Source organism: Salvia splendens, chromosome 8, assembly GCF_004379255.2.
Source record: "Salvia splendens isolate huo1 chromosome 8, SspV2, whole genome shotgun sequence".
Lineage (NCBI taxonomy): Eukaryota > Viridiplantae > Streptophyta > Magnoliopsida > Lamiales > Lamiaceae > Salvia > Salvia splendens.
In genome coordinates, this window is record NC_056039.1 from 14,902,214 (window position 1) to 14,962,318 (window position 60,105).

Below are 60,105 nucleotides of genomic sequence, written 5' to 3' on the forward strand. Positions count from 1 at the left end.
TCCTTGGCTAACCGGCTGTATCTCAAGAAGAGGCTGTATGCCTATAGTTTTTCTGGAGATAGGTCCATCATTGAGCAGCTAGAGGAGTTCAACAAGATCATTGATGACCTGGGATCTGTTGATGTCAAGATTTCAGATGAGGATAAGGCCATTCTCACATTGAATGCCTTGCCTAGCTCGTATGACCAGTTAAGTGATGCAATTATCTATGGAAGAGATAAACCTATCACCTATGCAGAAGTCTATTCAGCCTTGATGGCCAAAGAACTCCAGAAGACAGCCAACAGAGGCTCTGCAAGCTCCAATGTTCAAGCTGCAGAGGCCTTGAATGTGAAGAAGTTCAAGAAGCAGAACTTCAAGAAGAAGTTTGAGGGCCCTAAACCCTCAAGTTCTGATGCTCAGAAGGAAACCAGAGCTTGCTATTGGTGCAAGAAACCTGGACATTTGAAGAAAGATTGTCATGCATGGAAGAGAAAGATAGCCTCTGAGGGACACAACCAATCTGATTGTGTGGAGAGTGCTGATCCCCCGGCTCAACTCATGAATATTAGTGACAGTGGGGTCAGTCATAGGTGGATTATGGACTCAGGGTGCAGCTTCCATATGTGCCCAAATAGGAGCTGGTTTCATGACCTTCAAGAAGCAGCCGACACTGTGGTGCTGGGTAATAATCACATTTGTCAGATCAGAGGGATAGGGAAGGTGAAGCTAAGTCTACAAGATGGCTCTATAAAGATCCTAACTGGGGTGAGGTATATTCCAGAAGTGAAGAGGAATCTCATCTCATTGGGAATGCTGGAGCAGAGAGGGTTCACCATATTGATGAGTCAAGGAAAATTGTTTGTTAAATCTGGAGATGCAGTGATGATGGAGGCTGACAGAGAGCATATTCTCTACTATCTGAAGGCTAAGGCTGTTGATGGAGAAAGCAATGCAGTGTCAGATGATTCCATAATGCTATGGCACAAGAGATTGGGCCACCCAGCTGAAGGAAGCTTGAAAGAACTCATCAAGAAGGGTCTGATCTCTGGAGATTTCAACAAGTTGAACCCCTGTGAGCAGTGTATACTTGGAAAAGCAAAGAAGGCACCCTATCCTACAGGTATTCACTCTTCTACAGCCCCTTTAGACTACATACATAGTGATCTTTGGGGGCCTTCACCGGTGTGTTCAATTGGTGGAGGAAAGTATTATCTAGCTATCATTGATGACTATACAAGGAAGTTGTGGGTATATATTCTTAAAGAAAAATCTGAAACACTCACAAAGTTCAAGATATGGTGTAAGGAGGTTGAGCTAGAGAAGGGTAGAAGTGTTAAATGCTTAAGAACAGACAATGGCCTAGAGTTCTTGTCTGCTGAGTTTGATCTGTTTTGTAAAGAGAAGGGTATGAAGAGGCATAGGACTGTTCCTGGTAATCCTCAGCAAAATGGTGTTGTGGAGAGGATGAATAGGACAATCCTAGAGAGGGTGAGGTGCCTGCTTCTTGGTTCTGGTTTGAGCAGCAGGTTCTGGGGTGAGGCTGTGTATACAGCAGCCTATCTCATCAATAAATGCCCATCTACTGCCCTGAAATCTGAAACTCCTGATTACATGTGGTATGGAGCTCATAGTGACTACTCAAAGTACAAGGTGTTTGGGTGTGTGGCCTATGCTCATGCTAGGCAAAGCAAGCTTGAAGCTAGGGCTCTGAAATGTATTATGTTGGGGTATCAGAGGGGTGTTAAGGGGTATAGGCTCTGGTGTATTGAGCCCGGTAAGCAGAAGGTCTTGGTGAGTAGGGATGTGGTGTTCTTGGAGGATCAGATGCCATACCTGAAAGATAAGCTGGACTCCAGTGAAGATGAGGGTGATTTCTTCAAGGTGGAGCCTGTGGGGGTTGGCCTAGGAGCAGGTGGAGTTACTGACTCAGGGAGTGAGTCTGATTCAGATAAAGAAGAGGCTCCAACTCAGGGCAACCAGGCTGGTGAGTCTATATCAGACTCTATCAGAGACTATCAGCTTGCAAGGGACAGAGTTAGAAGAGAAACAAGGCCACCAACAAAGTTCTCTGATGTTGTGTATTATGCTCTGTGTGCAGCTGAAAGTATTGATGGTGCAGATCCACTCACATATAAAGAAGCTATGCAGAGTAAAGATAGAGAAAGATGGATTGAAGCCATGAATGAGGAAATAGAGTCTTTACTCAAGAACAAAACATGGATTTTGGTGGACAAATCCAAGCTGAGTACAGATGGTAAGGAAAGGAGGCTGGTAAGCTGTAAGTGGTTGTTTAAAAGAAAGATTGAGACCACTGATAAGGATAGAGTCAGGTTCAAGGCAAGGCTGGTGGCTAGAGGCTTTACACAGCAGGAGGGAATCGATTTCAATGAAGTATTTGCACCTGTTGTGAAGCACACTTCAATTAGGATCCTATTGGCTGTGGTGAATCAGCTTGACTGGGAGCTACAACAGCTTGATGTGAAGACAGCCTTCCTCAATGGAGATCTAGAGGAAACTATCTTCATGGAACAGCCAGAGGGCTATGTGAAGATTGGAGAAGAAGGCAAGGTGTGCCTGTTACAGAAAAGTCTTTATGGACTTAAGCAAAGTCCTAGACAGTGGAATAAGAAGTTTGATGCACAGATGAAGAAGATTGGCTTCTCCAAGTCAGAATATGATGATTGTATTTACATCAAGAAGGCAGGCAGGACTCCCATTGCCTACCTATTACTCTATGTGGATGATATGCTACTTGCAGGGCCTTCTATGACAGAAATTCAGAAAGTTAAACAAGATCTGAAGTCAAGCTTTGAAATGAAGGATCTAGGAGAGTCAAGGAAGATCCTAGGCATACATATTCAGAGAGATAGAGGCTGCAAGAAGCTGTGGATGCTGCAAACTGACTATATTGAGAAAGTTTTGCAGAGATTCAAAATGGAAAATGCAAAAGCTGCATCAACTCCTCTGTCCCAGAGTTTTAAGCTTTCAAAGGAGCAGGCCCCTAAATCTAAGCAAGAGGCTGAGGAGATGGAGTCTATTCCTTATGCTAGTGTGGTTGGAAGTGTTATGTATACTATGATCTGTACCAGACCAGATCTGGCACATGCTATCTCAGTGACTAGCAGATACATGGCTGACCCGGGGAAGGAGCATTGGAATGCTCTTAAGTGGATATTGAGGTACATGAAGTCAACCAGTGACTGGGGAATTGTCTTCAATGGCTGGGAAGGTGAATCTGAGGAGGTAGTGCAGGGCTATTGTGATGCAGACTATGCTGCAAACCTGGACAACAGAAAGTCCCAAACAGGTTATCTTTTCACCATGTTTGGAACTGTAATCAGCTGGAAATCAGGTTTGCAAAGTGTTGTTGCTCTCTCAACAACAGAATCAGAGTATATAGCTCTCACTGCAGCTGTACAGGAGAGCTTTTGGATTCAAGGAGTGATTTCTGACTTTGGTTTTGACCAAAAGACAATGGTGATTCATTGTGACAGCAGCTCAGCTATGTGCTTGGCTAAACATCCGGGTTTTCATGAAAGGAGCAAGCACATAGACATAAAGTTGCATTTTATTAGAGACAAGTTTGATCATTGCAAGAAGTTGATCAATGTTTGTGCAAGAACTGAGATGAGCCCTCAGGTGGAGAATTGTAATAATGGAGTGCTCATTTCAGTTGGAAGAAGAAGGCAGAAGAAGGTAAGCTCGGCTAGAAGGGAGTTCGGTAAGCTAGGCTAGAAGGGAGTTCGGTAAGCTCGGCTTTGAGCTGGAACTAGCCGAGAAGGGAGTTCGGTTGTGAACCGAGAAGAGAGTTCGGTCTTGAGCCGAGAAGAGAGTTCGGTCTTGAGCCGAGGAAGGAGTTCGGCCTTAAGCCGAGAAGGAAGAAGCAGCCTAGCCGAACTAGCCGTTGGAGCAGCAGTTAGTTAGCTGACATGTAGCGGTTATTCTTCTTGTTTTCTTGATTCTTGTTGTAGTTAGTTAGTAGCAGTTGCTACTTGTTTGTAGAGCTTTAAATAGCTCATAAACCGTGTATGTAGTTTAGAGTAGAGTAAGAGTTTATCAATAAAGAGTTTTCCAGTTTCTCTCCAAGATTATCATCTTCAATACTCAAAGTGTGAGTGTGTGTGTTTCTGCATTGTGTGATCTCATACAACAGTGAGTGTGTGTGTGATCTTCTTGAGTGTGTGAAAGCCTTGTGTGCGTAAATCCCAACATAATTAAATTCAGCACCACGTTTGAAAAAGGTAGGAATGTATTGAAGCAAATTGTCAAACAAGTCACTTTAAACGTTGTCGTAAACGTGACCTCCACGAAATAGGACATGATCAGGATCACTAAGAAGCTGGGGATCACGCCAAGCACTTTAAACGTGGCCGTAATCGACATAACCATGCCGGTCGAGATGTTGAATACTGCGCCGGAGATCGATCTGTCATCGCTGATCGGCTCGAATTCCGGGAGCAAGAGCTTCGATTTCGCGGTTTTGGCGGTTGAGACGGCCGCTGTGTTTCAGTTGAGCGTATTATTGTTGGCTGAAAGCATGTGAAAATAGATTGGTAAATAAAACAAAATTGGCAATCATGTGTGAGTTGCAGCACAGCATCGGTGCCAATCCCATGCCGTGAATTTGGATAACATTGAATATTTAGCTCTCCTACCAAGTTGGAAGAAGCAGCAGAGCCAGCAGATAATGATAGTATATTGTTTGAAATTTATTTTTAAGATTCCAATATTTAGTTATTTTAAATAACTAGTAATTCATAAGTAATATTTTCTGTTCAAAGAAATTGACAATTATTTTGACAATATGCAACTGATATGATACAACAAAATTGTATAAAAAAATAGGAGAATGGTAATTAAAGTAGTGTTAGTGAATGGTGAGACCCATATTATTAATAAGTTGTAAATAAGATGTATATGAAAATAAATTGGGATGACTTTTGAAAAATAGAATACACATATTTTTGGGGGACGGACGAAAATGAAGTATGATGTTGCTTACAAAATATATACCTCAAGTGTCTCATTTGAAAGTAACACGAATTTTTAAAAATGTGGATGAATGTGACTCCTTCCACCCATGCAAGGTCAATTTTGACTGGATACATGTTTTTAAAAAATGTAGTAGAAAATGAGTGGAAAATGTTAGTGGAATGTTGATCTTATTTTTATAAATTAATTTTATAGTAGGCTTATTGAAATTAGAGTAAAATAAAGCTAAATGAAATGTATCATCCATAATCAAAAGTAGTAGTAAAAAAAATAAATAGAACATTTGTTGGTGGACGGATGAAAATGGCAAAAAAAGGACATTTATTGGATAGAAAAAGTAACCGTCATTCAAAAAAACACATCAAATCTAAAATATATGTTTAATGTTGAAATTATTGAGTTGAAAGATTTCTCCAATAATCTGCTTGATATCATAAAATTGATGATGTAGATTTGGAATTTAATTCCTGTCAAATGTTTAATACCATAAAAATGTTTGAATTTTAAATTAAATTCTAATTTCAAATCTTCTAATTTTATCATTTGAATTTGATAATTTCAGTAAAGATAATCTCATGGATTAATTAAAACAGTTAAGGATAAATTACAAGGTTCATAGTATTATTATAATTAAGTAATAAAATGATAATGTGCGTATAGGCAAGAAGAAAATTAAAATTAAATTTATGTTAGTATCAAGAATACGATATAAAGGCAAAGTAGTCCTTTCATCACATTTTCTTCTAGAATATGATACTGCCGTGTATTTAGGTGTAGGTAGCCTTTCAAGCCATCTTCAACTATGGAGAAATCTAGAAGAGAAAATTGCAAAATAGAATTGTGACAAGAGGAAAAATATTATCCACGTAAATAAAATATGAATACTCTCTCTAATAAAATATGTATACTCTTTCTATCACATTTAAAATGATCGTATTTAGTAGAAATAAATTTTAATAGGACTTTACTAAATTTTTTATAGTATTATGAAAAATTACAATAGCAATAATTATAAAACTATATGAATAATTATTATATAAAATTAATTAAATACAAATTTTAACTGAAAGAATGACACAGTTCATGTTATAGTTGTTTGTGTTTTGCTATGAGGTGACAATTGAATTCTACGTTTTCTCATCGATTGAAAACGCTCATGATCTGTTCCTTATCAATCGTCGAAAAAATATCCTTCTCAGTATACACAATTAGATTGTCGTTCATCCACTCATTTCTTATTCGATTTTGTAAGTCAATCTTGATCACCCTCACTGCAGAAAATGTTCTCTGAACGGACCTAATAGGGCCTATTAGCTATTAATGATTGGGCCATGAATATTTTTATGGTTGGACTTTCTTAGTTTTTATTTTATACTACAATTTAGAGAGAGTAATGCGACAAGATATATTTTAACTAAATAATTACAAAAGAAAACAATTATGTATCTCGTTTTCTTAATTCATCTGATTTTATGTTTTAAGATGTTAAAAGTGGGATTGATGACTTAGCAGAATATTATTACTATCTTTTAATATATATAATGTATTGCAGTCTATAGATATATGTGTTATTTTGATAAAGTTGCCTCTTAAACAACTATGATGACTCGTGCAGTAATTTTGTATATACAGTAGCAATAGTAATAATCTTTTATAGCAATAGTAATAATCTTTTATTTTGATAAAGTTGCGTCTAAGAAATCTTGTTGTTTCAATACAATTGCTTCAAATAATAATACTAATATAATTCCAAGTTAAATCATGGATTATTAAAGAATCATAGTATTGCTTCAAATAATAATACTAATATAATTCCAAGTTAAATCATGAATTATTAAAGAATCACTATGAGTGGAAAATTTGTAAAAAATTGAAATAAAAGTAATGAGACTATTCTTTGATGGTTTCATGATATGATATGGAGATGCATTGAAAATAATTTTCTTTTAGCGCAAAAATTATAAAGATGCACTCCATATTGTATATTTTCATATTAGTATTTTTATATTTTTAAATTTTAACATCGGCTTATATAATTTCTTGGTTTCGTCCAGAGACCAACGAAAAAACTAAATACTTATTGGTTTTGATTATTTTTGTAGTAATACTTTCCAAATCGTTTAGTGCAACAAATTAAGGATCACACCGCACATTAACAATAAAATTACTTACTTGATATCGAATATATAAAGTTTACAATATAGTTTGTTTTAATAAAAACGTTAGTATTCTTCTGCCTTTTTTTTATGAAACTAAAAGGTGGACACGTTTTAATAGGGGTAGGGGATGTGACATTTTTAACTTACTATTATACCGACTTCGTTTTTTAAAAATAAAAACTATTAAAATGACATAAGTTTAATACATAATTAATAAAATACGAGAGAATAATTAATAAAGTAAGAGAAAGGGAAAAAAATTAAGTGAATACACAACGAAAGAGAGAAAGAAAAGTAGTGGGAATAGTATTAGTGGAATATAGATTTACTTCCTAAAATAAAAGGTTTAGAAAGTCTATTTTTAAGGGATAAACCAGAATGAAAATAGTTTCCATTTTTAAGGAACAGATGTAATATATATTTTATACTTCATTCATATCACAATGTCTTTTGATTGGACATGCGTTTTAATGCACAGTTAGTAAAGTAAGAGAGAGATAGAAAAAAAAGTAATTAAAAGTGGAGAATGAGTCTCACCTCATTAGAGAGAAATTAATTTTAAAATATTATTTAATTTTCTCAATATATATTTATGTTTTATTTTATGCATACCAAATTAAATTAGGAGTATTAATTATGTTTAAATTTAAGTATATATCTCAATATTTTCATAATAAATGTTTTACTACATATTATAAATATGACTAATTTCATCATTATGTATTAGATTTATCACATATTAAATTTTATCGGTAGTAGTTCGATGGCCTATTAAGCTAGCCCGAAATCCGAACGTTGAAAGTTAGGTTTGAAATTTTTTAAACTAATAAAAACATAATCTGATTAACCCGCAACCTGGATAGAATTGAATCAAAACCCGCTAGATTGTCAAAGAGCGCAATGGATGCGTTCCAATATTGGAGACAACCGACGTGTGCATACTCAACCAATGATGAACCCAAACGAGATTACCCCAGAATCATAATACAAGAGCTTGAAAGTCAAAGGGAGGAGATGCTTCGAGAAGAAAGAGAAAGAAGATTGGATAACGTGAATAAGTCCTTCGAGAAGTCATGCAAAGTGGGGAAGAGGCTCCAACAAAAAAAAATTAGAACGGACAACACGATGAAGTCCTTGGAGAAGTCCTAGAAAAATTAATCCTGGAAATATAATTTCTTAGTATAACTTTACTTTCCTATGTTTCAAGATTTTAAATTTTATATTTAATTTAGACACTAAGGTAAAAATATACTATTCTCTCATTAATAAAATTTTTGTAATGATATTAATAAGAGTAAAGTACTATTTTGGTCCTAAACATATGACCGAAATATGATTTTGGTCTAGAACATTCACTTTTTGAAAATCGACTCAAACATATGAAAACGTTATCGGTTTGGTCCTAAACATACGGTTCCGTCAATTTCTGACAGTCAACCGTGAATTAGCCAAATTTTGACTAGATTAGTGAGTAATTAATTAAAACAAAATAATTTTTTTAAAAAAACTCTAAAATATTTCTCACATCTCTCTTCCTATCCTTCCTCTCTCGCCGGTGACACCAATTCATCTCTCCCTCATCAATTCTAAAGTGGTACCTTTCCTGCAAAACCGCCTCCTCCATATCCACACCCGATTCCCATTCCCACCCTATCAAAATCCAAGAATTCACCTACAAAGACCTCCAATTAGCCACGGCCAACTTCTCTGACTCCAAGCTCCTGGGCCGAGGACGCCACGACCGAGTCTACAAGGCCGTACTCCGCTCTGGCCGCCTTGTCGCCGTCAAGAAGTCCTCCGCCAACGACCTCGACAATGAGATCGGCATTCTCTCCTCCCTCTACAGCCCCTCCCTCGTCAACCTCCTCAGCTTCTCCACCAACTCCCACGGCCACCGCCTCTTCGTCGAATTCATGAGCAACGACACTCTGTACAAACGTCCTCCACACCAATCCCCACCCCCCAACCTTGCCCCGCTGCATCCGATTAGCTCTCTACACCGCCAGAGCCGGATATGGTGAATTCGTCACCCGTTGGTGGTGGATTGGGTAATTTAGCTGATAAGAAAGGGGAAATTCATGAGCGTGTACGATCATGGGTTCCGGCGCCTTGGGATGCGAGGATAAGGAAGATGGTGGCAGCGGTGGAGGCGAAATGCGTGAGGTCGTGCAGAGAGAGGAGGTTGTCGATGAAGGAGATGGCGAGGTGTTTGGGTGAGCTGAGCAAGCTGAATTCGTGGAATGGATTATCAAATCCTTTCATCATGGGGGAGGATGTGGAAATCGTTAAAACGCCATTGAAGAATCGACGGTTAGAGTTGGAGGTTCCAAGCAATTTGATGGAATTAGGGCTACAACTAGAAATCTCAGATTTTAGAATTGATGATTGATGAGGGAGAGTGAAGAATTGGGTGCCACCGGCGAGAGAGGGGAGAGGAAGAGAGATGTGAGAGAAATTTTATTTTAATTTTTTAAAATTTATTTTAATTAATTACTAATTTGGTCAAATATTTGCTAATTCACGGTTGACCGTCAGAAAATTGATGGAATCGTAAAAAAGGACCAAATCGACAACGATTTCGTATGTTTGGGACCAAACCAACAACGTTTTCGTATATCTAGGAGTCCATATTCAAAAAGTGAATGTTCTGGACTAAAATCGTATTTCGACCATATGTTTAGGACGAAAATAGTACTTTACTCTATTAATAATAATATTAATATTATATTTAGATTTTTGCTTAATAAATCAAAAACCAAATTGTACTATTAATTATATTAATATATTTATTATATTGATGGATAGTTTAAATATGAACTATCAAGCTATCACACTAGTAAATATAATAGTATAAATATAGTTATTTACTGATATTATAATTAAATAAAATTTATAGTAATTTTCAAAATTTTATCAAGATTTCGTTGATTAATTATTTATTTATAGAGTAATAATTATAAAGACTTCGTTGCTACTTTTCTTGTTTTCAGAATTCTGATTACTTTCCCAATTTGATTAAAAATTAAAATAAACACGAAAATTTAAAAATTAAGAAATCAGATTATTTTTTTCAAATAAAATCCTGACAACCTAACATGGCATAAAATCTATCACAATAAGCTCGTATTGAATACCTCCTTCTATTAAATTTGCATTAAAATTTGTGTAATTTGTTACTAGACTGATAATTGTAGATCGATGATGAATTCACTATAAAGATTATTAATTCGGAAAAGAGAATGTGTTAATATTACAATATTAATCCTCTTTATATCTATCATTATGTATTTTCCTTTTTATTTTGTTGGAAGCCCTTGCTAAATATCTTATTTACTTTTTATTATTTTTAATAAATTCATTATACATTTCATTAATTTAACTATTCTTAAGAAATAAAAGTAGAATTGATGGCCTGTTTTAATGAATTAAACCCAAATCTACAATGGGTTCAAAGCTGACTGAATCTGCTGCGATTTCTCTTTGGTCAACAAGAAACGCTGAAGACAAAGGCAACATTGAAAATTATTTTGTGATATTCATTTTTCTTCAAAATCAAGCAACATAAACCAAACCCACCATTTCGGTGAAGAACCAAAAAGGGGGAAAAACAATGGGCGATAACACTGCAAAGGGCGCAGAATTCGAGAAGAAAGCCGAGAAGAAGCTCAGCGGCTGGGGTATTTTCGGCTCCAAGTACGAAGACGCCGCCGATTTGTTCGAAAAAGCTGCCAATTCATATAAGCTTGCCAAATCATGTAAGCAATTCAATTTTCCGGATGCGTAATTTCTTCCATGTGATTTCTATCAATCGATCAACTTGCAGTATCCCGATTTTGTGTGGTTTGATGTAAATGCCCTTCCGTTCATTTTTCTTCCTCTGGATTGATAGTGGAAGAAAAAATTAATTCTTCGTGATTTTGATGGATACGAATCCGATTGCTGTAAATCCTCCTTCTGGATCTAAAATTTAGTGGGGGGGTGAGTTGCGGGTTTTGTATTTACTCCTTTTCGGATTGTTAAGTGCCGATACAACTTTTAGTTTGCACAATTGAATTGTTAAATCAAGCAAATCCAGTTCAAGGGGTAACTTTCTAAACTACCCTGTATTAAGTTTAATTTGTGTTTTCTTCGAAATTATTGTGAAGATTTTTTTTAAATATTTCTAATGGTTCAAGGAAACTTTCATCATCTACTCATTACCTTCCTTTTATCCTGGTTTATGCACGGCATTATTCATTGGGGCATCTCATTTGTAATTTTGCAATTTTTGAATATTAGCATGATATTAGAATGCGAGCTTAATCAGTTTTCTTTTATGTTTATTTTTTGCGAATTATGATTACATTCAGTGTGATGCACTTCAGTAGTTTATGATTTCTCTTAAAAGCTTCTTTTTTTGGAAAAAAGAACAGAAATCACACATTTTTGGAGGCTTAAAGAAATGTCCTCATTTATCTCGGAAAATAGTTTCCTACCAGTTTTGGTTATGCATAAAATTGTGGTTTTCTTTATCAGGGGATCAGGCTGGAGCAGTGTATGTTAAGCTGGCTAACTGCCACTTGAAGGTAAGTTTCTCTAGGAGTCGGTGTTGCGCTCTGCTGCAAGGTCACTCTTTCTGTCCTCCATCTGATTTTAATTTTGGTAAATGTATTTCGTTGTATTTCTATTTTCAGTTGGATAGCAAGCATGAAGCTGCTAATTCATATGCTGATGCTGCCCATTGCTACAAAAAGTCCAATATAAGAGGTATTTTGCAAGGATAGTCAATCTTTTATTTTTAAATTAGCAGCAATTGTCCTCCTCAATGCATGGATGCCATTTAGTTTAGCTAGGCATGTTACATTTCATAGTATGTAGTTCACCTCTTATCTATTGTTTCATTGTGTAGAAATGAAGTCATCTGGCAATAACTGACATTCATATTTTTACAGAGTCGATATCATGTCTTGAGCAATCTGTAAATTTGTTTCTTGATATTGGAAGGCTTAATATGTCTGCCAGATATTACAAGGTAAAAATCTTAGAAGTACGTGTTTTCTATTTTGTTAGCAGTCAAGTTCTGCTGCGTATTGTTAGATATTGATGAAGATTTGATTCTTCTGCCTTATGGTCCTGCCAATGATGTTAGTTAGTATTTTGAACGAAAATGACTGGACATTTTTGCTTTGCAGGAAATAGCTGAACTGTATGAGCAGGAACAGAACTTCGAGAAGGCTATTGTTTATTATGAAAGAGCTGCCGATCTCTTCCAAAGTGAAGACGTAACAACATCAGCCAATCAATGCAAACAGAAAGTTTCTCAATTCGCTGCTCAATTGGAACAGTTAAGTTTGCATGTGCTCTCTGCATAATCAAGTGCTGACATCCCCGGTGTTATACGTTTATATTATAATCATCAGTGTCCGTTGTTTTAAATTTGTATTTGTGCCTCATGAATATTTCTTATCTGGTTCTGCCCGCATGTCGCTTTTTTAGTCATATAAATTATGAACACCCCAACTGTCTTTTGCAACTTAGATGCAATTGGCTGATATAAAAAAATTAAAGTTTTTTGCTATTAACCATCTTTAAAAAACAAATTATACTTATCATGTGAAAGCATTGCTGCCAACTAACCACATCTGTGGTTTATGTGAGCCTTGCCATCGCGATTTTGCTGAGTTTCACCTACTTGCCTGCATTTTGTTCTATGGTTCACCCCATAGCCCATACATTTAATTCATGAATCAAGAGGTTGTTTGAAGAAGCTTATTTGTATGGTCTTAGAGACTTTGGATATCTCAAGAAGGATAAAATAATATCATGGTTTTTTGTAAGTATAATTATGACAATTTTTCACTTAAGAATATTACTCGAAGGAGTTTATAAGAACTATAGTAAATTCAATTTTTTTTATTTTAGTAAATAACTTTTGAGAACTTAACATGTTTCTGTGGGAGCTCAAATATTGAAAAAAATATGTATGTATTAGAAGCTAAAATGTCCTATGTAATCTTTTATTTGTGAGCTTGCCAAACATTTTTCAAGTTTTGTGGCGTTTTGTTGTTCTTTTGTGTTGGATACAACGTTATGTATTGAGGTTCTTCCTTGTTAAACAATTAGCATGATCTAGCATTCCAGATAAGCCAGATAAAAGGGTTTCAGAGTATTATAGGCTAGCTTTGAAAGTCTTGTACTTCTATATTTGCTAAGGTTTAGCTAGTATGATTCGAGCTTCATGTTCGGACTTTTTCTCAGATACCAAAAGGCTATTGATATTTTTGAAGAGATATCACGACAGAGTCTCAACAATAACTTGCTGAAATATGGAGTCAAAGGGCACCTCCTTAATGCTGGTATTTGCCAGCTTTGCAAAGGTGATGTTGTTGCGATAAACAAGGCATTGGAGAGATACCAGGTGCATCTTGTTTTTTTTACACATTTACAACACTCTCTCTGTTTGGATGCGTGTGATAACCATATTTTCTGTGTTTGTAGGAATTGGATCCTACATTTTCTGGAACACGGGAGTACAAATTGCTTGCGGTATGTCATGGCTGTTAAAGCATTACATTTAATTTGAAAAAAATTTAATTTTCTTTTTCAAACTCTCTTAACTTTTCTCTCCTTACATCTCCATTTTTCGAAAATAGATTTTCCATCTTTAAACTTGTGTTGCACATTCATTTACTCCTATCATATTGTGGCTCTTGATCTATATATCTTTATGTGAATTTGCTAGCCCCCTCCAAAAGTTATTGTTTGACCTGATAATGACTTGGTGTCTGTTGATTACAGGATTTAGCAGCTGCTATTGATGAGGAAGATGTTGCTAAATTTACTGATGCTGTCAAGGAATTTGATAGTATGACCCCGCTGGTAAGTGTGTTTTCATTTATCTGGACTTGATTTTTGTCCCCCTACCTTTTTTTCATACATAGTATTTTCTTTTTTTGAACACCCTTCTTTGTTTTAAATCATGGGCATATGCGCCCTTTATGAAGCTCCAATAGTTGCTTAATGTAATCTTTTAATGTATTATGTGCATGTTAATTTTTCTTAACACCTTATATTAAGCATGGCTTCTATTTGCCTCATAGGTTCCATTTAGAACTCGGACTTGTTCATTTCATTTTACGTTGGTGATTATTATCATGTAGTTTTTCTTATCCCTATCTTGGGATTCTTCTAGGCTACTGTATTCGGAGGGAGGCTCGATAGAGTGAAATGAATATAATGAACAGGATCGAAAAATACAACCTAAGAAATACAGTTAAAAGGTTGAAAGTCATCAAAACAAATCTTAGGTTATAAGGCCTGGAAATTTGTCACTAATCACAAGTGTATAGTTCACTGGTAGAGAATCAAGTCTTGTTTACTGCAAAATGGCCATATATCATCACTATTATTTGTTTTAAGCTTTATTTAGCTTTCCTAAAAGTCTCACAACATGAATGGCTTCCATATTTTTCCCTGACCATTGCTATGTTGCTTTACATGAAACAAAGTTACTATTCACTGGATCAATTACTCTAGTTAATGTGTGTAAAAAGGCATTCTAATTTCTACACATTCCATCATATGTTTATGCTTAGACTTCAGATTTTGTATATTTTCCATATAGGGTATATAGCATGTGAGTGCATTTTTCTATAAACAGTGGTTTCTTAATTCTCTGTCCGGGGTTGGGGATGGGAAGACAGTGATGTAGTGCTGAATATATGAATACATGCTGTTTACGTTCAACAGACTACTATATTCTAATGTCCTGATTGAAAGCCGGTTTTATTTTCATAGTAACTCCGAAATCTTGAGATTGATAACTTTTCTCACTGCGATGTAGGATGCTTGGAAGACAACACTTTTATTAAGAGTAAAGGAGGCCGTGAAGGCAAAAGAGATGGAGGAAGATGATCTTACTTGAGCTGTGCCTTTCGTTACCATGTGGATTTATCCAAGTCCACGAGTTTCTCCTGATGTTTATCTTGTGGGTTTGGTGTATGGGGATTGTGTGTGTACTATAAGAATGATACTACTATCTTGTTTGGAGTTGAAGTGTTTGCCAGATCCATGACCATGATTTTTGTAACTATTATACCATTTCATGTTTTCGATTTTCATCCCGGAGGGAACGTTGTTTCTGCTATTGAATTGCTGCATCCCGTGGTTACCAGATTACAGATTACATTGATATATTTTGTCGATAATATCTACAAGTTACTTGGATCTTGTGTATGGTTTCGATTTTTGAACTATAGATAAACCTATCACAATTTAAAAACTGAATGCATTATTTTTACTCAGATACACAAAATACTGACGATGGCCTCAGATACACATTCTCCACATTCATGTTTTTGGAAAAAAGTTTGATTTTAGGGTAATTGAATTTGAAATTATTTTTGCTTGATTGTTGTGTAGATTTATTAAATTTAGTTAGGTATAGTAATGTTATTTTTTGAGTTGGTACTATAGAATGAATGCTATGTGGAGTATATTTTTAGAACGAATATATCTTTTGAAGAAAGTGGAATAAGAAGATATGGATAAAATAGTATCAAGATATAATCTAACATTATGTTATGAGATTATTTTAGTTGAAGGGAGTCAGCTATGATTACTTATCATATGATTATCAGATTGAGTTGTGGAATTCAATCTAATGAACCAAATACATTATATATTTAATTTTAAGATACAATCTTGATAACTGAATACCCCCATTACGTTTAAGCATTCTCGAACTGTGAATTTAAATTTGCGCATTCTTAGAATGCGTATTCCAATTACACATTACACACATGCATATATTTCTTCAATTATGCATTTGCCTAGGCATATTTTAAATAAAAAAGTTTTGTTCTTGGGAGCCACTAATATATTTTCTCCCAAAACAAGAAAAAAAATTATAGTTGGTGTGTTTGATAATTTAGATAAAAATTCTCGCTATTTTAAACTAATGTTTGGTGTTAAATATAGAATACCAATTAAATATTGTATGGACTAAAATAGTTTCAGGAATATGTATTAACATATTGACTATTCAGAGTGAGACAGATGTAGGATACTTAATAATTTTATTAGTATTATTTAGATCCAACTCTCAACTCCGTTATTGTCCACATAAGCTAATTTGTACACAAAACACACGAGTAAAAGTTTAAAACTAAATAAAAATTCTTATGTGTCTAATACAGCAACCAAATATGTTTAGTCTGAAATTGGAAGAGTCAACTTTTGTATGCCTAGAATTCGATTCAAACAAATTAGGGACCATTATGCCTGAGATTTGTATTTGAATCCAAAATCTTTGATTTCAGACATTAATAATCTACACCATACGAATAAGTTAGGTTGGTTGAGATTTGTACTAATATTTGATATAGGATATTATTACTCTACCGCTTACCAACTAATACAAATAGAATAACTTTTTTCTTAATTTTCACGTGAAGCCAGATATTCACCTCGTGGCATTTACTTTGGCCAGCATGCTTTTGCATTGTCATTAGATTTATGATTATCTTTCTTCTTAATCCTGGAATAAACTTTTTCAACGCGTTTTTAAATTTCACAAGACACAGAAATTAAAATATGCTCGAATTCCATGAATCCAAAAAAGAAGGTACTGTACATGATATGCTATTCCACTTTAGATTCAAAATGTAATTTATAAATTAAAATAAAATGTAAACGACAGATAACGGTTGACCCAACGGAATATAAGCTATAGTTATAGACTTATAGGAGAAAGATGAAGATGAAGATGAAGATGAAGATGAAGATGAAGATGAAGTTGAAGGTGAAGACCCAAGATAAAAGCATCCCACTTTAATCAATATTATCTCATTTCCTTCTCTGGAACTGTAGCTGCCCATTCTCAAATTCCAACCTTTAATCACATCCAAATTTTGCTCTCTTAATTTGCCCCTATTTGTGAGTTTTTTTTCTTCCCATTCATTGCTTACATATTGCTGCTGTATTCCTTTCCTTTCTTGTATTTTTGTACTGCTGTATCTGCCAAGTTTTCCTATCTTGTTTCTATCTGTGATGAGCTGTTTAATTTAATTTATTATTTTTGCTTTTGAGCTGTAGCAATTATTTGAATGGATGGAAATCCTACTTAGTCTCTGTGTTTTCATCTTTTAGTTGGGGTTTTCAATTTGCAATTTAGCATATTTGATTTTGCATATTTTTCCAGAATATATTGGGGGAAGTGAAATTGCAGTCATGAATTAAGCTTATTTTGGTAGCTTAATTGCCACAGTGAAGGAAAAAGGGGACAAAATAGAGAATGCTTTGGTGATCTCAAGAGGGGAAAAAATGGTTTCAATTGGTGATGGTGAGGATATTGTGGGAAAAGAGGAGTCTAGTGTTGGTAAAGTCAAGAGTCATGCTCCTCTACATATCTCAACATCCCAGAGAGGTCTTATAAATGAAGATAGCTCGGGGAGAGGATCCGATGGGGGTTTCTCCGCTATCTCTAAAAGGCTAAGGTTTCTTAAATTTGGCAACTTAGCTTCGCCTTCTGCGAGGTTTCAGCGGATTGCAGAGGGGAAGGATGAGGCCTCACGCGCTGTGCCTTCTTCTTCTGGTAGTCTCCATATACACGAGCGCTTCCATAGGATATTTTCGCGCAAAATGGACTGGAACAACCTCGTGAAAATGGGGAAAGAGTGGATAAGAGATCCTATGAATATGGCGCTCTTTGTTTGGATTGTCTGCGTTGCTGTTTCCGGTGCTATCTTGTTCATGGTCATGATTGGCATGTTGAACCACGCCCTGCCCAAGAAGTCGGAGAGGGATGCTTGGTTTGAAGTCAATAATCAGATCCTCAATGCCTTGTTCACTCTCATGTGTTTGTACCAGCATCCGAAGCGAATTTATCACCTGTCACTGCTGCTGAGGTGGAGGCAAGAAGATATTCTAAAGCTCCGGAAAGTTTACTGCAAAAATGAGACCTACAAACCCCACGAATGGGCACATATGATGGTGGTTGTAGCCTTGCTGAACTTAAACTGCTTTGCACAATACGCGTTATGTGGTCTTAACTTGGGATACAAGAGGTCGGAGCGACCTGCCATTGGCGTTGGAATATGTATCTCTTTCGCAATTGGTGCCCCTGCGGTTGCTGGAGTGTACACTATGCTTAGCCCTCTTGGAAAAGATTACGAGTCTCAGTCAGATGAGGAAATGCAAATTCCAGTCACGACCGAGGATAGTAGTAGCAGAGACCAATCTAGGAGAGAGTCGTTAGAGAAGAGATTCTCGTTTGCGATGAGAGACGATGGAAGAACACTGGAGACAAGGCCAAGTTGGAGTGGAGGCATTCTTGATTTTTGGGATGACATTTCTTTAGCTTACCTTTCGCTGTTCTGTAGCTTCTGTGTTTTCGGATGGAATATGGAGAGGCTCGGGTTTGGCAATATGTACGTCCACATCGCAACGTTTCTTCTATTTTGTATGGCTCCCTTTTGGATATTCAACCTGGCTGCTGTTAATATTGATAACGAGACCGTTAGGGAAGCATTAGGCATCACCGGGATTTTCCTCTGCGTTTTTGGTCTACTCTACGGCGGGTTTTGGAGGATTCAGATGAGGAAGAGATTTAATCTGCCTCCTTCGAAATTCTGCTGTGGCAAACCAGCTGTGACCGACTGCGCCATGTGGCTCTTCTGCTGTTGGTGCTCGTTGGCTCAGGAAGTAAGAACGGGAAACGCATATGACATCGTGGAAGACAAGTTTTACAGGAAGAACTGCGAGCATATGCCTATGTCCCCATTGAATCGCGAAGGTGGTGATTTCCGGTCTCATCCCACTTTGCCTTTAGGGAACAACAGCGCGTCTCCATCCCGGGTTACAAAGGGCAACAACTCGCCTAGTCCCAGCCGATTTTCTAAGGAGTACAACAGCCCCGGGAGGCAGCTCGGGTTGATTGAAGAAGAAGCTTCTGCGAGAGGTGAGGATGAAACGATGACAGCACCAACGATCTCAGTTATTCGACGAGAAGATGATTAGCTCGACGCAAAGTTTTGGAATCGGCAGGTAACACTGTACTATTGATACATGTAGCTTAAGTGTTGAAATTCTTTTATTTGGAGATATATTGCTCTGTTATTGTTTGAGTTTTACTTTTGAGTATATTTCCATTTATGCCATTTTGTTTGCTCTCAATTCCAAGCTGAAACACATCATGTTTTTATCTGTAATTCTCAGTCTAATTTGAAACTAAAATTATATAGCTACTATTTTTATAGTATTTCTTAGATGACTTGAGGTTGCAGAAATGAAGGTCCATTAGCTGATAAAGATGAAACTTTGATATCAGAAGAAAGTTACTTAAAAAGATTTATTTTGTCTAAAACTAACAAAACATATGATCAATATCAATTGATTTGAAATCAAATCCATTAATTCAAACATATGGAGTACTATATTAGGGTAAACATATTTGATTTTAAAACTAACAAAACATATGATCAAAATATCAACCCCAAACCACTCCACTATGCCAGATTTGAAACTTCTCCGAACACAAACTCACAGAAAACCCTCATACAGAAAACCCTAGTTTCACCAACACCCCAGCAACCGAAGTGGTTACCTTCTCCAACACTCACTCAAATAATCGTGAAAGATCACAAGAAAATAGTCGGAGACTCAATGGTGAAGAAGAAGAGAAGAGAGAGTTCATCAGTCGAGAGAGCAGAGAGAATGAGAGAGAGTTCGAATGTCAAGCGGCAGGAGTGGAGAGTGAGGGGTGTATATCACCCGAGCATTGGGCTAGGGCAACCACCAACCCAAAATCCATCTGGGCCTCAATTAACACAAGCCCAAATAATAGTCCACAGCCCCACAACCCAAATATCCAACCGATTGTGTGAGTGAGAAGGAGAAAGTTAATTTAGTTTTGAATTTATAAATAAATACTCTCTCCGTCCTACTCATCAAGATGATACATTTTTTAGTGGCACGAGATTATAGGTAAATTTATTGAGTGGAGTACAATAGAGAAAAAAAAATTCTAAAATTAAAAAAGTGATCATCTTGATTGGGACAAATAAAAATAAAAAAATAGTTATCATAAACGGGACGATGTGGATATAAAATTACAAAAGTATTCCTACAATTTTTTAAAACGTGGAAGATACATGAGCAAAACAATCAACTTATTGATATTGGAAGACCCAACCGATTCTCTCGAGATATCATTTCCGCACTCTTCGAATAAGAATCCATTTTCTGAAAGATCCTGGCATTCGTACTTTGATTTGAATATCTTATTTATTATCAAACTAAACATAGAAATTCAATCACTACTAACAGGAAGTGTGAATAGGGATTCTCTTTTGTGGAAATCCGGGGATAAGACTTCACTATAAATATGATATATGAATTGCATAACATCCATCCCAACCCCACCGCCGTCTTTCATAATAACTCAATTTGTTAAGAAATGCAATTCTTTGTGACTAAAAATGAAATGAACCCCACTTTGCAAGATTTTTTTTTTATTTCAAGGGGGAAGGAAGCATAATCAAGTTGAAAAACACTGATTGGGTAGATATATTCATTCTCAATACGATTTAGTAGCCTTGATTAAGTTGCTAGTCAATATTGAGTACAATATTTTTATTTCATATATACTAAAATAAATCATTAAAATTTGATATCTAAACTTTTACTACTTTAATTATACTTCCTTTTTATTTTATTTCCTATTTAAAATTAATTTTTATACTCATATGCATTTATTCTAAAATACTTACTTTTGGTGATCCATATTGCATCTTATTTAATGGATACAAAAATAAACATTTAACATACATTATGTAAGGTAGAGAAACGATGAGTACACTTAGCCAAAATTTTATTGTTATTAATGAAAATTGATTGAAAGTATTCCTGTGGTTGTCCATTTTCAATGTACAGTTAGCCAAAATTGTGAAAGAATGAATAGCATTTGGAAGATCCTGAATCTATTGCTGGTTGGCTTCAGCTTCATCCATGTTGGTAGTATCTTCTAAGACTTCATACGATGTTACTACTATTTCTTCTTCCTTCTTACTAGCCTGCACTCCTGTGGACCTTGCCAGATCTATCCATTGCTGCACAAATTCAATATATCAGCACCAATCCATCATCATCATCTCAGTTTTAGTACTACAAAACATTCCAATTCCACGTCACCTGCGTTCCCAAGTACGAGTTTATCGTTCGAGCCACAAACGAGATCCCGTTCACTAGCAATGGCTGGTCAGAGATCTCCTCCGATATCCTATGCTCCACTATTCCTGCAATAAACTGTACACAAATCTCATTGAAAGAAATTGTTGTGACATAATAGAGCAATTGTATAATCGAGACAAACAAAATCGTAAAGAGACACATAATTTACGTGGTTCACCAACGTTGTGTTGGCTACGTCCACGAGGCACGAAAACGGAAAACATATTGTATTCAGATTGTTTTCATATTACATGTGCCCTACTTCTATATAAATAGAGACAGACGACCGGGTTAGGCCCAATATAAAAATTAGGGCCTAAAACAGAAACATATCAGCAAGACTTGTTTGGATAGCAGCAAACTATACAGATTCAAGGTATATTAACAGAAATGACATAAATCTAGCACATTAGGCGCACCTGATACCGCAGATTTGCTGATGTTCCGAGGAAGGTTGAATAGACGAGGGCAGATTTTAGTATAGGCGAGCGCTTGTTCTGCTCCATCGCAGCAAAGCTTGGATTGATGAGCTTCCGAAGCAGGTACAGTATGTTTGACGAGACCACCGCGCCAATGCTGGAGACGAATCCCACACCAGCCAGCTTTAGTCCACCAAACACCACTGATGCTATTCTATGGCTCAAGTTCCAGTCCCTCCCGACCGGATTCTTCTGGAAGGCGTTGTCGGGGATGGACCCCAACAGGCCCTTCACTGCTTCCAAGCTGTCCGGGGCTGCAGAGTCCATGACAGGGAGGAACGACAGGGTGGGCGCTGGGAGCCACACTGTGAAGAAATCCACCACGACCCCTCTTAATGTATCCGTGACAACGTAGTCCAGCTCTTGGATGAATCTGTCCCCGCGCCTCGTGTATTGAGCTACCAGGGCTGTGGTGATTGATATGGACTCTTCTATGGCCAATCTATGTAGAAATTTGGGATCTGCCAGTAGTCTTTCTCTAAACCCCTGTTGTTGAGCAAACATCCTTTACATCCTTCACAAAAATAGAGCTGAATATAATCATCGGATTACCTGGAAACGGTGTGTTAGTTCGGAGATGATAGGGTATCGCTCTAGATCGAAGAAATTCTGTAGTACTTCAGGGGACACTAGACCGAGATCTAGTCCGTTTTGAAGGTCCTGTTTTTGCCAAGAACAGAAAATGACTCAACTGTCTTGGAAAAAAAATATATAGTTGGCTTACCTGAGGTAAGGCTTCTCTCCTAGTTCCAGCAGCATTCATGACTCGAGCGATTTCAGCGCGATCGAAGCAGTTCCGACTGCAGGGCCTGGCGGCCGAGTACCACAAGAAGTCCGCGACAGGGACTTCTCCCTCCCTCCTGATATACTGGCGCTCAGGGTCAAGCAATATCACTACTTGGTTTTTCTTCTGGATCTTTCTGGATATTCTTGCGGGTAGACCCGTCCCCCTGGCCCCGTAGGCGACATGGTTGGCGCCCGTCACCACTACCAGCATCCCGTTGCTCCCGCCGGCTGTGACGGCTTGCAGAATGATCTGAGACATGGAGTAGTCCTCCACCACTTTCGCTTGCATGGAGAAGTAAGAGCTCGGCTCGAAGGGAGTAGGCGGACTCGAGAAATTTATATCAAGAGAGGATGACGACGACGAAGATGATGAGGATCGCCTTGAGATAGACCGGAACCCCGAGATGAAGCCCGACCCTGCAGGTGGACCATATTTCTTACGGTCACTTTTCGAGAGCCCGCCTACCCCTTCACCATGAATTGTTCTCAAAACCTATAAAAACATATCAGTTCGCTTCGCTGATTCATTAATATTATTAATTGACGTCACAAAAATATCAGTTTCTCTAGTTCACTTTGCTGATACACTCATGTTATCAGTTGACATCACAAAACATATCAGTTCGTTGGTTCATAAACATATAAACGTACCTCAAGGGGGAGGCCGCACGCAACAATTGGAATTCCATTATCGCGGCAGTAAGTGAGCAGAGGCTCGTATTCCTGCCAGCGCTGCGACGGCCAATGCGTTAGCAAAGACTCGAGGGCGTCTGCAGTGATCCTGCCATCGATATAGCTATTGAGGGGGGACTGCAGGTCACAAGGAATAGCCTCCAAGGCCAACGACAAGGGCCTCCCAGCTTGCGCGCATCTCTTCCTCAGCTTGCTCACGATCTCCATCTCCACCTCCTTGTCGTCCCGCGTCGGGACCTGCTCGGCCTCCCCTAAATACACGATCCGCGCGTTCATCATCTTCTCCCACGCCTTGCTCTTGTCCTTCCCCAGCGCCAGCGGCTCTCCTATCGCCGTCGCGTCATAAATCCTCGAATTAATCGTCTCGTCCTTGACATGCTGCTTGGTTTCGGCCGTCTCGTCCGCCTTGGCCGCGGCCGAGTGGAGCGCGTACGCTCCGAGGGCGAGCAAGGGGGCGACGAGCACGTCGCGGCGCTTGGCCGGGGAGGTGCTTAATTCGGCGGTGACGACGCGGCGGAAGGAGACGTGGCGGCGGGGGAGTTTGTTTGTTGGGAAGTGGAAGCCGGGAGGTTTGACGGTTAAAGTGCGAGGCTCCATCTTCATCTTGTGATGGTGTTTGAGCTAAGCTAAGCTAATGTGGCATTTGCACAAGTACGTAGAGGAAATGGAAAGGGGGCCAAATGGAGTAATTGTGAGCCTTGGAATAAGATTTCAATTTTTATGCGAATAAATGTTGTGATTGGTTCTCATTGCTCTCATTTCGTGGCGGCAAGAGTTACACCACTATGCATTTGGCCTTATAATGTACTTACCACTACTTATTTCATATATCGTACACAACTAGTACTACAATTACTATTTAAATTTGATTTGTTTCACACTCTACTACTCCTTCTATTCCTAATTTTTAGTGATTAAATTATTGTCGAATTTTATGGTCTTCTTTTATTAAAAAGTTACTTTCTCGAATTTGCATCTATCTAAATACACTAGTACGATTGTATACGTCCACATACTTCTAGAGATGTCAGTGCAATCATGGGTGGGCATGAATAACCAGATTAGCCCGCAACTCGAATAGGGCTGGTTCATGCAACAACGAGTTGTCACGAATTCAGCCAGAGTTGAAGCCATTGCGCGTATGGCTGTGTTCGATGCACGATCGTGCCGGAATCACACCCGGAAACAATTTCTTTGGTGAAATCAAGTAAAAAGAGTAGGATATTTGAGCGGTTATGGTTATATTATTCTCTCTTGGATGAAAAACTCAAAAAAACTGGGTGAAAAGAAAATCAATGAGATGAAGCATTTGAGCCACATGTTCTGAACATCACGACGACTATTTTTGTCATTTTCCATCGAATTCACCATGAAATTGAAGGTATTTGGTATCTGTGGTATTGTTCATAGTGGCTAAATGTCTCCATTGCCCCTAATTTGTAATTACTTTGTGAGTTATTGATTGAAAGTCCTAATTACGTGCTATCTTAGGAATAGAAATATAATGAGATTCATCATTGAATTACATGTGTTTAGCTAATATAAAGTTGAATTCTTTGAAAAGAAAACTCGGTCTTTGAGAGTGAGAACCACAGCATTGCTAGGATCAATAGTTGACCATCTTGAAATCCCATCTCTTTATTTGTGTAATTTTCTAGCTTTTCGTAAAATCTTTCTTCAAAACCTTAATATTCAAATTAACCAAAATACTACTACAATCTCGCAAAGTTTTATTCAAATTGTTTGCCATCATCGATCAAGAATACAAGTTCACATCGACAAATTGCTTTATTCGAACAAACTGAGAGGGGCAAAATAGTTTGATCATTTTAATAATGTGGAATCTATCTAATTTTTTTAGCTAATAAGTAAAATTTCACATAAATCCTTGTCAAATTATTTTAATCAATGTTACCGACAAATCCTTGTGAAACATGATTCACCAAAATGCAAGCAGTTTCAAGGAGTACTCAGTTTCAAAGAGAGTTCAAAAAGGGCAAAATCCATTTATAAAGAAAAATTAAACATAACAATTACATTGATAGACATTCGTAATCCTGAATTGCAAACAAGAAACCCTAACTGATGAATCACAGATATTTTCCGAGTAAAATTCAATTCAATTCAATTCAATTCCACATATTACCTCGTGTGTTGGATCTCCGCCTCAGATCTACAATCAGACGCGCGCTGCGACAACAGTAGGAGCAGCGGCCGCGGCGGCGGAGGAGGCGGCGCCGCCTAGAAACGAGAGGAAGCCGGTGTTGACCTGCTCCTGATCATCCAAAAACAAATCCTCAGGCATCCGGAACGCGCCGTGCGCGCAGACCACGGCGAGGCCGAGGAGCAGCGCGGAGATGAGCAGCGATCCGACGCTGGTGAGGAACACCACAACTATGGTGGAAACCACGAGAATCCCCAAGGTTTCGGGATCGGAGAAGGTGCGGCCGGCGAGGACGAGCGGCTGATCGGCGGGGCGGAAGAGGTAGAGGAAGATCCAGGCGGCGAGGAGGGTGAGGAGGACGAGGAGGGAGAGGGGGTGGGAGAAGAGGGAGAGGGCGAGGGAGAGGGCGATGAGGGAGACGTAATTGACGCGGAAGTAGGAGAAATTTTTGCGGATGCGGGAGGCGGCGTCGGAGAGGGAGTCGGGGCGGGAGAAGGAGGAGCGGTCGAGGAGCTCCAGCCAGGGGCGGCGCTGGGCGAGGCCGTTGCGGATGTTGGAATTGAGGCGGGAGATGAAGGCGCGGAAGGCGGGGGTGGCGATCGGCGGCTGGGATTCGGATTGAGGGTTGGAGATCGGGAGAGTCGCCGGAGCGGCCATTTGAGGTTTAGAGAGAGAAAATTTTGTAGATTTTTGTTTATTTTTTCTCTCTGCTCAGATTTCGATTTTCACGCGTCGGTGAGATTGGGATTTTGGCAAATGCTACCAAAAAGTGTTTTACATATATATGCAGATTTTGGTATTCACATTTCTTAGGAATTAATCTACGCGTTTCAACTTACCGTAATTAAAATATTTTGGGTTGGGTTTGGCCTCGGGCGTTGGATTGGGCTGGATTGAGTTGGATTGGGCTGGATATACATACCAGTATTAGATGAAGCAGGCATCCAAACCCAATGAGTTTTTCCGTTCAACTCGACATATTTTGGGTTGGGCTGGATATATACCAGTATTAGATGAAGTTGGATTGGGCTGGATATATATATATATATATATATATATAGATTTTTGATCAATACAAAAATCAATCCTAATACCAAACATAAGCTAATTATTGTCCATGAGATTTGCCGTTATTTTAATCTTAGGACAAGATCTGAAGGCTGTCCTATTTTCATTTCTTTCTCATTTTTAAATAAAAATAATCGTATAAGGCTAGTATGGAACTTATACATTTGTGTTGTTATGGAATTTCCATTAATCATGCAGTATGATTACTCCATGATCTCCTCTTTCTCTCACTTCATATCTGCGTGAAATTTTCCAACCACGATTCACTCCTTCACTTTATTTCTTCAGTTGATTCCATATTTCTCGAATCATTCTGTCAAGTTATTCATCCTCTTCTCCAGCGATTTTTGGGACAGCCTCTTACAATCTCACGAGTAGATGCTATGGCACAACCAAATGCAAAATCAACAACAAATTAAGTAAATGCAGATTTTTTCACCTTCTTCCATAAAATATGAATATTTGTTAACTCTCGATTTCAGAATGTGTGTTCATCATCTTCAGCGATTGTTTCGTAATCTTTTTTAATTTTTCTACCAGATTGCCATTTTACATCTCCTCATTCATCACTCCAATGTAAGATTTGTATTCACCTAAAATCTTAATTTTAGGAATTATCATCCAGAGATTGAAATATTCTTATATATCCCGTTTCATAGCTTCTCTCTCTTTTGTTAATTTTTTTTATCATTTGATATATGATTGTGAATGCATAAATTGTTTGCAGATTTGTTTATATCGAGCCTCACATTAATGGAAATTGGATCACCCCCACCGCCGAACTGTGACAATCATTCTTCATCTGATGAAAGTGTTGATAATACAAATTGTGGAGGTTAAATATATTGATTTGTTTTAATTTCATTATTAAACCTTGATTATGCCATAAGTTTTATATTTTATTTTTATGTTATGACTTTAATATACCGTAGTTATGCTCTTCATTGCACGCAATATGTCTTCATGTTTAACTGGTTGCATGTGTTTTTATGCATACATTCGCTGCATTTTTTCACATAACGGATTTCACATCTCACTTTTGTTATTATGATGTGTTCTTATGCTCTATTTTTGTTTATTTCAGATTTACATACCCCTGATTGCCCTAACAAAGTGAAACCCTTTGTTGGTCGTAACTTTCCCACATTGGAGAAAGCAATTCAGTTTTATGAAAATTATGGTCGACATGTTGGTTTTGATACCCTCAAGTGCGGGTCTAAAAAAATTGGTCAACTCACCATATGGTTTTATATGGCGTGTAGTAGAGAAGGTGAAAAAAGAGTGCAAGACAAGCAAGCTAGACGCAAACGTAAATCCAAGAAATGCGGCTGTAAAGCTAGGGTTGCCTTCAAGTTTGACTCCGACAGAGGCTACGTAATCAAGAATTTGAATGAAGAACATAATCATCCTATGGTGCTTCCAAACCACCAGAAATTCATGAGACTCAATCGCGTTCTTGACGATGTCCACCAAAAATTTATTACCGATTGTGCTGGTGTCAATATTGGTCCATCACTAACATTTAAATTGTTGACTGAATTGATGGGTGGATATGAGTCAGTCGGGTGTACTGTATTGGACGTTCGCAATTACACCCGAGACATTAGGAGATATGCTGAAGGGCATGATGCTCAGATGATATTAGATGAGCTAAGGAAGAAGAAGAAAAGTTGTGATGCCTTCACGTATGAATATAAGGTCGATTCTAGTGATAGAATGTCACATTTATTTTGGTGTGATCCGCTATCAAAGAAGAATTTTTTGCTATTCGGTGACATTGTTTCATTTGACACTACTTACTCAACCAACAGGTACATGTTTTAAGCTTATTTGTTTTCACATTTAGTTTTACATTTCGTGGTATGACATTCATTGTTTTTGTATTGACCCATTGTTTGATATTCTAGCTTGTCAAACTCCAGCTCCCATGTCTGATTTTAGAAAGACTATTTTTTTGCAGGTACTCTATGATATTTGCTCCGTTCACTGGTAAGGACAATCATGGAAGAGCTGTGACATTTGGTGCAGGTCTACTTTGTAGTGAGAGTGCAGACTCTTTCTCCTGGCTATTCCGGCAGTTTGTGAAATGCATGGGTGTAGCTCCGAAATTGATCATTACTGACCAAGACCTGGGAATGAAGGTTGCTGTCGAGGAGGTCCTTGTGAACACACGTCATAGATGGTGTATGTGGCACATCATGGCAAAAGTTGCTGAGAAGGTCCCAAAATCATTGCTTGGTAATACAGATTTTAAGAAGGAGTTAAACTCATGTGTCTGGTCCGAGTTGATTGAATCCACCGAGTTTGAAGACACTTGGCATAAGATTATGGAGGAATATGGACTTGAAGACACGGATTGGTTTTCTACAATGTTTCGATCAAGACAGTATTGGGTTCCAGCATACTTTAGAGACTTTCCTGCTAGTTCTTTGATAAAGACAACCTCTGTTTCTGAGTCGCAGAATAGTTTTTTTAAGAGGTATAGCAAGTCCAAAGCTAACCTTGTTGTGTTCTTAATGAACTTCAACAATGCTTTGGAGGCTCAAAGGTACCAAACGGCAAAGCTTGATTATATGGATGCTAATACCACATCGACATTGAAGACACAGTGGCCTATTGAAAAGTATGCTTCTACAATATTTACTGACAGTGCATTCAAGGAAATTCAAGAACAAATATTGGAGGCATACAATCATTGCAGTATTTTGGCGATATCAAATGAATCCACTCATGACATCTACAAGGTATTAGATCATTTCTCAAACACATGGAATGTTACATACTCAGAATTGGATTTTGCCTTTCATTGTGGTTGCAAAATGTTTCTGAGAACTGGTCTTGTATGCTGTCACATCTTCCTTGTGTTGAAACACAAAAACTTTAAGTTGATTCCTGACAATTTGATTGGAGGTCGATGGTTAAAGTCCCCACTAGTAAAGTCAGCTCATGGTGTTGACTGTGAAGATGTGAGTACTCATATCTATGTGGATGAGAAGAAGAAGGCTTCGTCTATCTTGTTGGGTGAAATGTTGTCTTTGTACCAAGCTGTTTCTATCGATATTGATCAAACCCATGAATTGACTTCTATACTTCGTGATGTAAGGCAGCAAATTTTTGCCGATGGTGTGGTATTGTCAGCTGCACAAAAGAAGCAGCGTATTGAGTCTTTTTATGGTGGGGAGAAACCCCTTGTTGTTGATGTTCATCCTCCTGAAGTTGTAAAGACGAAGGGGCATGCAAGTAGGCTCCAACCAAGGTTAGAAAAAGCTATGCGGCTAAAGAACAAACCTGTGCGCCAATGCAAGAAATGCCATGAGTGGGGTCACCACGATTCAAGGAATTGCGACAAAATTAAAGAGAAAGAACTTCAGAGATCAAGAAGGGAGTCTGAAATTTGATTTTATGCTTTTGCATATTTTTATAGTTTTTTTTTTCTTATCAAACTATCTGTTATCACTCTTTATGGAACAATTTGATGTTTGTTTTTAACCGTTTCAGAGTTTTTTTGTAATTTGAACCAGACATCAGCTACTATGACTTAATTACGTACTAATTATCATTTTTAGATTGATTGTTTTGTGAGCCATATTCGTTTCGGGGGCTAATAACTGTTTTGAGACTCGTTGCGGCCTTGTATATGCGTGAATTCTTCAGCATCTTTTGTTATTTCAGATCTAATTCTGAATTGGATTATAGAATTGCTAAGCTTTGGAAGGATTATGGTTCAATTCGATCTTGAAGCTTTTGGGCTTTTCACATTGCAGGAGCAGCTTTGTTTAGTTTTATATGCTTTTTGTTAATTTGGTTTCTTCTATCTCAATTGAACTTGAGATTTAAATTTCTCGATTGAAGAGATGAATCGAATACAAACATTTTGACAAAAAATAAAAGAATGACCCCATTCTTGAAGAAACCTTTCCAGTAACACTTCTTGTTTTTTTGTTCATGTAATATGATTTTAGTAATTACTTTGATGTTAATGTATAATATACATTAGGCAGGTGTGAGTTCAGAAGACACTCCATTTGAAAAATCCTTGGAATGAGTTCAAACCTGTCAAAATTAGTAGAAACTATCAAGTATTTTGTCTAAGCTTTTTAAGAGCCTTATGATGACTCGTATATGTTATTAGACTGACATGTATTCATACTATTTCTTATAATGACTCGTATATGTTATCAGTATGACATGTATTCAGCCTTTTTCTTATACCGACTCTTATTTATCATCACAATGCCCTGACTTCTTATAATGGCCCGTTTATGTTTCAGAATTACATGTATTCAGTGTTATTCTTAATCTTATTATGTCAAAGTGTCAAACATTATGTCCAACATTTACCACGTCGAATAACCCATACTACATTATCGTAACACATCTGCATTGTAAAGATAGGACTTCAAAATCAATTCGGAATCAAACCAAGTTCTTGTAAATTACATAGACCAAGATGTGAGACATAGAATCCAATGACGTATCCCAACATCAAACCTAGGTGATACGTGGAAATTCTAGAATCTGAAATTTCAAAACAAATAAATAATGTCGATATAGCCGTCTATGAATCTAAAATTCTAAGACAAATCCAAAACTGAAGCTTTGTAGTCCGCAATCATCTTCTCAACATCTATCTTCATTGTCTTGCTGTCATTTGCGTAATGTATGGATGCCGTTGTTTTATTAAAAAATGAACTGTGATTATTATCGGCCAACATCAACGCACAACAGTATTTAGCTCTTAAATACTGGATTGCACCCCTATTTCTGTTTGATAGACCACAATTCCAATGGCCTTCTCTCTCGCCCATGTAGACTTCCAGGTGCCTCATCAAATACACACCACGGTCCTCCACATTATAGGTTGTTCTCCAACTCATTTTCATCCTATGTATAGGCACGTTCAAAACAGTCTTGCATTGAATGTGGCACCCAATTTTTGTTAAATATTTACAAAAGAACGCTCTCTGCCAATCACAATTTGAAAATCACGATTCAAAAAATTAAACAGCAAATCGTACGCACGTAAGTGTTTGTGATACCTACCAGTGTTTCAGGTATGTCGCCATAATTCAATCTCAAGTCACGATCATCTCCTTCTTTCGAACCATCAATGATAACAACTGCTTTTCTTGCGAAACAAAAACACACAGTGTAGTCTCTTTTAAATACGCAGAAAGGGAAGAAGACCTGTCTCCCAAAATACACCAGTGAACTTATCAATATGTCACATTGTTATACAAGAAAAGAAAAAACGTTGTGTTAGATATTTTAGGACCATACCAAATCTATGTCTACCCATTTGAAGTTTGGTATTTCTCTAACCTCCTCATCAAGGTTCATCGCAAAAGTATTAAATCTTTTTTCTTCATCAACCTCTGCAGACACCTTCACAACCGTGTAAAGCTGCATCGTGACACCAAAAAGACAGTAGTTGCACGCGATTCAATTTGTAACCAAAATTACGTCTTACCAATAATAAATCAGTAGCATTAGAGAGATGTTTTGTTTACTCACTGCAGGGTAAGTTGTGAAAAACAGTCTTTTCGGTGACGAATGAGCTTTCATCTCCTCCTTGTTGTTCAGCACGGAGCACCATGCACTAACTATACCACTTGAGATCTCAGTATGTGGGAACAATGACATGAACTCTATAATCCGAACTTCCACAACATCATCATCATACACAAGCTTGTCCCTAACAGACAATTGTGCAACAAGTGACTCAACTTTATTGGAAACTATTAATGAGTTCCTCAACAGATTTTAGAGCAACTTACTCATTAGTATTGTACGTTGTCATAAGCCAATAATAAATCATTCTTTCATCTTGATTAAGCTTGTTTGACACCTTCACTGCTCGTTCATAGTATGGGGAACGCATTGCATTACTTAACTTCATCTCAGCTCTTCCTCTCACTTTCAGCTTCCAATTCTCCACATCATCTTTCGGCTACCCACGTAAGTATAAGACAATGTAGGTTTGGTCAGTCATCTCAGAGAACATATAAAGCCATAAATGCGTCATGACTAGCAGCACAACAACTCATTATATGTCACTTACACTGTCTGTATCATAGATGCCTAATTCGTTGCCCATTTTAGGTTTCGCTTTCTTTGAAAAAGGCGTCACAAAATTGGCTTCGTTGTCCTCAAAATCCATGGGTGCATCAACTGGATTTTTCACCTCAGGTTCAACTAGTATTGCTTTACCCTAAGCAAAATTTATAATCTGATCATTTCACACACTTAACATAAAAAATCAAGAGGATAAGTTGTAATATCATTTCAGTACTTACCTCATCAATTATTGTGCTCACTATCTGGTTCCCAGACCTAGTCCCTGAGTTGTTCACCATAGAAGCCAAACATACTACATCATCATCATCATCATCATCATCACCACATTCCATGTAAGCTTCTATAGCTGATTTTACAATTTCGTCGACATTGATAGCATCCTCCTAGTACTCATTTCATGTTAAATTCAGCCCAAAATCACATCCCCAGAAAAATAACAAAAAACAACACTTTTGCTAGAAGATTTTACAGTACACAAAATGTACCTTCATTCCAACCCCAGGACTTGCTGAACAGCCAATACTTAAAAATGACTTTGTATCATCCGGGTTTTTATTCATTCCAATAGCGTCATGATCGATGATATTAGCTTCTTTATCAGTATCGTGTGCTTGGTACATTCCAATATTATTTCCAGTCTGCTCCTGCGATGACATCATATTTTGCTAGTAAAAAAATCTGACACGTATCTTACATCATATTAGAACATCAAATATGTCTTGACGATAGTGTTTTCCAAAACATAATATTAACAAGTATAAAAGGTCATACAACAACATCGTTTAGGTCATAATATTACCAGACATAATACTAACATACATTAAAGGTCATACAAGAGCATCGTTTAGGACATAATATTACCAGACATAATGCTAACAGACATTAAAAGGTCATACAACAACATCGTTTAGGTCATAATATTACTAGCCATAATACTAACAGACATTAAAGGTCATACAACAGCATCGTTTAGGTTATAATATTACCAGAAATACTACTTACAGACATTAAAGGTCATACAATAGCATCGTTTAGATCATAATATTACCAGACCTACTACTAACAGACATTAAAGGTCATACAACAGCATCGTTTAGGCCATGTTTTCCAAAACTAAGTCTATTACCCTAACCAAAAATAGAAACACATCAACAACGACATATAATAGCAACTTATAAGTAAAATTATAATAGCAACTTACATTACTTCCTCCAAAGGAGAACCCAAGGTCAAATGTTGGCCCAACCTCGGCCAGCTTCTTCAGTATATTGGTAACCTTCATCATATTCTCCACGGCAACGAGAATTTCTGGAGTGTCTAGTTCCTCTTCAGCCAATGCTTGTGTCAAATTTGCAAAGGTGTGCTCGTCTTCATTGCCCTTTTTGGGAACCACACCCAGCATCTTATAGGCAGTGGTTGCTGCAATACGAAAAGATTCAATATTTTCACTTAATGCAGCAACATCGTTTATCCTGTTGAGAAGATTTTGAATCCCCTTAGTTGCCTCCTCTTCCGCCTCAGCCAATGCCACCATTGCCTTTGATAAAGGGTTCTCAACCGATTTGTTCTCAACTTCAAAAACTACAATTTTAGTGGGTCGTGGCAACTTTTCTGGATCTCCTCTTTCAATCACACTTCCCCGCCCAATACACCCAGTTTGGACCTCCATCTTCTGTCTTAAGCGTAGCAGCTCACTGGTCCACCCTGACACAGTTGGGAAGACTCTAGACACTAGGAGTGTCTGGTGGAACACACGGTCGACATAGAAAGCCTGCATTCATTGAACAATATGGTATTAGTTTGAAGATATTTACATTTTTTCATAAGTTAAGACTATACTCACTACTAAGAAAGCTGCTGGTCCACTAAAAGGATTTTTCTTGTTCCTGCTCCAGTTTTGGTGACCTACAACCAGTGAGTCGAGTGTATAGGCACACCAATTATAGTCCTTGACAATAGATATGTCATCGTAAATATGCGCTATCTGAGTTCTGCAGCGACCATCACCACAAGGACCAATCAGTACGGTATCAACTATCAGGACAAACAACTTTCTAAACCATTGACCCCCTGATTTATCCGTATGCATCTCGGTGATCAAGTCATCTGGAAGCATTTGCGTCCTTTCTTTACACACTCTACGTGCTACTTCATCCATAAAGGGCTGCTTAGTCTGCCTAGGTACCCTTCTAATTACGGTCCCGCCTATAGGCAGTCCTAATGTGACATATACATCTTCTGGGAACATTTGTAAAGGCTGACTGCAGAGTGCGAGTGTACATGTGACATTATTGAATGCCAAAAGAAGATCGTACGCCATTTTTCCGGGAATTTCAGTTATACCAAAATGTATTAGCTGCCCAAAGCCCATTTCATCTACTGCTGCACGTTGTCGCTCGTTTAACGACTGCATCACCTTTATAATGTAAGTAGGACTAATCTTCAACTTCATTGTTTCAAACTCCTTTTTCTTTTTACACTTTTTGACTTCTGCTCCACCTACATTCTCACTTGTGTCTTTATGGACAACAACCTTTCCTTTTCCTCTTTTTTCACTGATCTTGCTCATTGGGCTAGCAGTTCGATCTAGATCATCTTCACGTAGACGCTTTGTACCTTTTTATAATACAATAATCATTGCCTTTAGTTGTTGTTATAATATTGGAATATGTCAGAAGTAAATCATTGCTATATCATACCTGACACACCAGAGGACCCCTTCTCGGAAGCTTCACCGGCAGCCATATCTCTATCTATTTTCTCACCAACAACATCTACAAAAAAAGTGGTCCAACAAAGAAACGACAACCATCATTGAGACTAGTGAAGTATGTCAATTAGTATCAACATATAGGTCAAACTAGATTTATATGTCGCCAAAATACCTTTTGTGATGGTCTGTTCAACCATCTCTCTGCCGGAAACTTGTTCTAAAGACACATTTTTTATTGTTAACTTATTTTTTCCCAACCTACATAAATTTAAAGTATACAAAAAAAATTTAATTACGTCATAGATAGATCATTCTTATACCATACCCGACATACAAGAGGACCCCTTGTTATTGCTGTTCTTGACAGTTGTATCTTCAACGGTTTGTTTACCACAAACATCTACAAATCAACATAACCAACAGAAAAAAATTTCAAACTATATTGCTTCAAATGTATACAAATTCAGTAAATTATTTTTCATGCTAAAAACCTAAATACCTTCTTTGTTAGCAATCTTGTTTGATTCAGGGATGCTATCAGAACTATTCTTTTCGTGCTCAACACCACTACCTTTAGTATTCTTGGCACTTGCTTCCTTGTCCACATCTGAAAAACACAGATTTTTAGACGTGATTCAGGTGTTTTCAGGAACTAACTCATAACTCCTCATATATTACCTTTGCATCCAACTGTACCACCGGATAGTTTTGATGTCTTTGTTGCTTCTGCCTGTTTACTTATTGAAATTGCATGCAACGCATTCAATGACAGTGGCTTCTTCACATTTTGTATTGTACACTTGCTCCTAGTATCTACACCTTCCAATGCTAGAACCTTTCCAGAAAACTCCTTCACAGCTTTCCCTGACAGCACATAATCGTCAAAAAAATCATTTTTGAGCATAATCAACACATTGGACTAACAAATCATTTATAGTATAGCCAGGTTTACAGCAGCAGAATTATGTTTGGAAATAAACATGCCATATAGCATCGCAGTTTATGTCAAGTACTACATATGTTGTCTTCGAGTACCGCCCTTCATAAATTAAGCTTTCTTATTTCGCCATTTTTCCTAATCTGGTAGTTAGAAAACTCAAATTAAAGGAATAATAGATCGCTAAACCAATTAAAAAATTGATTCTTTGCAACAATTGATTTAGGAAATATATCAACTTGTTGTATAAACCAGACAACAAGAACATAAACTATTACATAAACACCTAGATATGTCATTCAGACACAAGAAACAGATCATGTTACAGACAATAAGAAAATCAGAGTATTTATAGAAACATCTTGATAGGTTAAAACAAAGCTAAAGAGCAAATATAGTGGAGAATAAAAGGTAACTGCTACACAATCAGTTGGATTAGATGAGTCATGTGTCATGGTTAAATGCCACGCATGTCATTCGATGGGACCTTTTATGTCAGCATAATTTTATAAGACTCAAACAAATGCCCTATTTGTAAACCATCTAATTTTGATCGTATACTAGCATATTGGTTTTTCCTTGATGGGCTACAGTTCAACTAGCAAACACAGTTGCATACTAAGCTGCCAATTATGTCATTGCAGAGCACAGTATTAATTAAGAATGTTATACCTTTGTCCTTGTTCAGATTGTCAGCAGATGCATTAACCTCCGCTGTTGACGAGTTAGGTTTGATAACATTGCATCCCTTAACATTGCTCTTTAAAGGTGGCTTTCGATGCATAACAGCTTTGAACAATAATAAGAATTAAAAAAAATTAGGGGATGCTCTGTCTTATCATCACTCCACAGTATAATTCAACATGATTTACGCAGAAAGTATTTCTTCTCATTTGTATGTAATTTGTAATGTTCTATTTTAACAACACTCGATGACCCACAATTTCAAACAATTTCACACTTCCAACAATTCAATAGCATCATGACTGGTTTGTATCCGCATTGGCTTAAAGCATGCAATTTGTAGACACAAGGGTTCAACAATATGAAGCAAATAAAACCTTTTGCGGGCTCCGTTTTTGCTTCGGTCTTCCTTTTTGCTGTAGATCTTTCGTAAACTAGTAAAAATCGTGGCAACCAGAAATCAGTTTTCAGCATTGTACCGATTCTGGAAAAAGCAAACACCCAAACAACACCATTACTCACCTTCCCCCTCTTTGTTTGATGGTGCAGACCCCCGAGTTTCAATCATTGTTGCTGACGATGTCCAGATTCAAATCGTCGGAGAGTAGCGTTGGCGAATCGTTGGAGAGTAGCGTTGGCGAAGTAGGGTTTTGTGTCACGGAGAAGGAGATGAATCGTCCGTCAAAAGCTTCTGTCTTTAGAGCGGGAATACAGAGAGTTTTTGGAAAGTTTGTCTAATTAAATCCCGCTAATTGATCATAATGAATGAAATCAAGTTGGTCAAATGACCCGTTTATTGTTAGTACCCAAAATACCCTTATAATGACCGAAATCTTTTTAATTATGCCACAAAGTTGTTTAAAATAAGAATCAATCATATCTGTTAGTTACTACATCCAATGGCAGGAAATTGTCCTAGGTTTTTGTACTAAGAGGTGTTTTTGGATGGATTAAGACTCTATATATATATATATATATATATATATATAGGATTGTGATCAAGATAGAACCATTCTTAAACGTAGAACCATTCTTAAACGTAGAACAAATGCCAAACGGAGGTCGTTAGATCTTTTAATCCAATGGTGTTGATTTGCACAAAAACTTCCCATTACAACCAAAACTATTATTAATGGGTGAATGCAGATAAGTGAAAAAATAAAGCATGCATGGACTCTTCTTCGTTTCATTCATTCTTCCATCAACATGTGAGTTTTTTCACATGTTGAGTCCGGAATGTCGTGAAAACATAGTCTAATATGTATGATTTTTAATCTTGACCGTCATTTTTTCCTCATCCAATGAATAAAATATGTAGAGTTCTAGGTTCTACACTTAAGAATGGTTCTATCTTTAACGCAACCCTATATATATATATATATATATATATATATATATATATATATATATATATAGGGTTTTGATCTATGCAAAACCATTCTTAATACAAAAATGCAGAACCAAGCATATAAAAGTCATTTTTTGGTCATTGTAAGCTTATTTTTACGTCATTATAGTAAGGATGACATGAAATGATCTTAACATGACCTCAAACCCAAAGTTTATAATATGACCTAAAACTGCTTTACAATGACCCTCCGTGTTTTTGTTTAATTATTGACCATTGGATTGTCAAATCTCATGGTCAGGATTTGGTCTGGATTTTGTATTGAGATCAAGTTTTGTATTGATCATTTTCCTATATATATATATATATCCCTAGGGGAGCGTTATTCTCCTATTCATCCTTTAGATAATTTATTCTTCTTAATATGAGCTGTTAGATCTCATTCATCAACGGTGCAGATGATCTGCATTATTACACTATAATGATGTATTATTAGTCGGTGTGCATTATTCAACTGAAAATCTGCATTATTACACTATAATGGTGCATTATTAGTCGGTGTGCATTATTCAACTGAAAATCTGCATTATTAAATGACATGTGGCACCAATCTAACCGTCAGATGACAAAATCGTGGGGCTGAGATTAAAAAGAACAAAGAACAAAAGATACAAAAAGGAAATGAATACATCCCTATATCCCTATATATATATATAGGGAGATGATCAAAATAAAAATGCATTTAAATCCAGAAATGCAGCCCAAATCTTGGCCCTAGGATTAGATGATCTAATGGTCAATAATTAACCAAAAATACGGAATGTCATAATTAAGCAATTTTAGGTCATATTATAATATTTGGGTTTAATGTCATGCTAAGATCATTTTAGGTCATGCTTTGTTAGCATGACCTAAAATAAGCATGACCTAAAAATTAACTAACTATAACCTAAAAGTGCCCTACGTATGATATTGTTCTGCGTTTCTGTATTTAGATCAAACTTTCTCTCCACGCTTCTGCAATCCGTCTCCCCATCTTCCACCACTCTTCAAAGCCTAACTCCGGTAGCGCGCGAGTATATTGTTCACCGCGTCGACAAGGTAGGGGTGGCAAAAGTCTTCTTGTTGATTAATTGCACCCGGTAGACGACGATGCACCCCGACTAGTAGTCGATTTCATTCTTTTAAATACGAAAATCAATGATTTTAACATCGACTCGGTCGCGATTTTTCGAAAGCAAAAATGGGTTGTCGTTTTGGTTAGGGTTTTGTCTTATTCCGAAAACTATAAATATTTACTGGTTTAAAAGTGTGGATTCGGCGATTTGATTTGTTGTTCTTATGACAGATTTAAAATGACAAAAAGAGGTCATCCGTCGAGATCTCAACCAACACAGGCTGCAGGTAACCAAACAATTTAATTGAGTGTATAATTACTTCAGTAGTTGAACATCAATTAGGCTTCCATTGTGCACTCATCGACAGATCTGGTAAATGGCTGGATGAGTAATTGTAAAACTGGTTTGTGCATTATTTGATTGCTTTGACACATGATTAAATCTCGGCGTACACCTTATCTATCGCGTGGTTTTACCTTTTTAAGTCCTTGTATACATGGGAGATTAATTCAGTGAAGTGTTAATACGCGCATTAGTTGATTGAAAATGTACATTATTTATGTTCTGGGATGCATTATTTGTCAAGCATTTGGCATTATTTGTCTGCTTACTGACTGGTGTGGGTAAATTGGTGAATGAAATATACATATGTGCATTATTTGATTGGGGATGTGCATTATGTATCAAGTAGTTTTCATTATTTGCAATGTATTAGGCATTATGAGAATTATTGTGTACATCGGTGAAATGCTGCTTACCACAACTCAAAAGTTTGCTTGTACATTATTTGTTTGAAAATGTATATTATTTATTTGGTGCTGTACATTAGTTCTCATTTATTATGCATTTTTGGACTCCTTGCTGAGTGTTGTGGGTGCAATGGTTAATGCAAAATAACTATGTGCATTATTCGATTGACTCTGTACATTTTGTTTGTAGTAGTACACATTATTTACCTGGTATTATGCATTATAAGACTTCATGTGTACATAGTTGAAAGGGTAGTAAGCAGAGTTCAAAAATATGCGTTAGTATTATTCATTTGTGCATTACTTTATTGAATTTGTGCATTCTATATTCAGTAGTATGCATTATATAGCACATATTATGCATTATTATGTTTGTAATAATAAAGTTCTGATGTTGTATGTTGACGATTTCACAGCAGATAAGCAGCTGCGACTGGATATAGACGAAGCTGTAGACGACATAATACCCGTGGCACTAGCCCAGAGATTGAGGGAAAGATTGGCCGAGGCTGGGCCAAGTACAGCTCTCGAAGAGGGTGATCAAAAGAAACCACGAGGGAGAAAAGTTGACGAACCCCGTCGGAGTTTCTCAACTGCCTGAAATCGCTTACCCCAAGGCAGAAGGAGGCAGTAAGAGAAATTGGCTTCGCTTCTATTTTGCATTTCGACATCAAGGAGATCCCGGGTTACCTGGCCTACTGGGTGCTGAACGCCCTTAATCTAGCAAGGTGCCAGATACAACTGTCGGGGGGGTGAGAGCCTGACCCTCGATGAGGAAGACGTCCATTTGACATTGGGGTTTCCAAGAGGGCCGACACCCATCTCCAGGCCGGTTGACAAACAGAGCAACTTCGCCTTCAATGACATGGTTGCTGAAAGGTGTTAGAAGGGTCGTTTTAAGATGACCCCAAAGGACATAGCTCAGATCATGATGGCGGATGTGGACGGTGGGGAAGAGTTTAAGAAGCTCTTCAAGTTCCTCCTCGAGAATGCTGTAATAGAGACTCCCGCCGACGGCAACTGCAAGCTAAAGATTCTTCATTTCATCGACGATGTTGATGAAATTAGGAACATGAATTGGTGCGGTTACGTCCTCTCCGTGCTTGAGGACACTTACCCCAGTTGGGCAAACGGCCAAAATGTGTCATTCACCGGGCCAATACATTTGCTGGTGGTAAGTGAATACAAAACTACGGTACGTGATTATTTGCATTATTTGCTTAGATTATACAAAAGGAAATCATGAGGCTGAAACTTAAAAAATCATTATACATATAGATGGTTACATTATTTACCCTTTACTGTTGAAGTCATGTAGATATGCCCTTTGTAGCATCTGTTCGGTTATGATGCCATTTACATTTCTGTATTTAATATCTTGCATTATACGGGTATACCTCTATAAATCATGCATTGTGTGTATATTAGTTTACATTACTGACCAGTTACATTCCGGGGTTAATATTATCAGTGTACTTATGTGGACTGCGTGGTTCATACCCAGAGGCAAGTCATTTGTGCCTGGCCGACAATAAAGGGTTGGACAGCAGAGACCCTTAGGCAACGGGAGGACGCTGAGCGCGACCAGTTCGGAACCGGGAGGTTAGAGGCCCGACTAGAGAAGGAGAGGTTTCTGGAGGAAGAGGAAAGAAGAAGGTTGGCATCGAGGAGTGGAGGAGAAGCAGCATCTACAAGCAGGCATAGAGCGAAGCGGATAAGAGACAAGTTCATCGCTTCAAGCTCGCTGATGGCCCACGCAATTTCGACGTGGGTCAATGATTTCAAGAGTATAACTGTGGAGCTGCTGGACGATGACTGCTTCCGAGTGGGGAGTCATATTGGTAAAAAATTGTTGGGAGTGGAAGATCGTGATGTGGTGGAAGATCAAGAGATTGTGACAACACTTACACAGGCAAGGGACGACGAAGAGGAATACAGTCAGGATTGGATTGACGAGATGGAAAAGGTGATGGCCGCGTATGACAAGAAGAAGACCATCAACACCAGCTTTGCTAGGCCGTCCTTTATTTTGGACGGATTCGATTGTCCTGGCCCGTTTGCTACACAGCAAACAAATGAGGCATGGGTTAGCGGTGGTGGAGGCGTAGCTCCCCTAGTTGATGACAGAGCAAATGTTGCCCCGGTTGTTGATCAGCCGGGAGATGAAGAACATCAAGGAGACATGGCCATGCCCAATCCATTAGGTGATAATATCCCAGATATCATCTATACTGAAGCTGGTGTTGCCGGACTTGAAGTCCCAACTGAAGTGCATACTTCAGCCGGTGCAACTGCTACAGCATCAGACATGACAGCTGTCGGTAGAGAGCGGAGCAAAGCTGGCGTATCAGTTAACAACCTAAACACTTTGGTAGTCACACTTTTGTACATTATGGATTTGTTTTAATTTTTGGTTATATTCTTCAGGAGATTGAGTCAATAGTTGAAGCTGGTGATGGTGCAAGTGGGTTTAGGAAAGCTGGAGGTGGTAAGGGGGCAAAGAGAAAAACCAGGACGGTGAAAGCCACAAAGGAGACAACAGGGGCAGAGGAGAGTGCCAAGGTGTGTACATACTAAATATTCCTTGCATTATAAACTATTTTTGTTTCATTATTGCAACTACTATTATCATTACATCACATGTGTGACTGACTTGAGTATATAGGGTGAGGTTGAGAAAGCAGCACAGCCCATTAAGAAGGGGGCTACTAAGGGTGGGCAGGGGAAACCGCCTGCCATGGCAAAGGTGGCTGCTAAACAATAGTATATGTTTTTAACTGTACATTATGTGATTGCTTGGTTACATTATATGTCTGTAATTGTACATTATTGATGAGGTTACATGCAGTGTGGAGTGAATGCGCGTTTAGGCTGAGGTGCGTGATGCTAGGGATGTTGATGGGACAATTATTAGCTAGAGTGAGTATTAAAACTGTCGGGTTTTTTAAAAACTCATGTTGGAAAGTGGACACAGCCAGCTTGTGGCTTGGTATCTTGTGAACAGCTTGTTATTTGTGTTTTGCAAACAAAAACATTTCTTGGGTATTACTGTCTGATTACAGTGTATCGGCACATATAATTGTTCTATTTTTAAGAATAATGAAACGTTACTCCATAGTAATGTAAAATAGGTATAAAATAATGTAGATAGAGTTAACTTTATTTTAGTAACAGTGTCCAATAGACTGTCGGTAATGGACATAAATAAACGAACCATGATAGTAGTATGCGTAGCAGTAGTATATTAATAATGTACATTCCATTAAGTTTGTGGGCTTATTAATGTAAAACTTAAAGGCTAACAATAAACATAATCAATGTCGTAATACAACGTATAATGTACATAATGTGGCTAATAATGAACGGGCATGGAAAAACTATATACAGTAAGTGCAATGCTAATATCCGATAATGTAAAACTTCATTACACGTAATGCACGAAAACAGATTAATAATGCAAACATATTATGTACACTGCGGTAAGTACGTTTTAATATTTACGTGAAACTTCAAGGACAGTAACGTACATAATCAATAGCGTAATGCAAAGTATAATGTACATAATGTGGCTAATAATGAACTGCAATGGAACAACTATATAGAGTAAGTGAAGTGCTATAATCCATTAATGAACAAAAACAGAGTACTAATGCAATAATAAAATGTATTAAATGTTGACACTGGGAATACTAATAATACTAGGACATCCAATTGAATCACAAGGCTAATCCGACAAAAAAAAATAATGATGTTGTGTGTATCAAAACTAAATCAAGCTGGCCTCTTTCCCTTCCGCGTCTCTTTCTCCATCGCCATCTCTTTAAGCATTGGACAATTTCTAGAGTCGTGATGGCCCATCTCATCGCACGCCTTACACCGTCTTAGAGGCCTAGTAGCATCCTTTACAACCTTCTCTCTCTTCGAAATCAGACGGCTTGCTGAGCTGCTAGCGTGGCCCTTGGTCTTCACGACATTCGGAGGATGGACCTCAACTACTTCAGACCTTACCATACCATAAAACTCTTCAATCATCCGCCTCTTTTCAGAGGCGATCGTTGGCGGAGTACCAACTTGAAGAGAATTGCCAAGTTCTTCCACACCACCTACGAATGCACGAAGCACTTCAATGTCGGTCTCAAATCGTCTAAGAAACCCATAGAACATCGAAATCGCCTGCTTAGACACAGTTTGCCTATCGACAACGATGGACCTGGTAGGCAGGGCATCATGAAACTCCCCATGTACAGCCTTGACTAAGGGAGTCTTCATCCATCTGCTTTCGTAGTATTTCTCTGGGATTTTTTTCACTTCATTGTTCCGGAACAAAAAAAAGATATGGTTGCACAAATAACCCTGCCTACCGAATAATTTGCATTCGCACGAGTATGAGTCATCATTCTTATCATGACAGACAACATATGAATTGCGATTGATGTCCCCAAGCTTGTAGGTGTCAGCCATTTCTGTAGATGAAAATCCAAGCACGCGGCATCTGTCATTACCCTCAACAGTTTCTTCTTGTATTTTCTTGAACATACTGTCGGTGTACAGCGTGGAAGCATGTTTCTCGAATGGCAGAGTAGTGGCCAGTATGGGCGGGGCAGTGGCATCGTGGTAGTCCAACGTTGTTCTACTGTTCCACTGGAATTCAACGGCATGGTTGAAATTCAAGTAGAATTCAGCAATGTTAGCTCAGGTGCTTCAGAAAATTTTAATAGAAGTTGTTCTCCGATTCGGATATGGACGTGGTCCTAATCATCGACCCCAGAGGAAAATCTCTAAAGTAAGCCGGTATCCAGAATTGCCTATAGTCGTACAATGTGGTGAACCAGTTAACGTCCTCCAGCCCATGATGTTCCACCAATCTATTCTACTCCTCTTCAAATTCGACAGGTTCAAGCAGGTCCGACCACACGCAAGTGTTGAATTCCTTCTTGAAATCATCGTCCCTCAGCAACCTGTTCGGTACCTTAGTGGCCAACTTATGCATTATATGCCACATACACCATCGGTGTCGAGTGCCAACTAAAACCTCTTCAATAGCTGATCTCATGCCCAAATCTTGTCTGTCACGATCATCTTGGGTGCTACACCCATGCATTTGACGAAATGTCTGAAGAACCAAGCAAATGCCCATGTTTTCTCGTTGCAAAACAATCTGGTAGCGAAGGTTACAGGTCTTCCGTGATTATCTTTTCCAGTGAAATGAGTGAATATCATACAGTACCTGCGTATCACATAGAAATGTATCGTCAGCAACATCATAATCGAATAATGCAACGTCAGGTGAGTAGTAATGCATAATAAATGCGTTATAATGCATAGCGTAATGTACAATTATATGCCTTGTAATGTAAAATAAACATCATCGAAGTTATACCTGTTTGTGTTGTACGTGGAGTCAAAGGCCACAATATCACCAAACATGTGGTAATAAGCATTTACTTCGTAGTGATACGTGAACGCCTCGGACATTTCCTTCTTCTTAGCCATATCATCCAACACCATTTGCACATCAAATCCATGTGCGTATGCTTTGATGTCTCGAGAAGCATTCCTGATATCCCTGACAGTGCAACCGACAAGGTCAAACCCACCGAGAATTTCCTTCAACACCTTAAATGTAAGTGTGGGCCCTATATTAGCCTTGGAACAGTCAAGAATGAATTTCTTATGTACATCATCCAACTTTCGATTAATTGACATAAATTGCTGATGCTCTGACTCAACCATATGATGGTTATGAGCCTTGTTGAACTCCTGGATGATATAACTTGGTAATCCCCATTCGGAGAAAAACTTGAACGATATACTCGCTTTACAACCACAACGCTTGGATAACCGCCTACGCTTCATAGAGAAACCAGACCGTGCATTCAATTGGTCATCGTCGTTTGACTTCTTCTTCCATTCCCTATCGCATACAACATAATACCAGGTTGTAACATCGTCCGTCTTCCTCATCCCTTGTTTGCGCATATCAAAACCAATAGCGCGGGCGTATACATCGTAAAAAGTGAAAGCGAAATCTAGGTATTGGAATTTCTGTCCGACGACAGGCTTTAACTCAGGAGAACAATCAGGTACAACCACCACTGCAGAAAAACAAAAATAGAAAAGGCTCAGCAAACATATACATTACTTGTCATGTCCGACCATTACTGAACCTAAAACAACCATTATGTTGTATAATATGTACATTATGTAAATCAGTCAAAACTAGTCCCTAGCCGCGATTATATCTAAACACTCTTTTAATAACTGAAACTCGTGGACTTTGGTAATGATTTTATTAATTAGTACATACTACACCCTAGCCCCTAGGATTGTTAAACCCTTAAGGAAAACAAGAAACGTGCGCCGAACATGCAAACACGGCAAAACTTAAATTAAACTGGTAAGAAAAAATGTACATTATAGATCACAAATGATGCATTACAGAACCTAAACCAACCATTATATTACATAATATGTACATTATGTGTATCAGTTACAAAATACTACCTAGCCTGCTTTTGCAACCCTAGATGAATGACTGCAGCTCGTGTACTTTGACGACGTCTTTAAGACATAGAACATACTGCACCCTAGCCTCAGGGATTGCTAAACCCTTTGGTAAGACAAGAAACGTGCGCTATTATATCAAACACGGTTGAACAATCGTATTTCAGGAAACGTGTGTACTTTTAATGCTAGGTCAAGCTTCTCAGATCCAGAGAATCCGCTAGATCACGAGGTCTAGGAACTCAGAGGATATCAGAAATCTCAGTCGTTGGACACACTGATTCCGCGTTCAAAACCCTCAAACCGCTATACTATGAATTAGTACAGGAAAGCAGGGATTGATCCCACGAAGATGGACGCGTAAGAAAGCATTTAGAAGACCTTGGAAATGGTGAATGGCTGCTGCCACACAATTTTGGGTTGAGGTTTAATTACTACTAGACCTAGGCAGGAAATCAACTACTAAACCTAGGAAATTGTAAACATCATGCTGACATCGAACATCCTTATAACTTCGAAATATTAAACTAACTTCTTAGACCGAGCAAATAACTTCCTAATATAGCTAGACATAAAGTGAGTAAACAGCAGGGACCATCTTCCAGAAACGCAAGTACGAAATAAAAGCTGCAAATAACAAACTAAGAATTTAACTAACTTTGACATGCATCTCATCAGCTGATTCAAACGCGAACATGAAGAAAACAGAGCACATAACCAGATTCAAGCAAGATATAAAAATTCGGACGTCGGAAACTTGCAATTAGCCAGAAATTAAACAGATCTACATATACTAGAAGGAATGAAATGAACACACGAAAACTAGGCATCGATCACGAATCATCTGTTTCAGATCCATTCGTCGGATACTTAATCTACTACGGATCCAAGCATTCCGAACCCAACAATCCACAACATCCACTCCATAACTTCCGATTTCAACAGATCTGCCCCGATCAACACAAGTTTCCAATAATTCCACTCAAACTCAGTAAACCAACGCAAAAATCAAACATCCAACTCAGCAACGACATCAAACTCCAAACAATTGCATCCATAATCGAAATCAATAGCAGCTCAAATACAGAAAAGAGAAATTGCATAAACCAACGGAAATTCAACAGAAAACAAGGCCGAGTTTTGAACAACGAAGCTCAGTGAAATTCACGACAGCAAATTAAAATGAAAACGATTAAATTGTATCTTCGTCCTCCACAAGGACGGTGTTACCCAACTACCGACTACCAGTGAAATGAACCGAATCCCTATAAATTCCTGAACATTCCCCCCAAGTGTGCAAAAGTGAGCTACGAGCTATATTCTGGTCACAAGTCCTCCACCGTACCGTCTCCTTTAGATTGCATGCTCTCCTCTTTATATAGGCGCGGAGTTGATCTTCCAGAAGCCTTCGCAGAAATCTCCATTCTACCCTTCAACTTCGTTGTCTCCCCCGTCCAGTCATTTTCTCCAAATTGCTCACTTATTCGCCAGTTTCCTTGGACCATGCAAATGTCCTCTTCTTTTCCTGGACTGGGTGAAAATCTTCTACACACCTGGCTTAAAACATGTGTTAGACCCCGCAAATGCACGAATTTAACCCTTTAATCAATGCACGAAATTAGCCTTATCAAAATGCTCACACTTAAACCATACTTGTCCTCAAGTATGAAGACAAGAAAAATAGAAATAAGGCGAATTTCAATGCATGATTGTCCTATGACCTACTCTACAGACACAACAAAACCAAAAACTCCTAGATCTAGGCATACTACAGACTCACAAAAGAGAAAATAAACACTAAAAGAAAAACACAAAGAAAACACAAAGGCATGAACTAGCTTCATTTTTAAGCAGTCGTCCCCACAAGCTTAAGGTCTATCCTATTCGTCTACAGTCTCCAAATCCTCCCTTTTCCCTCTTCTACCTAATCGGTCTGTCAGTTCGTCAAGATAGCCTATTGACTTCCTAATTGTTGGATTCACTCGATCACTCATTCCTCACCAGGGATGCTAGGATCGAATCACTCTTAAGTCAATGTTATACCACTGATGCGTCGGGTTATCTCCCTTTTTTAACTTCCTGGGTCAGGTAACTATTGCTTCCTGCCCTTAGGATATTTTTTCCTTTTCTTCTACTTTTAGGGATGTTTCCTTTTCACCATGGACTTCGTCTAGCTTATACCTCCAAATCTTTATTTTATTTCTCCCCTGGACTTCGTCCAGCTTATACCTCCATTCCCTGGACTTCGTCCAGCTTATCCCTCCAGAACCCATTTTTTTTATCTTTCTCCTTCTGACTCTACTCCCTAAGCATCAAGTGGCAGCCCCTTTTTATACAAGTTAGCTCAAAGTGTATAGGCTTATAACTCACATTTATGGTGGGGCTTCACAACTAAGTCATCTAAAGCATCTTCTATCGTCCCCACTTCATTCAAACCGAATTCGGCTTATTAAGGAAAAAGGCCTCAAAGATGACATGCATCCTATCTTCAATTGCTCTTACTAAGGGGATCTTGCCTTATTATTTTCACTAGCTCATGCGACACACAAAATAAAAACAAAATCCGAGACCTAAAAACACCTATTCACATTGAAACAAAACTGTACGACTCTCCCCCCTCCCACTTCACTCAAGCTTGTCCCCAAGCTATCCTAGTGAAGGGGGGAAATGAGAAGTACGAAACAGATCACAACAAAACACATAACAACAGAACTTACAAACAAAACAAACTTCTCACACTTAGGCCGAGCAACAGGCTAAGTGGGAGAAATCGCAACAGAAACCAAAGCATGCTTGAAAAGAAACACAAACTTCTCACACTTAGACCAAAAATTGGGCTAAGTGGGAGAAGACAACTATAGACGCAGACAAATATATACAATACGCGGCATGCTGAAAAAAAAAACAAACACACAACACAAAACAGCAAACAAACAAGCTTAGAACTGAAAGAAAATAAAAGGAAACTGAAAGTAAAGTTACTTGATCAAGGGGGGTTTCAATTCGGGGTTTGGCTCCCGCGGGAGCCAAACTGCGGTGGTACGTAGGGTCGGGTCACTCTTGCTTTCTTCCTCGCCGGTGACTCCGGCTTATTCTCCTCCTTCTCACTCGGTCTAGACATTGGCTTCTTAACTGTCACGGGCTTTGATGCAGACGGGGCTATCAGGGGCTTGGACATTGGTGGGGGCTGCTGGATGGAAGAACTTCCTTGCCCTGGCTGCTTGGGCACACTGCTAGGTCCAGCAGGCAATTTCATTTGGGGCCCGGGAAAGTTTTCCTTCATCCATTTAGTCATCATCATCATCAAGGCTACGGCCTCCGCCATTCGATCAGTCTGTGCAGATGACCTCCCCGCCAATTCAGTAAGGTTGCCCCTAAGGGCCTTGACCTCATCCCGGACGACACCAAGCTCCTTTCTCATCAGTCCCATTTCCTTTCTAACATCACGCAGTTCCTTGTGCATCACACTCACTTCCGTTTTCAACTCCTCATATTCAACACTTGCAACCGTTTCAACACTTTCCTGCTCTGGCTTAACTGGAGGTTCCAATCTACCGACCTCATAGAAGCAAACTTCCTTCCCATGCATGTATAACAAGCCTTTGTTGAAGAAATAGTCAACACTGAAAAGCTCTGGAGGCTCGCACATCACTACCTCAGGTGCAGATTTGGTAATCTTCATTATAGTGTTTCGCTGGAGGTAGGCACCTAGGAGGTGACACGTATACATGTGGCAGGAAGGGTTGTTTGAGGCCATCTAAGGGCAGGCCTGGGCTAACCAATAACCCAGATGCACTTTAACGTTCTTGGCCATGCACCATGTGAAATATAGATCGGCGCTGGTCAAAGCAGAGTTGGCGGTCCCCATCAAGTTATAGCTAATGAAAGTCTGAGCAAAGCGCAGGATTTGGTTGTCGATATGGAAGGCTTTCGAGTAGCTAGTCTTGAACTGTCCCACTTTCGGATGCGTAACAAACTCCCAGGCAGCCTGGGGTTTGAATCCGGAGTGTGCTTTGGAGCTCCGACCATGCGTTTATTCCATACGCCCTCGTCATCCTCCGCTCGCGTGAACAAGGCCATCCTTAGGGACCATTCTCTAAGACTCATCTCATGTTCTTTAGTAAAAAGGCAAAAAGTGATAGAATCCGCATCCAAATCTGTGGTGGGCTTCAAGCGGAAGGTGGAGAAAAATTCCCTGGCCAATGCAGCTGGCACCTCCGTATCACTGTACTTCAGTAGCCAATCAAATCCTATTGCGCCTATGTACTGCCGAAATTTCTCGTCGGAGTCTATCTCTTCCAACTCCTCTTGAACATACCGCTTCCCAGACTTTGCTAGCTTTCCTGAACTACAACGTTCCTTATATGTAGCCGTTCTCTTGGGATCCTCAAACTTTCCCATTGCTTCTATCAAACCTTTCGTAATCCAGACTTCAGCTGGCTCGAAATTCAATTCTTCCTCAGGCTCATTCACTTCTTCCTCGGATTCACTAGACGAACGAGGGCCGACTGGTTCCTTGGCAAATGGCACTTTAGTAGGGGCTGGGAGTTGAGCTTCCGCAGCCTTGTCCTCCTTAGTCCTCTTGGACTTCTTGACCCGGGAAGTAGCAGCATGTTTGCCCTTCCTTTTTCACTCTGCCGCCTCGCGGCGCTCCTCATCTTCGTCCACGTCCCTGCTAGACCCAGGGATTATCTCTGCTCGATCGCCCTCTGCTCCCGGGGCTAGCTTTTCCACTTCTGCGGCCAGGGTGAGATCCTCGATCTCGTCCTTCAAATTTCTTCATGCCCTACGCCTGGCCGCTCTCTTGTCCACCGGTGAATCTGTGTTCGCCGGATTCTCCTCCAGATCGATTAACAACTCCAGCCTGCTCTCCTTAGGCTCCGAAACTTCATCAAGAACAGGGGTCTCTATCCCCTCAGACAGGGGTTTCCCCCGCAACAACTACCAGATCAGAACTTAGGGCTTCACCGCCCACAGACCTTTCTGGGGTTTCCCCCTGAACAGCTTTCTCAGAAATAACAGGGGTTTCCCCCTCCAAAACATCCACAGGGGTTTCCCCCTCAACAACTTCAAATGGGGTTTCCCCCTTTTCAACACTTTCAGACACAACAGGGGTGGCCCCCTCGATCACACTATCAACAGAAACAGGGGTTTCCCCCTCAACGACACCAGCAACATCAATTACGGTTTCCCCCTCCACATCCGTCATCTGTTCCAACCCCGCAACCAGATCCGCCACTTGTCCCTGATTTTCACCCACCGCTGCGTCTTTTTCTGGTGCGCTGGTAGACGGTTCGGCTACTGCATGTACAGTGGAAGGTTGGGCCACCGAATCTTCCAGAATCGGCGGTGGTGGTGGTGCGGTGGTTGTTGATGCGGCAGGTTTCGTTCTTTCCATCATCGTCGTGAACATGGCGAAGGCTTTCATCGCCTCTTCTGGACTGCCAAATTTCTGCATCAACTCTGCCATAAACGTCGCCGCGTTGGAATCGGCAGATGCGGTAGGTCTCCCTGTACTTGGTGTGTTCTCCATGGGTTGTATCTGTAAAATTTCACAGAACTTGGAAGAAAATTTCCGATTAGGGTTAAAGAAAAGTGGGTATTGCGAGATGGAGTTTTGGGGATTTTTAGAGTGAGAGAGAGTTTGGTTTGAGAAATAAAAGATAAGGAGAGAAAATAGGTATTGGATAGGAATGGGAACGGTTTGCAGGCGGTTGCAGTCATGATGTAAGCAGCCGTACCCCTTCCATAAAGTGTAGATTTGAATTTCGAAACTTTACCGTTTCCCACCCAAACTAAAATCTCTCTGCCCCATGTAAACGCCACCTTCCTGCAACACCACACTTAAGCAAAATTAACAAAAATGAAACGCCAGACCGATTAGGCAATAATAGAGAGTGTGCGTAGTGGCACTTCCTCCACCACACACAACTCAGAATTATCCCTAAAAACCTTCACCCGATGACCATTTACAAGGAAATGAGTAGAGTTTGGGGTACTGCCCTGGATTTCCACAGCTCCGTTCGCTCGAATGCCAACAATAGGGCCCAATCCATTTGGACTTCAGCTTACTAGGCATTAGCTTGAGCCTTGATTGGAAGAGGAGAACCTTCTGCCCCACTTGCAATTCCTTGACCCGGAGGTTTTTGTCATGCCAGAGTTTCATCTACTCTTTATACCACATCGCAGACTCGTACGACTCTAGCCTTAGCTCCTCCAATTCTTGAAGCTGCAGTTTCTTCTCTTCCTCGCAAGATTGGGGTCTCATATTAATCTCCTTGACCGCCCAATATGCTCTGTGCTCCACTCCCACGGGCAGGTGGCACATCTTGCCAAACACTAGCCTGTAGGGCGACATTCCAATAGGCATTTTGTATGTTGTCCGGAAGGCCCACAATGCATCTCCAAGTCTCTTACTCCAGTCCTTCCTTGACGGATTCTCCGTCTTCTCCAATATCGCATTTATCTCCCTGTTGGAGATCTCGGCCTGTCCATTAGACTGAGGATGATACGGGGTAGAAAGCCTGGGGTGGACCCCATATTTCCTCATCAGAGCTTCTATTGTTCTATTACGGAAGTGCGTCCCTTGGTTAGAAATAATCACACGCGGCACTCCGTACCTATTGAAAATGTTGGCTCTAAGGAACTTGGTCACCTCTTTGGCTTCACATGAAGTGGTAGCCTTTGCATCTATCCACTTCGAAACATAATCCACAGTCACAAGTATGTATGTATTCCCGTACGAAGATGGAAATGGACCCATGAAGTCCATCCCCCAGACGTCGAAAATCTCGTAGACAATCACTGGGACCTGCGGCATTTCATCTCTCTTAGAAATTCCTCCTGTCTGCTGGCATCTCTCACAGTTCTGACAGAATTCAAAGGAGTCCTTGTGTAACGTGGGCCAATAAAATCCACTATCTAGGACTTTCCTCGCAGTTTTCCGTGGTCCAAAATGACCTCCACACGCCAATGCATGGCAATGGTTAAGCACGTCCTTCTGTTCCCATTCGGGGATACATCGCCGAATTATCTGGTCAGCTCCCATTCTCCCCAAGTAAGGGTCGTCCCAGTAGTAATACTTGGCATCGCTCTTGAGCTTCATCTTCTGGGCCCGGGAGATTTCTTGTGAACTGGGCACCTCTCCTGTGACTAAGTAATTCGCCAGGTCCGCGCTCCATGGTTCAGCGTTCAATTGACATTTTCCTCTCTCAGTATCTCCTGGACCTGTTATCGCCATTATCACTTCCCAGCTGATAGGTCTAGGATATTTCCCTATGTAGTACAAATGCTCCTCAGGGAATGCATCAGGTATAGCTTCGTATGTTTCCCCTTGGAAAATCCTACTCAGATGGTCAACCACTTTATTTTCTGTCCTTTTCTTATCTCTGACTTCCCAATCAAATTCCTGCAAAAGTAACACTCAACGGATCAACCTTGGCTTGGATTCTTTATTCGCCAGCAAGTACTTGATAGCCGCGTGGTCGGTGAAGACTATCACTCTCGACCCCAGCAAATATGGGCGAAATTTCTCAAATGAGTACACCACTGCCAACATTTCCTTCTCCGTGGTGTCATGTTCTTCTGGGCCTGGTTGAGTGTCTTCGAGGCATAGAAGATCACGTAGCTTTTACCATCGATTCTTTGACCTAATACCGCCCCCACTGCGTAGTCGCTTGCATCACACATTATTTCAAACGGCAGACTCCAGTCAGGTGCTCTGATAATAGGGGCAGATACTAATTTATCTTTCAGTAGTTGAAAAGCCTCCTTACACTCCTCGCCGAAAATGAAATCAACATCATTATGCAACAGATGGGTGAGCGGCTGAGTAATCTTCGCGAAATCCTTTATGAATCTTCTGTAAAGCCCCGCATGCCCTAGGAATCCCCACACTTCTTTCTGATTCGTAGGGTAAGGCAATTTCGAAATCACATCGACCTTTGCTGGGTCCACCTGTATGCCCTTCTCTGAGACTACATGCCCCAGGACGATTCCCTTGGGTACCTGAAGTGACATTTTTCAAAGTTGAGGACTAAATTCTTCTCCCGACATCTCCTCAATACTGCGTCCAAACTTGCTAAACAGGAATCGAAAGAATTACCATATACTGTGAAATCATCCATGAAATCTCGATGCAATCCTCCAGCAGATCTGAGAAGACACTCATCATGCAGCGTTGAAAAGTGCCTGGCGCATTGCACAGCCCAAACGGCATCCTTTTATAAGCGTACGTGCCAAAAGGGCAAGTAAATGTAGTCTTCTCTTGATCTTCGGGATCTACATAGATCTGGAAGTATCCACTATATCCATCAAGGAAACAAAAATATTGTTTTCCAGCCAACCTCTCTAGCATCTGATCAATGATCTTTCTTGGTTGCTTCATTCAGTTTCCTATAATCGATGCACATCCTCCACCCAGTGACAAGTCGAGTGGGCACCAATTCATTCTTATCATTCTTAACTACCTGTATCCCTGACTTTTTCGGTACCATGTGAACCGGGCTGACCCATTCACTATCTGGGATAGAGTAAATGATACCCAGCGAAAGCAGTTTCAAAACTTCCTTCAGAACTTCCTCTCTCATGTTCGGATTCAGCTTACGTTGGGGGTCTCTATAGGCTTTTGCACCTTCCTCCAGCCTAATGTGGTGCATGCAAAGATCAGGACTGATTCCTACTAGGTCTGAGAGAGTCCATTCTATCGCGTTCTTATTCTTTCTTATTACCTCAAGCAACTCGTCTTCCTGTTCCTCGGTCAAATTGCTGTTGACGATGACCAAGAAAGTCTCATTTTCTTCCAGATAAGCATACTTGAGTCCTGGTGGAAGCGTCTTCAATTCTTTCTTGGGAGTGCTTGTTTCCTGGGGCAAGGGATCATTTCCTTCATCAGTTTTCATTCCCTTTCCAGACCTGGGAGAATTTTCCATACTAGCTACATGAGCCAATCCTCTTGACCTGGCTGACTCTGGATTCGTACAAAATTCTGAAATAGCTTCATCTAGCTCTTCATCTGACAAATCTCTTGTGTTCATTGCATCGCACCATCCAGCTACCTCTCTGTCAATAGAGTGACTTAATTCTGAATTAACAACCTGCTCCTGCATCAACTCAGTCTTAAGATATTCCTGGACCAGGGGGTTAATAACATCGATAGCATGCAAATTTTCAACATCTAGTGGTTTCTTCATTGCTTCATCTATACTAAACGTATATTTCTCCCCATTATAGTCCAGGCATATGGTCCCATCAAAAACATCAATTATGGTCTTAGCGGTACGGAGGAAAGGTCTTCCTAAGAGCACACTGCTAGACTCAGCAGACTCATTTTCACTCATTTTGATAACATGGAAATCGGCAGGATACAGAAAATCATGCACTTTGACAATAACATTTTCTAAAACTCATTCCGGAAAAATGCATGACCTATCCGCCAGTTAGATTACCACATTTGTATCTACCATCCTTACTCCTACCAGCTTCTTGTAAATGGAAAGCGGTAAAACATTTATCGATGCCCCTAGATCACACATGACATGCTCAATTTTTACATCACCGATGGAAATAGGCAAGGTGAACATATTTGGATCAGTGCATTTCGAGGGCATTCTCCACTTTTGGATCACTGCCGACACATTTTCTCCAATCAGAATCTTCCCACTGGGTCTGGTCTTTCCAGCTATAAACTCCTTGATGAACTTGCTGAATACCGGTAACTTCAAAGCCTGTAAGAACAGTAGATTGATCTCCAACTTTCCAAATATATCCATAAAATCCACCGGTTCCTCTTTCTTCTTCTTAGCATCTCCTCGGTGCGGGAACGGTTTCACTTGTTTCTCTGCACCTGTAGAACTTCCAGCTGGAAGTTTGCCCGATTCCTTTCTTCCTGGTTCATTTCCTACTTCAGGCTCTGGGTCTAGGAAAAATGGTTCAGCCATACTTGTTAAAGGTCTCCCCAGATCACCTTCCTGAAGGTCATCTCTACTACTAGAACTCCCTGCTTCCAAATTCTCGAACTCAGGAATTAGATCCTTCATTTCCTTGCCCTTCACGGGAGGCGTTTCTTCATCCTTCCTCATCGCTGGACCTTCATAACCTCTCCCAGATCTCAAAGTGATTTGACTGATGTTAGCTCTGTCTGGCGGCCTTACTGAGGCAGGAATCTTCCCTTCGTTCCCTCGCATCTCGCTCAAGGATGTTACGATATGGGACATTTATTTTGCTAACATATCCATTGCTGTCTTCTGTTCCAATTGAGCATCCTGGAGCTTGTGCACCACGTCATTGTTGGATTTCTAGTTGTTCTGCATATGCTGCTGCGAGCTGACTAGATCATGCACCATGTCATCTAGATTCCTGGGCGGTTTAGAATTAGACTGGCCGGAACTTGGTCCTGGACCCAGATGTGGACCACTTCCTTGATTCTGGCGAAAGTTTCCTTGACCTCCTGAACTGTTGTTATACTGATTTCCCAGCCTTTGATTCCCCTGGTAAGTAGGTTGAGGATTCTGATAATTTCCGGTGTAGTTCCTTTGGTGTGGCGGCACATAAGAGTTCCCCTTATGATTCTGATTCCTATTTCCCCAGTTAAAGTGATCTCCCTCGTTTCGGTTGTTCCAGCTGTTCTGTCCCTCCTGATTTCTCCCAGACCAATTAGCCTGTCTTTCTGGTTGATGTGTAAACTGGGTGTTCTGTTGCGGAGGTGGCTGGGTCGGATCGTTGTCAGACCATCTAAAATTGGGATGGTTCCTCCAGGGTGCATCCCTCTGTTTCCTGGGGTTCCAACTCCCATAAGGATTCCAACTACCCATTGCATTCACCTGGGCCTGATAATCTCCTTCTTGAGGACCATAGTACTACTGGGGTAGGATTTCTCCTTGACCCTGAGATTTTTTTTTCTTTTGTGAGGTTGGTGAGTTAGTTTCCTCGATTGCATTCAAAAGTGATTTCTCAAGCCTATCTATTCTCGCCTCGACTCTCTCGTCATCCTGTTCTCTCACAGCGTTTGCCGTCCCTCTCCTCATAACATTCATCGGACTGTCGTACGCCTTCTTAGCCTCTATCAGTTTTCCCAAAATTTCTCTTGTTTCACTTCCCTTGTTCTTTGTAAAATTTCCCCCGCTCGAGGAATTCATCAAATCCTTTGACTCGGGGTTTGCTCCTTCATAGAACAGATAATAAATCTCTACCTCGATCATTCTATGATTCGGGCAAGCGTCTAGCAACCCCTTAAATCGTGACCAATATTGACTCAGAGACTCATCGTATTCCTGCTTGCATTCCACGATCTCCTTCTTGAGAGCGTTCGTCTTGTTCGAAGGAAAAAAGTATTCCAGGAACTCCAACTTGAAGTCCCTCCATGTACGGATAGAATCCGGGGGTAGCCTCAGCAGCCATGTGTTAGTAGGGATGTCAATTTAGCCCGCAACCCGTGGGCTGACCCGAATAGCCCGCCAAATTTATAGGGTTAGGGCTGAAAATTTCCAGCCCGATAAAATTACAGCCCGATTAGCCCGCACCCGATTAACCCGCAACCCGTTAGGGCCAGACCCGAAAACCCGATGGGCTGGCCCGGAAACCCGATAAAATTTATATTGTTCTATTTGTTTGACTCTAATTCGACACTTCATTGATTATTTTATAATACAAATTACTGAAAAAATAACTTTCCATTTTATATATTAAATATATAAATTATATATTAAGTTTTTATTAATATAATAATAGATAAATGAATTAGAAACTTTAAATTCACTAAAAATATATATTTAAATTTCTAAACATGCTTTAAAATTTCTTGATGTTTATGTTTTATGTTGCATAAATCTCAAATATTAGTATTTGATCATGTTAATATTTGAGTTTACGCATATATCTCAAATTTATCATAATTAAATATTTTACATTTTATAAATATAACTAATTTTCACCATTATTTATTGAATTGATCGCATGTTAATTTTATCGGTAGCAACCCGATTAACCCGATGGGCTAGCCCGAAACCCGAGCTTTTAGGGTTAGGGCTGAACTTTTATAACCCGAAAAAATAACAACCCGATTAGCCCGTACCCGATTGACCCGCAACCCGAATAGGGTTGGCCCGAAACCCGGTGGGCTGGCCCGATTGACATCCCTATGTGTTAGCCTCTCCCTTCAAGGCGAACGGGATCGCACGCAGACGGTAATCCTCCTCTGTTGTGTCGTTAGGCCTTTTCTGAATACTGCACAGCTTGCTGAACTCATTTAAGAACTCATACGGACACTCATTCCTCCGTCCAGAGAATGTCGGTAGAATGCCTAACACATTCGTTTTGATATCTATGGCTCTCTGACGCGGGTTCATCACTATAGCCTGGGCTGGCTCATCATCTAGATGGGCAGTGAGCGAACCGATCTCCGGATCTGGATCGACTACGTGTGCCATGTCCCCGATTTCTGCCTCCTCTGTATCTGTTTCCGAAGACGACTTAGGATCCTCTCTTCCCGACGAACTCCAACTCTCTTCACTTTCTGAACCAAACAGAAATGGATCTCCTGTAGATAATCCCGATCTGGTGGTGACCGTAGATGCTGTGTCCTTGACCTGCCTAGTAAACCAATCGTTTCTCCACCCAGATGAGTTATCCCAGTGTCCAAACCGCAAGCCTCTGCTCATAAACTGAAAATAAAGGAAAAAGAAAAATAAAAACTATATATGCCAAAATCTCTAAACGCAATCACAAATTACGCCATCCATCCCCGGCAGCGGCGCCATTTGAACAGTCGTATTTCTGGAAACGTGTGTGCTTTTAATGCTAGGTCAAGCTTCTCAGATCCAGAGAATCCGCTAGATCACGAGGTCTAGGAACTCAGAGGATATCAGAAATCTCAGTCGTTGGACACACTGATTCCGCGTTCAAAACCCTCAACCCGCTATACTATGAATTAGTACAGGGAAGCAGGGATCGATCCCACGAAGATGGACGCGTAAGAAAGCATTTAGAAGACATTGGAAATGGTGAATGGCTGCTGCCACGCAATTTTGGGTTGAGGTTTAATTACTACTAGACCTAGGCAGGAAATCAACTACTAGACCTAGGAAACTGTAAACATCATGCTGACATCGAACATCCTTATAACTACGAATATTAAACTAACTTCTTAGACCGAGCAAATAACTTCCTAATATAGCTAGACAGAAAGTGAGTAAACAGCGGAGACCATCTTCCATAAACAGCAAGTACGAAATAAAAGCTGCAAATAACAAACTAAGAATTTAACTAACTCTGACATGCATCTCATCAGCTGATTCAAACGTGAACATGAAGAAAACATAGCACATACCCAGATTCAAGCAAGATATAAAAATTCGGACGTCGGAAACCTGCAATTAGCCGGAAATTAAATAGATCTACATATACTAGACAGAATGAAATGAACACATGAAAACTAGGCATCGATCA

The 60,105-nt window shown here is 39.3% G+C and overlaps 6 protein-coding genes across 7 annotated transcripts; 3 read left to right on the forward strand and 3 right to left on the reverse strand.

Moving 5' to 3' along the window:
- Window positions 1-10,664: 10,664 nt before the first annotated feature.
- Window positions 10,665-15,258, forward strand: LOC121743968 (alpha-soluble NSF attachment protein-like). The gene is made up of 9 exons (XM_042137387.1): window positions 10,665-10,888; window positions 11,649-11,698; window positions 11,807-11,879; window positions 12,065-12,144; window positions 12,305-12,456; window positions 13,371-13,530; window positions 13,611-13,658; window positions 13,911-13,991; window positions 14,956-15,258. Exons 1-9 carry the CDS (start codon window positions 10,744-10,746, stop codon window positions 15,034-15,036), a joined length of 870 nt encoding a protein of 289 aa, XP_041993321.1. The 5' UTR covers window positions 10,665-10,743; the 3' UTR covers window positions 15,037-15,258.
- Window positions 15,259-16,745: 1,487 nt separating this feature from the next.
- Window positions 16,746-19,286, forward strand: LOC121743958. Of its 2 annotated transcripts, none has more exons than XM_042137371.1 (2): window positions 16,746-17,048; window positions 17,314-19,286. In XM_042137371.1, the coding sequence occupies exon 2, from the start codon at window positions 17,436-17,438 to the stop codon at window positions 19,128-19,130; it is 1,695 nt and encodes a 564-aa protein (XP_041993305.1). In that variant the 5' UTR covers window positions 16,746-17,048; window positions 17,314-17,435; the 3' UTR covers window positions 19,131-19,286. The 2 variants fall into 2 exon arrangements, with proteins under 2 accessions (XP_041993305.1, XP_041993306.1); XM_042137372.1 differs by having other exon boundaries at window positions 16,746-16,914.
- A 1,684-nt stretch (window positions 19,287-20,970) lies between these two features.
- LOC121743953 (protein RETICULATA-RELATED 6, chloroplastic-like) lies at window positions 20,971-25,147 on the reverse strand. Its single transcript, XM_042137362.1, has 6 exons — window positions 23,258-25,147; window positions 22,545-23,099; window positions 22,373-22,480; window positions 21,761-22,306; window positions 21,303-21,416; window positions 20,971-21,220 (listed from the first exon to the last, which is right to left on the reverse strand). The coding sequence occupies exons 1-6, from the start codon at window positions 23,900-23,902 to the stop codon at window positions 21,092-21,094; spliced, it is 2,097 nt and encodes a 698-aa protein (XP_041993296.1). The 5' UTR covers window positions 23,903-25,147; the 3' UTR covers window positions 20,971-21,091.
- A 138-nt stretch (window positions 25,148-25,285) lies between these two features.
- Window positions 25,286-26,220, reverse strand: LOC121743969 (PRA1 family protein B3-like). The gene has a single exon (XM_042137388.1). It carries the CDS (start codon window positions 26,118-26,120, stop codon window positions 25,479-25,481), a length of 642 nt encoding a protein of 213 aa, XP_041993322.1. The 5' UTR covers window positions 26,121-26,220; the 3' UTR covers window positions 25,286-25,478.
- Window positions 26,221-27,782: 1,562 nt separating this feature from the next.
- Window positions 27,783-29,929, forward strand: LOC121745814 (protein FAR1-RELATED SEQUENCE 5-like). The gene is made up of 2 exons (XM_042139762.1): window positions 27,783-28,342; window positions 28,492-29,929. Exons 1-2 carry the CDS (start codon window positions 27,783-27,785, stop codon window positions 29,927-29,929), a joined length of 1,998 nt encoding a protein of 665 aa, XP_041995696.1.
- Window positions 29,930-43,929: 14,000 nt separating this feature from the next.
- On the reverse strand, window positions 43,930-46,307 carry LOC121745815 (protein FAR1-RELATED SEQUENCE 5-like). The gene is made up of 5 exons (XM_042139764.1): window positions 46,301-46,307; window positions 45,539-46,253; window positions 45,334-45,385; window positions 45,191-45,271; window positions 43,930-44,799 (listed from the first exon to the last, which is right to left on the reverse strand). Exons 1-5 carry the CDS (start codon window positions 46,305-46,307, stop codon window positions 43,930-43,932), a joined length of 1,725 nt encoding a protein of 574 aa, XP_041995698.1.
- Between the last annotated feature and the right edge of the window lie 13,798 nt (window positions 46,308-60,105).

Bases quoted from the DNA above. Each gene is read 5' to 3' on its own strand.
- LOC121743968 (XM_042137387.1), top strand. From the start codon at position 10,744: ATGGGCGATAACACTGCAAAGGGCGCAGAATTCGAGAAGAAAGCCGAG. The intron at 11,880-12,064 runs GTATTTTGCAAG...ATATTTTTACAG, and splicing joins CAAAAAGTCCAATATAAGAG to AGTCGATATCATGTCTTGAG. The intron at 13,659-13,910 runs GTATGTCATGGC...TGTTGATTACAG, and splicing joins GGGAGTACAAATTGCTTGCG to GATTTAGCAGCTGCTATTGA.
- LOC121743958 (XM_042137371.1), top strand. From the start codon at position 17,436: ATGGTTTCAATTGGTGATGGTGAGGATATTGTGGGAAAAGAGGAGTCT.
- LOC121743953 (XM_042137362.1), bottom strand. From the start codon at position 23,902: ATGAAGATGGAGCCTCGCACTTTAACCGTCAAACCTCCCGGCTTCCAC. The intron at 22,481-22,544 runs GTAAGCCAACTA...TGGCAAAAACAG, and splicing joins GGAGAGAAGCCTTACCTCAG to GACCTTCAAAACGGACTAGA. The intron at 22,307-22,372 runs GTAATCCGATGA...GCTCAACAACAG, and splicing joins AACTAACACACCGTTTCCAG to GGGTTTAGAGAAAGACTACT.
- LOC121743969 (XM_042137388.1), bottom strand. From the start codon at position 26,120: ATGGCCGCTCCGGCGACTCTCCCGATCTCCAACCCTCAATCCGAATCC.
- LOC121745814 (XM_042139762.1), top strand. From the start codon at position 27,783: ATGGCGTGTAGTAGAGAAGGTGAAAAAAGAGTGCAAGACAAGCAAGCT. The intron at 28,343-28,491 runs GTACATGTTTTA...ATTTTTTTGCAG, and splicing joins ACTACTTACTCAACCAACAG to GTACTCTATGATATTTGCTC.
- LOC121745815 (XM_042139764.1), bottom strand. The intron at 45,386-45,538 runs GTATAACTTCGA...TGTGATACGCAG, and splicing joins TCCACGTACAACACAAACAG to GTACTGTATGATATTCACTC. The intron at 45,272-45,333 runs GTAACCTTCGCT...TTGGTTCTTCAG, and splicing joins AAGATAATCACGGAAGACCT to ACATTTCGTCAAATGCATGG.